This window comes from Anoplopoma fimbria, chromosome 8, assembly GCF_027596085.1.
Source record: "Anoplopoma fimbria isolate UVic2021 breed Golden Eagle Sablefish chromosome 8, Afim_UVic_2022, whole genome shotgun sequence".
Classification (NCBI taxonomy): Eukaryota; Metazoa; Chordata; class Actinopteri; order Perciformes; family Anoplopomatidae; genus Anoplopoma; species Anoplopoma fimbria.
The window spans coordinates 23207155-23279243 of NC_072456.1; the positions used below are offsets into that span (position 1 = coordinate 23207155).

General features: G+C 44.5%; 2 protein-coding genes across 3 annotated transcripts in view; both read left to right on the plus strand.

Annotated features, from left to right (window-relative positions):
• The window catches only part of atp5f1d (ATP synthase F1 subunit delta), a 6250-nt gene extending 6070 nt beyond the window's left edge, over positions 1-180 (plus strand). The window contains exon 4 of one of the 2 annotated variants that reach the window (XM_054602757.1): positions 1-180. This exon is cut by the window's left edge and continues 269 nt beyond it. The gene's annotated coding sequence lies outside the window, so the exon portion shown is untranslated. The other variant, XM_054602758.1, reaches the window with a different exon arrangement.
• Positions 181-21298: 21118 nt separating this feature from the next.
• midn (midnolin) lies at positions 21299-45625 on the plus strand. Its single transcript, XM_054603319.1, is given in 11 exon segments — positions 21299-21424; positions 23267-23495; positions 25165-25252; positions 25396-25458; positions 35413-35701; positions 35704-35802; positions 35805-35983; positions 37196-37223; positions 37264-37359; positions 37570-37893; positions 44737-45625. Coding segments are annotated over 11 exon segments (1734 nt in total). The 5' UTR covers positions 21299-21348; the 3' UTR covers positions 45000-45625.
• The last annotated feature ends 26464 nt before the right edge of the window (positions 45626-72089 follow it).

Consider the following 72089-nt stretch of genomic DNA (forward strand, 5'->3'; position numbering starts at 1 on the left):
CCTCAAACTGAGTCACTGTTTGTTTCTCCCTCCCCTCTCTAGGTAATTTTTTTCTCTTTCTTTGATGGAAATTAATGGTCCATCTGTGTTTCCAGCTCAGTCACGACAGTGTCCAGAAGATTCCATTCTTGCTTTGTACAGTGGATAAATAACAAAATAAATTTATTTGGAAATACCTGCTGCTGGAGTTTGTGACGTTTTCTTAAAATCTGTCCCGCTCCTGCTATTAAATCATAATCATATGTGGTATTTTTAATGCACAAAGACAACCTAGTCTAATCGACTCACGTAGAATTGTATAATTCAGAACAGACCCATGTGGCATAAAAGTAAAGCTAATCAGCATGACTTATAACCGCCACACACACACACACACACACACACACACACACACACACACACACACACACACACACCTCAGGAAGCTCTTGTCATTAAGCAGACTTGCCAGGGAAAGTAAACACATTATAAGGAACTTCTGTGCCAGTTGGTTTGCTATGTAGTGAATGTTCCTGCCACTTGGGGGCAGCAGATATCCACCATATTTTTTTCACCAGAGCATTTAAGATGATCTCATTCATACCGTACTTCTCGTCAAACCACAGTTTCAGGGAAGGAACTCGCACTGTATTTGTCATATAACCACTGCTGGATGTGATCTCCTTTTGCAGGCAACTCCTTTTTAAAAAGAAAAAAAGAATCCTCTTCATGAATGATTTTGGCTTCTGTATCTAGTAAAAGCTTAGTCACTTTTAATGTTGCAGGCCCACTTGTGGGTAGGAGTTATTTGGAACTCCCTGCCTTGATTTTTAAATGAGCTGGCAGCGCTTGTTTGTTATAAGTGATGACCTCAGGCCTCGGTTGACAAAGCCAGGAAAAGTCCTTCGCGGCCCATCCTGTGGAAAGCCGGGCCTTTCTCTTGTTTCGTAACCACAGGTTTCAGCTCAAAACTCAAGGAGGCGCCGACCTCATTCACGTGCCGCTTTGAGGCTTTTTTTTAATTTATTTTTATGTGTTGAAACCACAACCAGTTGATTTCTAAATGCCAAAACTCCATGAAGGGCCTTTAACCAGTGAGGGTACAGTGGATGTATCAGTGTTTACACAGAAATGCTCTCATGACTGCTACTTATGCAGCATTAAGGTCTGACTTCTCACTTCAAAAAACAGGACGATTCTCACAAGTTTTTCCCAGAACAGGAAGCAAATGCGCCTCTGTAATCAGTGGAAACGAATAACGGCATGTTTTATGACCGTTGACATATCCTCTCCGTTGATGGCACGAGCTGAGTGGACTTGCAAGCTGTGACTTAGCTCAGCATCCATTAATAAAAAACTAAACAAAAAAAGAGAACTACTTCTCAACACTCCTTGCACATCCTGCTCTCTGTTCTCCTTTCCAGTCCGTCTGTCTCTTTCATCAAACCCTTCTTAACCCAGCTGCACGCACACACACACACACACACACACACACACAAACACACACTCATCAGTCTGCCCTCGAGGGGCCTGGAGACGTGAGTAACACTTCAGACAGACAAGATGAAACGGCGCTGTCAAAACCACCACTTCTTTAATCCAGATTTATGGTACGGGATGTTGAAACCGAGCTCCCCTCCATTCTCCCTCCCTCTCTCCCTGCTCAATGCCACTCTCTTTGAAAGGCAAAAGAAGAGAACGACCATGTGCTTTCCACGCGTGCTGTGTTCGCTCAGCTTGAGTTCAGTCGAGTTGCTAAAACAAGACATTGCAGGACTTCCAAGAAAGACACTGTGACTGAGGAACGAGTCTGTCAAGCCTATAGCACATCCAGATTTAGTTTTTCCGGTGGATGTATACTATCCTAAGTGACGAGGAAGTGAATCACAAAATTCATCTTTTTCATCTCGGCTGTTTTCCATTTAACTGTCTAGCTGCCTCAGCCACATGTCCTGATGACGGAAACGTCTCATAAAGGAACTGTCTGACCCGAGTGCTTAAGTGCTGCTCGCTGATATAGAAGCGATAGAGTGCTGTGCGTTGATATAGGAGCGTGAGTATCCTGTGAGAGGCCCTTACTCGAGAGCCACTCGTTGGTGTTTCAGGGGGGGCTTATGAGGCCTGCTGTAGTAAGTCACTATCTATCATTGATGGCCACGTACTGTAATTAAAAGACTCCGCCGTCTGCAGCCGGGAGTGAATAACACGATGCAGGTGATGACAATCCACGGTGTCATCTTTAAATGGTACTCTGACACAAAGCGACTCCCAGCTTTGCGGGAGCCTCGTTGGCCTATATTTACTGAGTCGCCCATAGTAGGAATAAATACCGGCCTGTGTGAATCATCATCATTTTGGGATGATGTCAGTTCTCAAATGATAGTTGAGCAGTGTATCTCTTTTAATAGAGACCACGACCGTAAATGTATTTTGAGTCCCTGGCAGCTGAACAATATGAAGCTTAAAGAAATGTAGTGTTGTTGGGTGGAAACAGTTCATCGATCAACACAAAAGCATAAGATGAGATGCTTTATTGTTTAACATGTTGACCTGATCCTTTCAGCAAAGCTCAAATCAGGCAATCTGCAGGTGTCACCTTTGACCTCTGGGATATTTGATAGGCTTTTCTCACTATTTTAAGACATTTTATGGACTAAATGTTTTTTCAATTAAAAAGATTGATGATAAAAATGGTAGCCAAAGAGTGCATTACAAAAATAAGACGAAATAAAGTAAAAATAAAAAATAAAAAATGTAGCTTCCCTTTTCCTAAAGTCAGCATGGAATAGTTTGGCTTGTGCCCAGGCATCTGTCGCCATATCGTTAAGAGCTCACAGTCAAGTAGTGGGCAATAAAATGAATCATAAAGCCAACGGAAAGAATCGAGCCACAGCATTTTTCTTTATGTACTGGCGGAGGCACCAACATGACACACAAACACACACACACACACACACACACACACACACACACTGGCTGTGAGACAGCATATTTTCCTACATGAGCGTCTCGATACAGGCTTAGTCACCGGCCGTATGGATCCGTGGGTATGGAGCGGCTTTAACCTCATCAGACTTGAAACACAGATGAGAGTCTCTCAGAGGACACTCAAACCAAAATCCTCCTCATCTCTTTTATATCAGCGCTCTTGTTAGCCTCATGCGATTGTGGGACACACTCCACACGCACCCCCATTGACATTTCACTCCTTGTGTTAATGATAATTCATGCAGCTGACAGCATTGGGAGACCTGTTAATTTATCAGACACGATTATGTAAAAAAAAAACGGTGTAATAGGTGAATAATAAGAGAGTTATGCATGAAACGGGGGAGTGACAGATGACACATTATGATAGGGATCTGTTTGTTAAAGAGGTGTTGTGACTTGTCAGATAAACATATCAAGGTACCTTGGATTGACAAACAAAAAGGTATGAGATCACACATCCGATAACTCATTTACAGGAAAGCTGTGTCATGTTCGATCAATCAGCAGGAAAAACCAGTTGTGCAACCGGCAAAAGAAATGTCCGTCTGGTTTGTCCTGTTTTTTCTATTATCTGTGCCGTTTACAAGCCTGCTTCTTGTCACTTTGAATAATATTTGAATTGCAATTTTTGATCAAGTAATCCCCAGGTGTTAGGGCGGCGGGATTTGTGAGAGTGCCTCATGTGTGAAGGCAAATTATAGAGCTAAAACGGAACTAAGAGGAAATTAAAGATCTGGAAAAATGTTAATGGTTAGAGCGATGAGCCAGCTATGAGTTTTGGGGGAAGGCGACTTTCAACACACTAAAGTGCACTTAAAACTACACATATCATCCAGCGTGCATAATCATCTGCTTTGGAACTTTAATAGACTGTGGATGTCACATTGTACGGATACACAGACTCATTTTTGAGGATACTTTTCTGTGTGTGGGAAAAAAAAAATACATTTATACCTGCGAGATACGGTCAAAAGCGGCTAAGTGTGCATCAGGGGGGGGGGGGATTCAGGCTCTCTGCAGCGGTACGGGAGGAAGAGAGGCATCCAGAGAGCCGAGCTGATTGAAGTGCTGACCTTTTTTAGTGGGACTGTGTAAAGGGGGGGGGGGGGGGGACTGAGAGCTGCAGACTCTCAGTCAGCTGTCACATACTGCACCCAGCCTGGTGGTAGGAGTAGGGCCCTGACACCAGCCTCCCACCACTCTGCCCTGCTTGTGTCATCCATCCCTCCATTCTTACAGCCTTCCATTACACACAAACACCCACCCACCCGCCAAACACAAACACACACACACACACACACACACACACACACACACAAACACACAGAGAGGCACCGGCCGCAAAACACTCAGCCAGACGCAAACATCCACACAAACACAAACATATTTCAGCTTGTGTCAGCTAGGTAACATTTTTTTCTACAAATAGCCGTGTGGGCATTTGGGAGAAAACATTTTTTTTTCGCAAAAAGCCGCAAAACACAGCCTGCTGGAGGGGTGAGATAATCAGCTTTGTGGTAACAGCAAATGGCCCCTGAGTGGCAAGGCAGGTAATCATTGCACCGAGTGTTTTTGTGGGAGAGGAGAAGAGTGCCTTTTTTTCCCCTCCCATCCTCGTGCGTGTGTCCATGCATATTCACACAGAAATGAGCAGCCAATTTAAAGACATTCTGGTTTAAATAACTACCACCACACTCATCTGTTAGCTTAATTAGCATGCGCACACATATGGTTGGTGTGATTACTGCATATCTTCCACCTACAGCGTCTCTACCACTAATAACAATGAAAAAAATACAAAAGAAATACATTTATTACAGCCATTAAACATGAAGCTGTTCTTGTTTGTGTCATATCATCTTGGGAACCTGAGCCGTACTGGTACAACTCTAAAGAGACACAAAAAGGTCTCTGTTGTGTTCAAAGCTGCTCTTCAACTTCCTCGATTTACATAAGCAGTGAAAAAAAAAAAAAAAAAAAGCTGCAGATCTGCTTGAATCATGCTTGGAGTTATTCCATACCCCCGGTCTGTTTCCAGTTTTGCAAATGCTTTGAAGATCTTCACTCAATTACACATTACCAAAGAAAAAACATCCACTCTTCCATTTTTTTTAAAATTGTAAATTAAAGGCACTAATTAGCAGATTTGCGAGCTTTCATGCACATTTTGTAACATTACGCATATAAATGACAACTGAAGGAAGCAATAGCTGTCAACAAAAGGCACTTAAACGGAATTTAATCTTCCCTTGATTGAATCTCTTAAATAAAGAAGATGAAAAAGATAAGTGTGAGAAAATAAGAGTGTGACGTGAGGGCCTGACTTGTGCCAGGACGGATGTGTGAAAATATGTGTCTTTCAAAGAAGTTGCTGATAATGGATAGAGTGACTGTTTGGCATTCCAACCAGAGGTGTCAAATGCTACAAGGTTCAGACGAGTGCATCAACAGGGTGGGACCTAACCCGTGTGAACAGTTCACCGTGAGTTATGCATATGTCCTGAAGACCAAGATGGTGCCAATAGAAATTCGAGATTTCAAAAGGAGCGTCATGGTATACAAGGTGAGACGAGGTCAGGCCACCAACACGCACTCATACGGCTGCTCCAAGGAAGTGTGACGGGAGTAGCTTGGCCTTTCATGCCCCTGCTGACAGCATGCACAGATCCATGTTTAGCCATGAGGACGGGTTCACAACAAGGGTTTGTGGTAACGTTACCCCTGCAGTTGGTTCAGGGTGAAAAAAAGATGTGGAGAAGCTGAATTAATTAGAAAGAATCAAAACTCTTGAATTATATCCCGATGTTGAGTCTGAAAACACCCGATTGCTACTTTAAAGAGTGCATGAAACTAGTTAGCAAGTCATCTGAGAAGTTGAAAGAGAGATAAATAAATAGTTAGCTTAAAGTAACAGATGTAAAAGTGAAAGAATTAGCTTAAAGTTATGGATAAATGATTTAAATGGTTAGCTTAAAGTCACGGATAAATAGTCTAAATTCTTAGCTTAACCAAACAGATAAACAGTTGAACTTGTTAGCTTGAAGTAACGTTAACAAATGAACAGTTGAAATTGTTATCTTAAAATAATGACAGTTAAAATTTGTACCTTTAAATAACGTTAATAAAGAACTGTTAAAATAGTTAGCTAAAAGAAATGACAGAAAATTGTTTTCTTTAAATAACGGGTTAACATTAAATTGTTAGCTTAAAGTAACTTTTACAAATAAATCACTACAATTTTTAGCTTAAAGTAACAACAATTAAGATTGTTATCTTTATGAAATGTTAAAAGATAACAGGTTATATTGTCATCTTAAAGTATAGGATAAAAAGTTAGCTTAAAGTTACCTTAACAAATAACAGTTAGAATTTTTAGCTTCAAGTAACAGATACATACTTAAAATTGTTATCTTGAAATAAAGGAAAAACAGTAGAAATTGTTAACCAAAAGAAACGGATAAACAGTTAGAACTGTTAGGTTAGAGTATCGTTAACGGACAAACAGTTGAAATGGTCAACTTAAAGTCATGAATAAATGGTGAAATAGGTCAAACCGATGGATAAATGGTTGAAATAAAAAACGTTATTTGAGTTGACGGGGTTGCGAGGTTACATCTGACACAAAAGGTTGTGAAACACTGCCTTACGTAATCTAGCAACCTAATCATCACACAGATAATGATCACCATGGCAGACAGGTGGTCCACTTGTGTAACAGTTCATGTCAAGAGTCGTGATACACCCCACAGCCCTTGCACATGTAGGGTGGTGGTGGTGGTGGTGGTGTTGGTGGTGGTGGTGGTGGAGGTGGAGGGGCGGGGCACCTGGGCTAACAGCTGTGAGTCAACAGCAGTAGCACCAGCTGAATGACGCTAATCCCCGGCGCAGACACTTGACTCTTGCCAAACAAGGGGACCAAAAAAGCAGATCCCTCAGTTCAGATGATGCCTGATTTCTCTCCACTGTCCTCTTGCCGGGTGTGTGGGGGGGTGGTGGTTAGTGAATCTCTTGATGACACACATGTCCCCGTGGACTGTCTTTAGCTGGGTTAAGCTGCTCTGCCCCTGTTTCCAAAACATCTACCGGATCTGCCCGGGCACGTGAGGACGCATGAGAGAGCACATTACATATGAAAGTGCACTCGGTTATTCATTGACCTTTGTAATTGCATGGTTAGCACAGGTCATGGCCCTGTTATATGCCAGTGTGCGTGCGTGTGTATGTGTGTGTGAACCACAACATGTGAAAAGAGGAATTGAGACGGAGTAGCACCTACGGGTTTCCTTTCCTTCCTCTTGAGCTGTGTTGAAACATCCGTGTCATTGTATATCTGTTTCTGCCACCTGTGCTGTTTTGAAACTACCCCAATGACACAGTATTTCATAAAAATATCAGTGCTGATGTCACTTTCCCTGAAAGCAGATGTAACGTCAAGATAGTTGCGTCCTTTAGGGTGTCACTTTAGCATAAAAGCTAACTGACTTCCTTCATGTAGAGTGATGACACAGTCCGGTTTGTAACCAGCTTGTGGCATTATGTAAAGAAGTAGATCTGTTGAGTCATACACACATTCAAATGAAAATATATCTACTATTAAATATATCTAAAAAAAATGGTCTGGTATACGGTGGTGTATTTACATCATGCCTTGAGCGATGAGAACTTCACCATCACTCATTTACTTACAGTATGAAAAACAACTTCCTCAGAAATCCATCACGTAAAAACACAAAGCCCATAACCTTTTGTCAAATCATATGTGACCGAAGTGTATAAATATCACTATATTATACCGCAACCAGATCATGTCGTGGGTTTGACACAGTGAACTTATGCAATGGAAAAACAAGACTTAAACCAAAACACAGAAATGAAATTAGACGTGGCCCACTTTGCAAGACGACCGGTGTTAATGTGCCCCCCCCCCCGACCCCGACCCCTTGTGATCACTCTGGCCCGGTATGACCTCACTCCTGTCCCCAGGGTGACTTATAGCTCATTGTGGCTTCATAGTCACACGCTCCTCTGCTGAGGCGCTGTAGGAAAATATGCTAGCTAGTTTCCACATAGGACACCCAAACGCAGGCGGGAATAACTCCCTTTAACAAGCACGGGCCAGCTCTGACAGACGATATATCTCTTCCACTTCGGCTTTCCCAGTCTTATAATATTTGGTGACAGCACAGCTATGACGCCGACCCTGAATCAAATGTCCACAGTGTAGTGTTACACACAGTTTTATTACACTGCAGATGTCCAAAACTCAACTTTACCCCATTTCCCCAAAATCCCATACAGCCTTTGCTTTTGGCTGCTGTGTTGTAACATGCAGTCCATGTAGCAAATAGCTCCTGTTGCATGAGCGTGTGTTTTTTCGAACGAGTTCAACCCGGGTCAGACATCCCGCAGCTTCTGACTGATTCCACACGTGGAGGCCTCGTGAGGTGAGGTTGTTCCATGAAAATAGAAAGCCAAAGTACTATTTGAACGGCTCGTAAAAGGTCAGATGGAAGGATTCCAGTAAAAGAAGCAGCCCTACGTACTATAACTATTTATGGTTGTAATGTTTAATCAGAATTGCAGCTTTTAAAGATCCAGGAAGTTCTCAAATATGTTACATTTGTATGAGGGAAAGCTACCAGTACATGAGTTGGTACAATCTGAAACCACACATTTGCAAATATGTTAAAGGCATAGACATACATTCTGGGATGCTTTTTTGCTTTCCTGCTGAAAGACAAGAGGATAGATAGTGAATACTGTATGTAGCTAGTGCCAGTAGCTGTTAGCTTAGTTTAGCATAAATAATGCAAACGGGGGCAAATAGCTAGCCTGGCTCTGTGCAAAGATAAGAAGAAAAGTCAAAATACACTATAACTTAATTAATCCGTACGGAAAACTAAAGTGCGACATGGCAAGTTGTGGTTTTATGGGGCCGTATGTGTTGGACTATTTTTTGGCTAGTTACATTAATTAAATAAATCCTGAAAAACCACAGCATGTTGCTTTTACACGTACATTTATGTACGTATTAAACAAATTAGATATAGCATGTAGAGATGCGGAGCAAGGCTAGCTGTTTCCCACTGAGACCAGTCTTTATGCTAAGCTAAGCTAACTGGCTTCTGGCAGGAGCTTCATATTTACTGGACACATGTTATCGTGGGATCAATTTTCTCATTTAAGTCAGAAAAAAACGTAAAACCTTTCCTTTAAGAGTGATGGATGAAATCTAAGTTAGTGGTATCCACTTCACTTTCCATTTTTTGATATTTAAGAAAATTCCCTAACTACTAACTGAGAAAATTTAGGAAGAATTGTAATAAAATATAAGTAAAATACCCATTTTACTGCAAACAAATGCCCAGAAATGTAACAAGCATGAGTGGACAAATGCCATTCAGCACATCGGTGTAACACTATGTGACTAACCATCCAGTTAATTATTAGTATGATAACAACCCAGGGGTCAAGAATCACACTGATTGTTGTTAACATCCTGGTGAACATTAACAATAAAAATGTCAGGGAGTTGGAGGGAAGCGAGCTGTAAATGTGTTTGCATATTGTCAGTGGCAGAGTCAAAGTGTTTGGGAAATGTGAACCATCATAATCATGATCTAATCAAACACAGGATCATAAAGGTCCTTTTCAAAAAGCCCATTAAAATACTGATTAGCTTTTATCATCTGGTATTGAGTCACACTTGATTTAAAATTATTTCCAACCTTGATTGCGAACCGAAAATAGATTGCACGGAAAATACTGGACATCAGCTGTAATACATGAGACACGTTTCCCATGCACTGAGGTCAGAGACTGAATTAACCCGACCTGCTGAGGACACTCCCTGACAGAATACTCTATTTTATGATGACACACTATGTAGCAGCGAATCTCTGCGTCCGCCCCCGTTTGTAGTCCCAAATTACCCTTCAAACTGCCGCTGAACATCACAGCCAACCCACCAAGAAATGTGTCTGATTATGTGAAAAACTCCTTCAACATTCTTGCTTTTTTGTGCGACAACAAACGCTGGTGAGTTGTCGATAAACACATCCTTAACAAGCAGTCAACACGTCAGCTGGTAGAGTATAAATAGACTCAATTCTGACTAATCTGAATTCATAGTTGGCGGACCGGCTGTATCGAGTAAAATCAAACAGAAAGAATAGACAAGACTAAACATAGACAAGGCCGAAACCTGGCGGAGTGGAAGTCAGTTAACATCTGGTTTATACTTCAGAGCTTCAGGCATGTTGATGAAGAGTCAGTCGAATATGAGCCGATGAGTTCTGTCTGTTTTGGTGATTATTCAGCTATTTTTAAATTCATCTGGTTCCTGACGTTCCATAGTTTCAGTCAACCGATACAGAGTAAAGCGTGATGAAGCAAATACAGGAGCGATGATGATTTAGTGCGCCTTTGTTAATGTAATCCTGCCTTGAAACAATTACAAGGGATATGTTCTAACAGGAGTCTACAGCCTTGCTAGTGGCTCTGTGAGGGCATGCTAACATGCTCTCAATGACGGGTAATAGTAGAATATAAACCATGTTACATGTTAGCGTTTATCATGCTAACATTTGCCAAGTAACAATAAAAGGTTCATGTGAGCCTGATGGGAATGGAATACATTTTCCAGGTATTTGTACATAAACCTGTATTGGACATTTTAAAAAGTTGACTTGATGGCACTAGAGATTATTTTAAGGGATAAACAAAGTTATTACAATTTACCCTGAGGGGATATGTCAATGAAAATCCATCCAATTGTTGTTGAGACATTTCACTTCAAACAAAGAATGTGAAGCTACTGGTGGCACTAGAGGAAAAGACAGAGGATCACCAAAGTCATCAGGATTCATCCTCTGGGGAACATGAATGTCACGGCAACCCATTCAATAGTGTGTGCCACGTCAATATATTTATTCAAACTGTTGAGTACTTTCACAGAACGCAAGATAGCACATAACGAATCCACTCCTTCTATTCTTACCTTTCACAATAAAAGCCCTACACGAATGCACTGCATAACTGTTCATGAGAGGGAACTGAAATCTTACTCAGAGCATTTCACTAGAAGGAAATTCATAATTACTCTCGGATAGACGCTGCTCTGGGTCAATAGGTTCCCTGTAGTTGGTCCTCTACTTGCATTCATCTATTAAAACCTTTTATTGAAAAGTGTTCCAACTGTCGCAACTTTTTACTGCTGGTATGAATAGTTTTCATACGAAATATCCGCAGCTGAGTATTGTTCACTCATGCATTTAAGTGACATTCATTCGTCACTCCATGGTGTGTAAAGGCCTTTAGAGTACCAAAGATTTCACTGCTTCTTACAAAGTTAATGGCTCTTGCAATGAAGAATTATAAAAGACCTTGCTGCTTGGTACCGGCTTGTATTAGCATCTTAATTAATCATGAGAGCCATGTGGTCAAAAGTTATTATTTAAAATGAATTTGGATGTCTGAATGAAACTCTCATAGTTGGGTTGTCATAGTTTTTAGTATAACTTCCTGGTTTTATATCTTTATGATTACGACAGCTTCTGATTCGTGTTTAAGAGCAACAGGGTGTTTCAGGTGTGGGCGTTGAAGCAGTCACGGCAGAATAAACGGTACCTTTGCTTGTAGGCAGGGTGAAAACTGAAGCCTCTCCTTTGATCATTAGTTATAAAGATACAGAGGGTCAGCGTGGCCTTCCCATATGTGACTCACTTTTGCTTCACGATATTCCGCCCATACACGGTAAATATTTAACCACAAGCAATTGGTGGCATTCTGTTTTTCGGTATTCAAATGCACTTCTTCTCCGAAATGACTGTGGCATCTGGGTGCTGGGCAATTGGGCGGGAGGTTGTGTAATTCCGCAATTCATTTGCATGTTATTGTTGTCATTTTTCAGAAGAAACCCTGAGTGGATGTTTCCCCCTCATTGTGACTGTTACGGTACATGTTTTACATTTCAGGCTAACAGAGCAATCAGCATAAAGCACAATGAACTCTCTTTTTATGGAATTGCTGCTGTTATCGGGAAACACAAACAGCGAGATGGCAACGAGGAAGGAAAAGGGGGAGAGAGAGAGAGGGTGGGGGTGGGGTTGGGGCAAAGCCTGGAAAGTTAAGAGGAGGAGGGGTGGAGGAAACAAAAAAAGGGTAGAGAGTGGGGAGGAGAGGAGGAGTGAGATAGCATGAGAGGGGGAAAGGGTGGCCGTCAGAGAATGGATGACGTCATCAGAGGGGACGGAGGGCTATTTTAAGATCGTGATAGGGAGAAAGGGCCGCACTCCTCTGGGCCGACGTCACTCCTCTGGGCCGACGTCACGGCTGAGATCAACTACTCCGTGCGACCTGCCAGCCCCGATCACGTGACCCGTACATGACCTTCGCTATCAGTGAGTAGATAACTGCACGTCAGCTGCAGAGCGAAAGAGCGAAAGAGCAGATACACAGCTGCAAAGAAATAGAAAAGAATCAAGAGAGCGTAGAAGGATCTCTTGAGAGAAAAGGGAAGTGGAGGGGGGGTAAAAGCAGATGGAGGGATAGAGGAAGAAAAACTAATTAAGCAAGAGTGCGAGTGCAAGGACCAAAGGGTGGAGAACAGGAAGACAACAGGAGAGATATTTAAAAACAGAGGAGCACCAGCCAAGATTGAAAATTAGCCTGCAGCCTCGGCTACCCCTAAGCCAAGGATGGAGGAGGATTAGCGGGGAAGGGATTCTGGAGTATGTGTGGTGTGTGTGTGTGTGTGTGTGTGTGTGTGTGGGAGGAGAGCAGGGCGATTTTGGCAAGTTCGGGAAAAACTTGCTCGCACCAACAAAGGAAATGCCTGCATCTGGTATTCATCACTGTGTACTGTACATGCACGCTCACTGCTATTATCTCTGCTATCTGTTCTGCTTCAGTGTGGAAGTGCTGGGAGTGCACATCACAACACGTTGCTCTGGAATTGATTTGGTGGTCCCCCTCTACAATCGCTGACCTCCAAGAACATAAAATCTTTTACTACTGATACTACTCAGTGAATGGGTAGCTCCGTTGCAAAAAAAAGCCATATCTTTATTTCGCAATACGCAAGAAGTCCATTCTGCGTTGCCAAAACCACCTACCCAGCCACCCACACTTCCTGCCCTCAGTCTCTCTCTCTCACTCCTATTTTCTCTCCCGCCTCTCTCTCTCTCTCTCACTCGTTCTGCTGTGGTCTATTTTATACACTCTGCGCTGACACCTAACCTCCTTCGGACCACCAGTCCCCCCTGGCGCTGCGCCTCGGGCTGTCGAACAGACAAACAAACAAACAGATAGAGCTAACACCCTCCCAGCTTGGCCGAGTTTCACAGCTATAAAGGTTCTTATCGTGCCCGGCTTGTGTCTTGTGGGCGGATTTCATTAGCTTATTTAGCACATCCAGCCACAGTTCCAGGCTGAGTCCTATTGTGGGCCTTTTTAGTGTGAGCAAACCGCCTCTGTAAAAAGGCAGCAATTATCAGGTCCACTTTGTGGGGGTGTCGAATTTACACCATTTGGACTAGGCTGTGCTGTAAGTGGTTGACAGGCCGGGATCTGGGTTTTTTTGGGAGTACCAGTATGAGTCGTGCAGCATCACGACTGTGAACAAGACAAATGGTTGGCCACACATGGACAGAATATGGAACGGAGTGTGAAGTATCGTGTTACAAACGTGATAGGCTAAGCCACAACAGTACATCGCATTCTCACAGGATCCATGTGGAGGCTCAACTCACAGTGCCGTGCTGATTCACGTTACTATGATACTACAAGCCCATAGTTGTGATTACAAATATTGCATTAAAGGAACAGGCCTAATACAACATTTAAGAGCATTTCTATTGCCTCCTTCGCGGCTTTCAACATGGCGAATGCTGAGCGGGCGGCTTGCAGCTAACGGTGCTAACAACACAAACAGTGCGAACAACGGCAACAGTGCTGACAGAGGTAACAAAAAGACGTCGTGGGTCGGGGACGGCTGTATCAGCGGTAACATGGTATGAGTGCAGTGCAGAGCGGCGGCCATTAGCTCACCACAACAGAGAGACTCACATGCACTAAAAATGCACGTGTGGCTGACTTAGCTATGTAAACAAAGCGCAGAGAAGCTTGGATTGCAACAGACACGGAGAGGAAGCTGCTCAGGACGCCATTACTACATTATATCTTTATATATCGTTCTCATGTCTGTACACTAAATACGAAGGAACAGCTACAGCAGTTAGCTTAGCATAAGCTCTTTCCAAAAGATAAAAAAGAAATAAACTTGTCAGCACTTGAAATTTGGACAAAGCCAAGCTTGCTGTTTCTTTTAGCCTCTACTTTTTATGCTAAGCTAACTAGCTATAGCTTCTCGTTTGATGGACATGAGAGTGGTATCAATCTCTTTGTCTAACTCTCTGAAACAGAGCAAATAAGCACATTTCCATTTCCTTTAACCAAACAAACAAGTCAGCGAATAAATCTCAAGAGAGCAACACTGCAGTAAAATAGCTGACCACTATTACATCCTTTAGTCACTTCTACAAGCGGTGATGAAGTTGTTTATCAACACACTACTAGTATCAACACATTCACATGTCAAGGTTGTGAAAAATTGTATTCTGATTATACCCTTAGTACACAAAGTAGGTCTCATCCACATTACTTCCTACTTGGGAATGTGTTGGCAAAGGACGAAGTGACTAACACGTTCGAAATGTTATATAGAAACACAAAGAACACCAACAGTTCATAATGTTACTCATAACTACGCACACACACACATAAAAATTCAGCCATATAATGAATGTGCCATCTGTAGAGCAGCGAGCTCGATTGTGAAATCTTTGGACAGCATCCAGTGGTGCCTCTGGGCGACGTTCAATCTACAGAGGTTGTTGTGTTTAGTCATCGCTCACTCAGCATTAACTGAACGTTTACAGCACGAACCCAAGCTGATGTTGTGATTCAGTTATCTGTCACTGACTTCCACATATGGAATTTGTAAAATGAAGTACAGGCTTCCTCGAAAAAAGTTTAAATATACAAACTTTTCAGGACAAAAGTCTGGGGGGATGTCGTGACTCACATTACTGGAAATGTCTGAAATGTCCCTGTCATGGATGTTCAGAAGTTACTGTAAACTGTGACTGTGACTATATCAGAGTCTGATGTGACACTTTTCTTTTCTTGTCCTACTTGTCACGTTTTGCACATTTTCTCTTTCTCTCTCTTTTTCGCTCTCAGGCCGGTGGCTCTGACACACTTTCTGGCACGTTTTTTTTTTATGCTTTGGTGTGTAAAAGCTGAAGAGCTGGAGATGTGTCATCAATCATCTGTGCTGTGAGCGAGCGGCACTTCAAACAGGTCTCCTTTCTGCAGGTGTGGGATCAGAGGCCCCATCCAAACCAAAAAACCCTTCCCCACTCCCACTCCACTCCTCGCCCCTCTGCTCTCTGATGACTCCTTTTGAACTCCATCCCAAAATGTAACGTTGATCCCACTCAAGGTTTCTTTCTACAGAGATACGTTTGTAATCCCTACAGACAGAATTTGTATCTGTAGCAAGACAAAGGTACAAAAAAGTACTGACAAATTCTATATTTTTTTCCACATTTTCGAGATAACACCAGATTCATGATTGCAATATTGCTGACTTGTATTTTTGATTTAATTATTTTAATTAAAGTTACTGTGAGGAACTTTTCACTGGCTATGAAACAATCTCAATTTAATACTGATGCCTCTATATGACCTACATACATACACATTGGATTTGGGAAAATTATTTAATTATTGTGAAATTCCTGTGACGTTCAGTCATTACAATTGACTGGATTATGGATCAAAACTGGATCACAGTTTCACTGTATTCCTCTGTATTTCTTCACAGTCATTTGTCATTATGTCTCGTTTGCTTTATTGATTTATTGATTTGCTCATCTGCATATATATGAAGAACAAAGTTTTGAAAAAAAGTTTCAATGAAGTTTGAATTGTGTGTTGATCATGAGAATAACTTACCTTTTAGATATCAATAGTCATACTGAAAAAAAGAAAATATAAAATCAAAGATCGCATAATTTATCAAAGTTTCAAAACATAGTATTACAAAAACTTATTGAAATGTAGAATTTAAATTGAATGATGTTTACAGGTGGCGATGCACATTACATACTATCTTAAATGAAGTGTTACATTTAAAATATTTCTTTTAAATTATAAATATTTACTAATTAATGTCCTCTTCAGATGTCTTTTGAATAACAATCATGTAGATGTTGATTGTAGAAATACAAGTGTTTTTTTCCCAAAGAGATGGTCCTCTGTATTTAGGTGAATATGGATTGAGTGTCTTGTGGAATAGGAGTGAATATCTGACTTAAAAATACTTTGAAAAGTTCTCTAAAGAAGCTCGAGGTAAGTCATGAGTTTACAATGCTATTTACAAACATGTTTTTTTGCATTTGGAGAATATTATGGATCTATTAATTTAATATTGAACTCTTTTCTTCAGATGTAAATACCAGTAAACAGGTGCAGAGGCTTTGCTACAAAAATAATATCAGAGAAAAACCCTCCAGTACTTGGAGGCTTGGAAATTCATACCAGTTATGTGTTAATTCAGTGTGTATTGACAACTGTGTCCTCCGTGACCTTGTGTCCCCTTTATCACTCACTACCCGTAACATGTTCCCTTATATTTCAGAATCTGCTTTAATGTCTTTTAGTTTGAAATGGACTCCACAATCTCTGCCCGAACAGATCATTCAAAAGGGCGTAATTCAGAAACTTTATCCACTTACAGTAACGGGCACTTAGGCTGCAGTCAATACCATCTCAAAGATAACGCCTGAATCGAATTAGAGACACATGAAGATCTGGATCCCTTGTTTAGTCTAAACCGAGAGCGAAGGCCGGGGGGGGGGGGATCGGTCAAATCGAGACTTCAACTGATGATGCTTGTTTGATGCGAGACAAGCCGGTGCACTGACTGAACTTGTGCCGGTTTCTCCACCGTTTGTATATCGGTATGCCAGGTATGCAGTGATCAGTATGTGTCAGCTTCCTGTGATACAATATTGTGAACGTGAACGCGTCGGCGTCCTCGGCGAGGTGTGTCCGTCCCACTCAGAGACACTCAGCGTGAATCAGGGAGGAAATGGTGGCAGGAGAACAACGGCGTCAGGCTGAGTGCGTCGGGCATGGTTCATTTTTCTCCCCAGGCAGAGGGCGGCCCAATGGTGACTTTGATGGATAGGAATGCTGCTCACCACACACACACACACACACACACACACACACACACACACACACACACACACATACACGCCCACGCATGTCCCACACACTCTCTGTCTCGCACACAACAACGTGATCACACATGGACACTTAAACACACACACACACACACACACACACGATCACACGCAGGCTGCTCTGTCCCACCAGAACTGATATCCAATGAGAAATGTTTACGACCCGCCCACACGGCCTTCCTCCCTTGTCAATAAACTCTTCCCAGAAGTATGTGTGATGCATTATCATGTAGCTGCATACGGGGGTTTTGCTCCTGCGTCCTCCATCACAGGCTTACCCATGTGCATCTTGCTGCACCATGCAGCACACAGCGGGAAAAAAAACATTTGGATGGCCGATGATAAATTTGTGCATTAACGCCACTGTTTTTCTCCATCAGGTTGTGATTTGTCACATTAGCGCAGATAGAATGAGGGGACATACTGTACCGGCTAATGTGGATTAAAACAAACGACATGCAGAGATTAGGTCTCCACCCAAAATACATTAAAAAAACATTTACAGGGTGCCCACTCTTTTCTAGAGATCTTTTTCCAGGATATTTTCAGGGAAGATCTAGCCGGTAGGACAGACAGGGATCGCGCCAATTATGTTCCTTTCTGAGGAAGTATGATTAACAAACCTTTATGGAGTTTATGGAGGTTTATTAACTACCAATGACTCTTATCAGTTCATAACGCCACACCTTAACCCAGGGGCATTTAAGGGGAAAAGCTTACCAAATAAATGAGAAAGAAAGGAGAAAAATATAAAACATGCTAAGAAGCTATAAATATGTGTTAAGCCTCTTTGAGCTGTAACGACCTAAATAAATATTCTGCTTACCCTCATGCATCACTGCCTGCCGTTATGAATACAAATGTAATGTGTTTAGAGTAAATCTTTCCTCACCATAAGCCACGGAGCGTTTACTAGCGCAGGTTGTCTCTTGCATAACTCTTTTTGTATCAAAAACCAATACACTGAGTCACTTAATCAAAGAAAACAATCGCTAACTAACAGTGGCTAGACACGTTTGTGTCTACCTGATGATGCAGCGTGGTTGTCGTGGTGATATTCAAACGTTACTATTCATTAAAATCATGCTTGTTTGATTTTTTCATTTATGTGAATTCTTGAGCAAATTTATATAAAAAATATCTAGCTTTGCTGATCATTAGAAAAACATTTCTTTACTTTAATCTAACCAGTTGGCAGTACCTCTATGGCCCAATAGATGGCGCGTAAACGCCGAACTAGAGGGTCCAGGCCAATATGACCTAAGATTTGACCTTAACAATGCAGCACTGGGTTTAAAGAGAGGATGCTAGCAAAGTATAAAATACTGTTAGCCAGTGTTCAGCCAGAGTTTTGGCTCCCATTCAATGTTTCAACCATTACTATACAACTCTCTCAACACATATTTAAAAACCAGAGTTGACTCACAAACATTTAAACCTTTGCAGCCAAAACAAGCTAGCAAGCATGTCAACTTTAGCAACTGAACCAAACACTCTAACCAATTTAACATTATTTAACTGTTTAAAAACAAGTTGGTAAGAAAGCAACGTTGTCTAACCTGCACGTTCTACCATGTCACGTTACACATGTTCAAAATACTTTTCTTTTAATTCAGACATTGAGATGATCATAACTAATCCCTTTCAGATGGCAATGTTATCTGATTTTGAGATAGATAGTCTGGTTAAATAATTAGTTAAAGGGAATTAATGTTGTAATAATTGTTCAGGATGACACAAGGTTATCCAGGACACTTTGTTTTTTCTGTCATTTATCTCCAGGAGAGCGTGGGAGACAGCAAGGAAACGGATAATCTCTCGATCGAAGCTACGTGTAGCGAGATCTGCACCTTTGTGATGCAACGCACCAGACTGTCTGCTCAACTACAAGCTCTGAACTCAGTCAAACAAGGTCAGCGTGTTCTGCTCCACCTGAGCTGTGTTGACAGCCTGATCCTGCTGACAGGCGCAACCGAGCCCGTCTCATGGCTGAAACAAGAACTTGACACTCTCGCGGCCGGAGTGACAAACATCAATGCACATTCAACACACACACACACACACACACACACACAAGGGTCCCGTAATGCGCTCCTGCCAGCACGACAAGCGTCAAAACAAGCTACACAGGAGCGAGATCACTCAAAAGCACAGCGTTTTAGACTCTCTAACAAAGGGTTGTGTTGCAAGCACAGGAGGGAGTTTAACCAACTCCTTTCACTTTGTTCATCTGAGTCAGCATCTCCCCCAGAGAGAGACAGAAAGAGATGGAGACAGATAAAGCTGCTGGTGCCGGGCAAAGACGGGGACCTTTGTCTGCTCACTCGTGGAGTCTCTGGGAGATGTTTCTTTTGAACACACTCTACTTTCTCTATCTCACACACACACACACACACACGAGGATGATTCAGTTCTCAGACAGTGTGATAACATGCCGGTGGTGGCACAGCGTCCCCTGCACATTGTGTGTCTCTGTAATCAAGACGGACAGTCTGTGCCGGTCCTGAGGCTTGAAGGAAGGGCGGTTTCGCTCGACTGGCGCATGTTTCGCATGCGTTGCACAACATCCCTCTTTTCTCTGAGGTGAAGCGTGTGGCGATGATTATCACATAGCTGAGTTACACGGTCGTGATGGTAACACTTTCTATGACGCTCACGTCTGCAATGCACAAAATAATACATAATGTGCTAATAGCACTGTATAATTACAGTTATAGGCAGCCATAATAATTCATAATGAGTTATAACAGCAATCATAACACATTCTATGATGACTTATAGGGTCAAGTATGAGAGTACTTATAATCACTGTCACTCACTGACATCTTGTTTGCAAGGATAATATTGGAATGTAGTATAATAGCATAGCAATTACCATAGTTGCAATACATTATAATGTTTTTGTAGTGCAGTATAAATCATTGTTAGAATGGATTATAGTGCGGTCATAGTTACTCTATGTGTTGATTGTGAACTTAAAGTAATGTGAACAAAAAAAAACACGGAAACTAAAATCAGTCAGTGAAGTCCCTAAAACTATGAAATATCATTATTGTTATTGAATTTGTATAATGTATTATTGCAATAAATCCTTATGAGTGCTTATAAACATGAAGATAATAACGCATTATAAATATGTTAGAGTATCAGTAATAATAACCTATGGTCATAATTTGTTGTTTTACTTTTCATTCTAAAAGTACATTTGGTACTAAGTAAATACTAAGTAAATAATGTAATGCATACTATCGCTTGTCATAGAGTATATGTTGTATTAAGGTCCATCTCTACTTTGACTAAAGTACATAAATAAAACACTTCTTCATGTTGTATAGAAGGAAGTTGAAAGACAAAATAAGTGGTTTTGCTTATGTTTTTGACAAATTCCCGTCAAAGTTCCCAAACACGTTGTTATCAGAGGCGTGCAGTTCCCCAAACACAGAAACGAGTCGTGCCAGAAAAAAAAAAGGTTTTTGTTTATCTGTGGGACGTGTCCTGGTCTCCATGGAGCCTGTTTACCTGCTCTGTTACCCGGTGACGTCTCTGTGTCTCTGCGTGTCGTCAGAGCCTAAACCACGCCTCTGCTCTCACCAAGGCTTCTTTAAATGTTTGTTAAGGTGGCATAAAATAATATGGGGTGGTGGGAGGTGAGGAGGAGGGGTTGTTTCTATTTCAAATACCCTCAGAGAGTGCTCGGGTATCTTTATTTGTCCCACTTTGGCACATTCTCTCTCTCTCTCTTTCCCCCCTCTCTCTCTCTCTCTCCCCCATTTGACATTAGAGGCAAAGCGAGGCCACCTTAAAAAAAAAAATCACATGCTGACATAACAAGAAACAGTACTCTCCTCCCATATCCGAGAAGCGTCGGTTAAAGAGGTGTCTCACCTTCCGCGGCTCTGAGCACACAACCGAGACAGACGCCGGCTGGTGCGCAACACAAACACACCTGAGGACGTAACCGCAGAGTGGATATTCATTTGTTTTGGATATATCTCATTTTTTTATTCTTTTTTTTTTTTTTATTATTATTATTATTATTATCACCACTTTGGGTTTATTTTACATGCCAAAGCTGGGGGAAACTACTGGGACACAGGACACTTTTACGCGCAGCTTTAAAGTTCTCGCCACAATAATTGGTAAGTGCATTTTTTCATATTATTATTATTATTATTATTATTATTATTATTATTATTATTATCATATTATTATTATTATTATTATTATTATTATTATTATTATTATTATTATTATTATTATTATTATTATTATTATTATTATTATTATATAAGTTAAGCATGTTATCCGTCTGACTTGTTAAGACATTGATCCGGAGACGAGCAGTCAATCGCGGATCGATACCGGCGCGTTTGTCCAGTGATCGGATGAGCCACCTCTCCATGTAAATGCCACCGACATGATTAACTTAATAATGCCGGTATCGACGACAGGAGAACCTCACTGTTACTGTAAATTATAATTAGTATCTGACAGTAAAGTCTTTGCGGATGTTGTCCGCTTATAAGCGCAATAACTTTATTAAATCATACTGCAGTAGTGACAACCATTTCCAAGAGTGCAATAAGTACATTTTTATCATCTAGCTCAAAGCAAAAATAAGCCAAATGCATATTTCTGACGGGTAAATGTCCGAAATTAATTGTGCAAAAGTAAACTGTAAAAGCACTTGCAAGTTTTTGATGGCCACAAGTTCCTTTTGTGGCCACTGGGTGGCGACCGAGTATCTTCTTTATCACGTTAAAGCCCCTACTCACTCTATTCAGATACCTTCATGGTAAACACACATTTATCAGGAAACATGTATGAAAATATGCAGCACTTCTACTGTTCTACTGCACATGTTCATAGATATTATTTGTTTTTACACACTGGCTTCTGTGTGTAGCCCATAATGAGTCATATGTGTGATTTGCATACTATGTGCAATCAATTAAATGGGAAGGTCTGAGCTCTATCAATGCAACAACATACCATCTGATAAGTGTAAGGATCACTGGTTTGCAGGTGTTATTTATGATACACAAATGATGAAAACGTGGCTAAAATGAAAGAAAAAAAAGCAAGCTGGGCAGTTTGGATTCTTTGTAAAAACTAATTAATAGCCAGTAAGTTATTAAACAACTAGTCTGTATAATGAAGTTCTCCAGTGACCTCTAAAGGACCGCAGACCTTACTTTAGTCCCCGCTGCTTTGTGCTCATATATATATATTTTTTGTTCTATGCTGTAATTTATTATGAATGGCCTAAACTCGCCTGCCTTCCACGTGGGTGTGGATCCCGTCTCGCCATTGGCTGAAATCCGGAGCGTTCTAAAGGAGCTCTCCTCCTGATTGGCTGAGGCCGGGCCCTGTGGGATGTGGGCGTGTTTTTATCGGGGTGGGGGGGGGGGGGGGGGGTAAATGGGATACTTTGTGACAATGTTCATTGTCGATGTATTTCACCGGAGCTGCCGTGGGTTCGAGTGCGCGGCGGAGAAGCCTCTCTGTCTACTAAACCGTGCGAGGCTTTGCAGCTCTTGTCTGCTCATTTAAAAGCTCACAAAACACCGAGAGGAATTTATATTCTTTTTTTTAATTATTATTATTATCATTAGACCTTGCAGCTTTTTGTTTTTTTTTACGTTTTGCGTAAACCCAGTATTATATGGCATTTTCATTTTTTTTTTTGCGCTGACAACATACTTGCATACTTCTGCATCTGTGTAGCATTGAGGAAGACTTGGGAGAGAAAGAAAAGAAAAAAGAGAAGAAGAAGCTGTATTTAGTTGACTCTGCAGTGGGAATACTCTCATGATCTCCACCGGAGACAACACGGACCGGGTTGCGTTCAAGCTCCCCGAATGCTGCCTCTGAACCAGAGCCGGTAGCCTTCTCCATCCTCCTCCTCCCCATCCCTCCACAACCCCTCAGCTTCATCTCCGGTTCTCTCGTCCCCACCACCTTTCCCCAATAAACCACAGGTTATCGGATGGACCAGCACCCCAGCGCCCGGAGCTGCACCAGTCGCGGGGCTTCGTCCTGTGAGGCCGTCCCGACGGAGCCCTCCATGAATCTGTACATCCACTCCACCACCGGCACACGCTTCGAGCTCTCCCTGCCCCAGGAGGAGACCGTGGACGGACTGAAGAGGAGGCTGTCGCAGAGACTCAAAGTACCGAGAGAGAGACTCGCTCTGCTGCACAAAGAAACGTGAGTGAACCCTACTTTACGTGTTGTAGTCTTTATATATATATATATGTATATATGTATATGTATATATATATATATATATGTATATATGTATATGTATGTATATATATGTATGTATATGTATATATATATGTATGTATATATATATATATATATATATATATGTATATATATATATATATATATATATATATATATATATATATATGTATATATATATTATATATATATATATATATATATATGTATATATATAGAGTAAAGAATCGCATAAGCACTGTTTTTAAAGCCTGTGTCTGTGCAATACGTTTACCGTAATGTTTAGAATACTCCGCAGTAGGGAAGAAAAAAATGCGCATTCATTCGAGTAAAAAGGATGCATTCAGCAATATTCTTTCATCTGTTATCTTGGATTGATGTGAGGCCAAACCTCGGCTCTCCTCGGTCGTCAAATACATCCAAGGAAAGCACCAGACCGCCAGGACGCATCGGGAACGCAGCCCCGCATTGATCATTGATTCCTGCCTCCTCCTCCGTTATGAATACCGAAGCCTGGATGCATTACTGATGCTGTGGGAATCAAACCTGTTAAACATTAATGAGTGAAGTGACGGGGACTTGGCAGCCTGTCATTTATTTACCGTGCTGCTGCTGCTGCTGCACAGGCATATATATTGTTTATCTCTAACTTATTCCTGGATAATGGAGGGTGGAGGTGTCCTGCATGTGTTCGGGTGCAAATGCAACTGTTACATGGTAATAGCCAGGAGCTTTGGAGGCAGAATAACTCCTTCTTACAAAAGTGCAGGTGGTGTTATGCAAAATGAAATAGAATAAAATAAAGAAGGGCGGTTCAAGCGCATGCAAACAGTCAGCATTGTTTTTCTCAGCATCCCCACATCCCCGTCCCCTCCCACCCATTGTAATCACCCAATAAATCACATCATCCTTTAAAACCTGAAACCCCCCCCCTTTTTTTTTTTAATCCCCTCCTGCTCCTCAAACAAGGAGACCTGCAGCAAGTCGGCGCTGAGGGGCCTTTGTTTCGGCTGCATGGGGTGAGATGTGGGTCATGCCGTTACAGCAGGCTGTCCTAAAACATCCGTCACAGAGAGCCGGACTCGGCGCAATAGAGACCAGGGAAAGAAAAGACCACTTCCTCATCGTATGGAGGGCAGACACTCTGCACCAAACATTTAACAGCAAAGCAGAACTCCAGAATCACCCTCGTAACACCGCTCTGTTATGAACAATAGACGTGCGATGGCAGTAAAAGAGTCATGTCAGGCTGTTTATCCTTTCTCGTAACTATTAAAAGGACTGTGGTTTTTGGTTTTTGGAGTTTCTGCTCCTCGTTTGTGCAACTCCAACACAGCAAAAGAAAAATACTTACCTCCACTTAGCCGAGTGGCAGCGGTGCCAGATATCCTCTGCGAGCGGTTGTCAAGCTCCACTCCACTCGAAATTGAAATATGACAGCCCAATCAATACTTCTCTTTCATGGAGCTTTTCACCCACGGCTCTTTTCCAAACTAGTTTAAGATTCTGTCTAACCCCCCCCTACTTCACACCTCCTCCTCCCCCCCTTGGCTGAAGGCTGTTTGTGTGTCTGAAGAGAGAAGATATTGTCAGCACAGTCTAATTATCTTGTTCTCTTCTAACCCTGCAGGCGACTAAGTTCAGGCAAACTCCAGGATCTCGGCATCTCCGATGGGAGCAAGTTAACACTTGTACCAACAGTCGAAGCAGGATTAATGGTAAGGCTCACCTGGCCGGGATTTCAGTTAGATTTCAGTTTGGATAACAAAAAGGAGCATTTCTTGCACATTTATGACTTTAGATATGACCATTTTTAAGTTTTATTACCATTTTTATATATATTCTTTCCCTCTCTTTGCAGTCTCAAGCATCAAGACCCGAGCAGTCCGTGATGCAAGCCTTGGAGAGTCTCACAGAAACTCAGGTAAGAGACTGTTTACGCAACACTGCAACATGGTTGCATTATAAACTGAGCTTTAAGCCTTTTGCGTGTGTGTGCGTGCGTGCGTGTGTGTGTTTATGCATGGGTATACGGGAGGTTGTGTCTTCGGTTAGGTGCACAGCGACACCCATATATGACACAAACGGAGAGAAGGAGCTGAGATGAGCCGGCTGCACAAGCCTCTTTGCTCGTCTAATCTCAGCCTCTTAAACAAGCCGAGCCGAGCTAGACATGCAGCAAGAGCTGTTGGGATATAATAAGCAGCAACACCCCTTGTATCCTAGTAACATCTGTGATAGCGTGTGTGTGTGTGTGTGTGTGTTGTGTGTGTGTGAGCACTGCAGGAAACCAGGGCGAACGCCTAACAACAAAGGCTTATTTGCGAACTGAGAGAGGACCAGCAGCACATAACACTCACCACCACCTTTCTGTACCACCTCTATCGGTAATCTCTCCACTCCTCCGGGTTTTTTTTCATGCTCTAACACACACACACACACACACACACACACACATTCACACACACACACACACACACACACACACACACACACACACACACACACACACACACACACACACACACACACACACACACATGCACAGGCAAGTTTCCAGGAAGTGTGCTGTGACTGCAGTGTAGTCTCACTCACTCATCCACAGAGTGCTGGATCATCAGATGGCAGCCGTCTCGCTCGATATTAGCATAGGGTTCCTGGAAGCCTTCAGCGTGCCTGCAGTAGGCCGGCTCCTCTTACTTACAGTGAAACGGCTCCGTAGGTAGGCCTGCTGAAATACAGTATGCGTTTGAGTCAGTGTGTGAAGTGACTCAACCAAAAGTGATCAATAGTGAGAGTAAAGCAGTTCTCAGCGCTGGCTGCAGAGAGAGAGAGAGAGAGAGAGAGCGAGAGAGCGCGAGCGTAAGGCGATAAGGCTGAATGCACACACAGGCGACGGTGTGACGTATGAAACACTCTGCAGCTGACTGACTGACTCAGACCCACTTCCTTTTGTGGTGTTGGGCAACACTGAGATGTGCGTAAGTACATAGACGACGCGTCGCAGACTGATGTCAAAACAGGACAAGATGGCGAAGGCAGTGATGCATTTGTCCGAAGAAAGATGGCGTGCATTAGGTCAGATATGTTTGAATCAGAGGATGTGGTCTGAGGGGAGATAGAGGAGAGTTTGTTGGTTCGGCGTTGCTTCATTCCCTGCTGATCATTTTCTGGTAGAAATGTTATGTTTGTGTGTGTGTGTGTGTGTGTGTGTGTGTGAACTCAGCATGCGTCTCGTAGCGCCGACAGCAGATGACTTGCATGTGTGTAGGTGTGTGTGTAGTGTGTGTGTGTGTTGCCCTCGCCCATCATGTGGTTCGCCTTTTACTGGATCAGCCAATGAGTGGAAGACGTTTTTCACCAGAATTAAGACTGAAGGGTTGATTTCTCACCTTGCTTTATGCTTCCTCTGTTCCTAATAAGCTTTGATTCACTATGAGTCAGGTGTACTGCTGCAGTGAAAATGTTTTTGAAAGGCTATATCACATTAAATGTATTTCTACGTCTTACTGAGGACATTTACAGCGAGTTAGAGAAGGTGGACGGTGTAGGTTTCTACTGCATGCAGTGTTTCTCTTAGTTATTAATAATATTAATTGTAATGTCAGCGTTATGAATGAAGCTTCAAGCTACTGGGCCCCAGCCAGATGCTTGCTTTTTCCTTCATGATTGCTTATCGTACATTACTGTCGCGTTCATATTTATGTGATATTAATTGTAATCCTGCAGCGGCCGTAGAGAGAGAAGGGCACCGTGAGGCGGATAGCAGGGTAAAAGGTTAAAAACAAAAAAAAAAAAAGGGGGCATAAAGCTGCTTTGGTGTGTTTTTGTCCCGAGGAATTGATTCCTCTTTATAATTCATGAAGCAGGATGGAATGATATAGATTTGCGGAGAGATTAAGGATCCGAGTAAGATTAGAAAAATAGGAACACAAAAGCTTTTCCTCATTTCCTCTCTCTTCCTCCTCCTCCTCCTCCTCCACCACCACCTCCTAACTCTGGGGCTATCAAAAATCAATCAATGCACTTAGCCCTTAAAAGTGTCTGACATGATAACTGATATGCCCATACACCCAAAAATAGCCTCGGGGAGATGTGGGGCGGTTGCTAGAAGAAGCGGGTGTCAACCCCTGGCTCTCTAATAACCCCTCCACCCTCCGCCCTCCACCCACCCGTGTTTTTCGGTCATGTGGGGTCTCATTTTCCGGAATCGGGTGTTTTGCCAGGAAGTGTGCGTGTATTAATGGAAGAGCGGGGCTGAGCGGATCACCTTATGGCTTCTCCTTCTATCAGGAGTCCGGGGAGTTCTCCGTAGCTAGCAGCTAGCAGCTAGCTAGGCAACCGACCGACCGAGCAGGAACATGACAGCTTCCAGGGCTGTTCCAGACTTTTGTGGAGCGAGTTAGATAAAAAATGTTTTATGGAAATGGGGCCCCGGCAATTATCGGAATGGGATTTTTTTTTTTTTCTCTTCCTCTTGCCTTTGCTCCATCTCCCTCTTTTTTCTTCTTCTTCTTCCCCTCTTGTTTCTGCTTAACAGCTCTCCCAGGGCCCCTATAATTTGAAATGTGCTGCGGTTTGCACGTCCGGCTAGCTGCCTCGGTTTGACCGTGATGGCTGGCTTCTTTAGAGAGGACAAACCCTGGGCTGACTTAATTCCTCCTCTGGCATCTCCCTAGACTTTTCTTTTTTTTTTTCTTTGCATGACATCTAAGCTGCATTAAGCCACTGCCTCGCGACGGCCCATCAAAATACAGTTGCCTGTGCTCTACTCTCTTCTCCTTCTGTCTGCTAAATAGAGGTTGTGTGTTCAGCTTACATATGCAGTCATGCGCGGACACTCACACACACACACACACACACACACACACACACACACACACACACTCACACACGCGCGCGCACACACAGCAGAATTGAAAGGATATATTTAAGAGGATTGAGGATTGAGTTCAGAGAATGAGAAAATGTCTGATCCTAGTGGTAGAAATGAACGTACGCTCGCAAGACAAGCAGTGGAAGGTGAAATGAAAAGCAATATTCAGGATTTCTGAGCGTGTGCAGACAGTGACATCAGCTCTCCATCTATTGATCCCCGTGTTTGTCAGAAAGAGAAGGATTATGTGTCCCTCTCAGCACACAGGGACTATTTGCTCATTGATGCACATTGATGTTAGAATAAAAGCCAACCAGGCATCACCCTTACCACCACCACCACTACCCCCCCCCCCAGCCATGGCCCTTCCCCCAAGCAGCCACCTCTTTGTTCCTGTCTTGAAGCATGAGCACCAAACCTGCCGAGCTGACGAGCCCTCAAACACACAACAATGATTGAGGGTCACTCTTTAAGTTCGTCTCTCCCCCCTCTCTCTCTCTCTCTCTCTGTCCCTTTCATCCTCCACACATCCATAAGAGTCAGCCATGCCCAGTTGAGCTCGGCTACAGCGGTGCATACTGTTTTCTTTTTTTCTTTCTTTCTTCAAAATCAATCTCCAGCTGGAGCGAGGCTCAGCGGGCTGCAGATTGACAAATTTCGGCCTTGAGCGCCAACACCGATTGCTTCGGGTGGAGGCTGGGTGTTGCCATTCCGATGTGTCCCCGTGGAATTACGTAGTTGCGTATCTGCTCCACTTTGTCTTGCTCCCACTGACCTCCAGTCCTCATCCTCCTCCTCTTCCTCTAGCTATGATATGGCACCGTTCTGTCATTGTTTCTAGAACTCGTCGGTCGCCCTCACCCTCATGTCCTCCACTCTGCCTCCCTTTAGGAGGGGTGTACACACTGGGCCAGACAGGTGGAGGGAAAACAAAGAAAGAGGAGAGCGTCGCAAGAGACATTTTGTAACAATTCAAGTGGATGTGCAAGTTCTGTAGCTCGGTCGGTAATGGGGGAGGATGAGCTCATACGCTTGGGTAACTCTCAGATGAAGAAATAGAGGCGAGGATCTAACGGAAGGAAGGAAGTGAAGACAAAAGAGGACAGAAGCTGTTTGGCTTTCTAGTACTACAAACTGCAGATTATGGAGAGTGGTGGTGGTGTGTGTATATGGACAATCAGCTCTGCACATGACTGTGTGTAAAAACAGCTCGATGCAGTTGGTCAATATGTTTCTTTTTTCTTCCCCCCCCCCCCCCGTCCTGTAGACCACCTCATCTAGCTGCTAGTTAATCAGCAGGATTGACACTACTGGAAATCATTGGAGAGTAATTGTATTGAGGATTTGGGAGTGCAAGGAATTGAAAAATGACTTGGGTCGGTTTGTTAGTCAATATGAGAGGATCCTCCCCCCCCCTTACTCTTTCTTTTTTTTATAGCTCCCTCTGTCCTTCCCACTGCCATTGAAATGAAGGCTTTTTATATGCATGCGGTATAAGAGAGGGAGCCTCTGCTCTTTAGAATGCTAATTTGTTTTGTTGCCTCCTAAATGAACGCTACACAAATTCATTTTGTCGCAGGACGTGTAAACCGAAAGTCGTGTATGGAACAGAAGACAATGCTGATCTAAAGGCCTGTTTAGTCCACGCTCATGTAAATCCTGGCCTCGAAAATTGCATTAATAAGCTAATCACGCAGTATTTTTTTTTTTTGCACCTGTGTAATCCCCCATTGTGATGCTTAAAAGCACAGTAGAAAGGGAGGGGGGGGATCAAGGTGTGTTGTGGGGCATACAAGGGATAGAAGGGTTTTTGCAAGGGGGATTTCATTGTCCTATTGTGTGTATGCATCTGTCCGTGTACACGTGTGTGTGTGTGTGTGTGTGGCAAAATCCATTTTTAATGCCTGTGTCTTTGTGTGTGTTCCCCTCGCTCGGCGGCCAGGAGAGTCTCATTTCTCCATATTTGAGTCGTGACCGTCGTTTTTTTCCTTTTCCATTTCCCCCCGGCGACACTGAGCTTTTGTGATTTAAGTAGCAGGCGTCGTGACTAGCGGGGGGCCGACCGCGTGGGAGGACGGAGGGCCCGGGAATGTCACGTCTGATAGCCACCGCCGAGTCTAATGAAGTCAATTTAGGCGTTATGCTACCGGTGAAACGGGGAAGGTAGGGGGGGGTCAAAGTAGCCAGGTCGGGAAAAAAAACACGCTGAAGGAACGGGAAGTTTCCTCCCTCCTCTTCTGCCTCCCCTCCATTTTGCTGCACCCGCTCTATCCCAAACATGAGATGCTTCCCCCCCTCGTCCTTTGTCCGTGTTGATGATGCTGTTTTTTACAAGTATCCACAAATTTATCTAGCTGGGTACAGAGACGGCTCTTCTCCACCAACACAAGATTCCCATTAAATTGCTGCGGGTATTAAAGGTGGAGCTAGAGGAGCGTGAGCTGCAGGCGATCGGGGTAGAGTGAGGATTTCTTTGCTGTTGCTCGCCCTGAATTTGGAGCTAATGCTTGAGGCCCGAGAGACCCACGTGAGCATGTGACTCTGCCTCGGAGTAGCTGGTCAGTTTGTTGGCACTGTTGGTGTTTATCTTGGCAACTTGATCATCCTGAACTTTGCCTTTCTGATCTTTCTCTTTTCACTCAGCCGATCAAATCCAGCGTCGGCCCAGCTGGTTCTCTCTTGCCCCCTCTGTTTCTTTCTATATCAGGCGGTATTACAGACGCCGTATCTTTCTAATGGAGCCTTTGAAGAAGCACCCCCGACTGCTTTCAGGATTTTTTGGGGCATGATGCAAGTCATTGATTTTTTTTCTTTCTCTTTTGAGAGGCTGTTATTGCATCTTTAGCCGGTGTTTGTCTGCACAGGGATTATCAATAGTGTCCTGCTGCGATCAAACCATGGAGTTCGATAGGCGGTTTAATGAGCAGGTTTTTTTTTTTTTTTTTTTTTTTAAGAACCGTGCTCTTCACCTGACGGTTCGACAGGTGAGCTTTTGGTTGGAAAAAAAAAAAACAGACTGGCTTCTTCCTTCATCCCTTCGTCTCTCCGCCCCTCCAATCCTCTATCCTCTTTGCTCCGGCACAAAGCTGCTCAGTTGTTCATGAATGTCAGCTCAGTGCTGCCAGCGCTCTCTATCTTCCCCTCCCCTCTCTCCCCCTCCCCCCGGCTCACCCTTCCTTCAGCCTCCTCTCTTCCTGCCTCACTCCTTATCTCCCTCCCTTAGTTCGCTTAGTGTGCAAAGGAAGAGCGGCTGCAAATGAGTTCCTTGAACCACGGGGACCCCAATAAATAAAACTGTCAGCCAGAGATGTCGAAAAGGGAAGAAAAAAAAAAAAAAGAGGGGAAGGAGCCAGAGGCACGCTCTCACTGAATATTTCATCACCCACCACCACTCTGACACCCTACCCCCATCGCCCGCATCCCCCATCTCCCCCCTTCATTCGCCATCCTTTCTCCCTTCCTCCCTCATGCCACCCACCCCTCCTCCCCTCTTTTTTTCCTCCATCTTTTCTCCTGCACCCTTATCATATTCTCCCCCATCACTGCATAGCAACCAAAGCCTCCTGCTAACACACAAACAAAACACCACCTCCTAAGACCGCCGGAACCGAAAAACAAAATGGTTGGTGGCGCCGGCCGGTGGGGTCAGTCGTTAAAGAGGAGCAATTAAGTGGAACGGTATCTTTATCAAGCCCGCCACATTTCTGATGAGTAGAATCACCCCATGCGAGTTGTTTTTCAGCACACCTTGTTCTTCAGGCATGAGCTGCTCTTCTCTTTGCATACCACTGCTGCTGCATCAGAAAGGGAACAATGAGTTTGGTTTCTCTCCGTCAGCCTTAACACAACAAAAGCGGGGCCCTCCGCTCTCCCCGACTCCCATAACAAACCGCCACAGACGGCCCCTAAGACAGCTTGCTTCTCTGGCCGTGCTAATTTGTAGCCCGCCATGTGGTGTTGGGGGCTCAGTGGGAGTACACCAATTTCATCTCGGTGGTTTTGAATAATTCCACAAAGGGGTAATCAAGCCTCCTCTCTGTTGCTCCTGCTGTCACTCACTTTTTTTTTTTATCTCTCACTTTCTCACAAACAGTGAGAAAGTGGTTAAGCAAAGGCCCTGTTCAGACTCGACATTAGATTGGCATCTTGGATGGAAAAGAAGAAGAATCCTAACCTCCTTTGGGATTCAACATGTGTACTACAGTGACCGTTATTTAGCACGAAAACGATCCTCAACACAACTCTGACAAAATGCAGAAGCCCTGACCTTGTGGTATACCCTGTCATGCATTTTGGTTACCACGGTTACACTTGTTATTTACAGTTCACGTGCATAACAAACCAAAGCACTGGACAAGAAGTAGTTAGGGCCATATATCTGCACTCGATACCTTTTTAACGAATCGGCCAAATAACCAGAGTTTCGATACCCAACCCGAGTGTGACGATACCTTCATTCAATCTTTTTTTGTACAAAGATCGAGAAATAAATGACTATTAATAATACTATTATTATTGTTGTTGTTTTGCTCGCAGCAATCATAGCAAGCTATTTTGATTAGCTAACCAGTTTGACACAAACACATCTTCCATTCACATGATAGGCACCAAATGACGTACTCTATAGGTACCGTCATTGTCATTTTTAGAAGAATGTAGCCCAAAACAGACAGTAGGTCTATCACTTTTCTTTCATATGCCACTGTCTTTACTCCGAGAAGAACCTGAAGCACGATGTCAAGTAGTCCAAACCCGACCGGAATATCATCTGTAAATATTTGTCCGAACCCGTCTCCGAACAGGCCCTCACTTCCCAGGGGTGTTTTTCCCCCGACATCTTCCTTCCTCCCTTTAACTAAACACTGGGTTGATAGTCTCCCTCAGGGCCTCCGGCTTTGTATGCGTGTTCGTTCATGTGTGTGTGTCTGTGTGTGTGTGTGTGTGTGTGTGTGTTGTGGGTTGGCAAACTGTCGACTCATTCTCTTGACAGCTGTCTGTCACAGTCAGCGTCTCCACCTCCCCCCCCCTTATTCTCTTTCTTTCACTCCCCCACCCACTTTTAGGATTCCACCTCCCCCTCACCCCACACCCCGAGGTCTCAAACACACACACACACACACACACACAAACACATCTTAACTAGCAGGTGACCTTTTGTACACGGGGAGTTTCCTTCAGTGATCTCAGGTAGCACCCTGCCCTGTTCTCCTCCTCACTTCACACCGCACCCTGCTGGGTTTATTGTCTGAGTGCGACAGTGTAATCATGGGTGTGGACCCGACTATCAACAGGCCATTAGTTGCTGAGTTTACACTCTGAGTTTCTGTTTATCCTGCAGCATCCTTTCTGCTGATTTCTGCTGCTTTAGCTGTTGATTATTTACACGTTGAAATGCAGCCATCAGATCCTCCCCCCCCCCCAGCCCCTCCTCGTCCTTTCACCTGCCCCTCCTCTCCGTCCGTCCGTCCTCTTTTTTTTTTTTTTTTTTTTTTTTTTCCACACCATGTCAATACCGATGTGCAAAGGTCACCCTGGCAACAGAGAGGCGGCGGTCGATAGAGAAATAAATAAGCAGAAGGAAAAAAAGGGAGAGAGAGAGAAGTGATGGAGGGCAGAGCCGGGTGATTCGCAGGGTTAACTACAGGCCCCCGTCTCATGAGCACACTCCAAAAGGCTGCAGGGTCTTTGGATTGGGGGGGGTGGTGGTGGTGGGGGGGGGAGTGAGACCTCTGCTCTCTTTTGGCGTCTTTGTTTGTATGCCTCTATTACTTGTTTTCTCTGCTCTGTCATTATTCTTTCACTCCGTCTCCCGTCCTCTTTGTGCTCTCTCCTCCCCTTCTCTAGCTTTTCGGTGCCGCTTCTGTCTTCCTGTTTACCCCCCCCCTCCCCCTCCCCCTCTCTCTGGGGATTAAAAGCACACAGGCATTAGAGGGTTTGTTGAGGTGTCATTTTCTGTTCGCCAGTGTTTGTTTCTGTTTGTTTCTATTTGGGGAGAGAGAGAGAACCGTAGATGAGTCTTCAAGACCCGAAGCTTTTTTTCTGACCGGCGAATGAGTCTTTCTATAAAAAAAAAAAAAAAACGCACATGCACACCTTCTAAACATGCTCTGACTTCAGCATCGAGTGGCAAATCACGCAGCAACGGAGCCGCAGGCATGCAGGACGGGGGGGGGGACACGACAAGAGGACTTTTGTTGTTTAGTGTGAATCCTCCAGCCAAGTCGTGACAACTCCGCTATCCTGTGTGTGTGTGTGTGTGTTGTGTGTGTGTGTGTCCATCCGGGCCGCGGGTGGGACTTCCAAAGGGGGCCTCCACACTCGGCTCCCTATTAGCCGTTGCCAGAGCTCCCAAAAAAGGGCAGCCCTTCCAGATCCGCCGCGGACAATCGTCCATTCTGTGTTTGAGAGGGCAGGCGGGGTGTATTTCCTGGACGTGGGACTGATTTTTCAGGCCCGAGGCCAGACAGAAGGGTGGCCTCTGTCTCTGAGCTGAATGACACTGCTGACTAAGAGCGGACCAAAGGGGGCAGTGGGAGGCGAGGCGAGAATGGGCGCTTGTTGTGTGTGTGTGTGTGTGTGTGTGTGTGTGTGTGTGTGTGTTTTCTCCAATAGGTCTCCTCATCCGCTGCTCCCCAGCAGATGTAAATAGGCCAGTGTTACAGAATGGTGATTGATTGCATGATGGGCTAATGTGGTGCGTCTGTGTCTCCGTGAGACGGGGAGCTCAAAGCACTGTTGTGTGCGTTTCAACTGCCGTCCATGGTGCAGACTGTTCATTTACAAAAGAAGGAAGTCAATACGCGTGGGGGAGTTTTTCTCTCTGTGAAAGGCTCTGGCCTTCTGTACACAACGCGGATGCAGAGTTTCTAACACCTCTGCACCAATAAATCATCTGTGTGCTGCTGTTCTTCATGCTTTTCCACATTCATCATTTGGCAAAGCTGTGTTGGGGATTATTTTTGGAACTTATTTACTAAAATTCTCCTTTTTGTCTTCCTTCAGGTCAGTGACTTCCTGTCCGGCCGCTCCCCCCTCACCCTGGCGCTGCGCGTCGGCGATCACATGATGTTCGTCCAGCTCCAGCTGGCGGCGCAGCAGTCCGGCGGCCCCCAGCTCCAGCACAGACACGTCATCACCCGGGGCAACGCGGAGACCGCAGTGGGACAACCCACGGGGCAGCCCCGCGTCCCACACCCCCACCCCCACCCCCACCCTCAGCCTCACCCGCACTCCCACCACCATCAACCGCACGGCCAGCCCGGCCCCCACTTGCCCCAGCCTCACCTGGCCCCCCCTCCCCTCCCTCCCCCTCCTCCCCTTCCTTCCCGCTGCCCGCCACGCACCACCAGCCGCTCCCTCCCGCGTACCACCAGTCGCCCTCCTCCGCTCACTGTAGCCCCCGACTCCCCCTCCCCAGCCCCACTCCCCTCACCCGGCCAACGTCCCCGGAGGTCATTTCCGCGCTCCGGCCAGTCAGCACCATCAACACCATCACTACCACCAGCCTTCCTCAAGCCAACCCAGCCAAGACATCGGCCAGGCCAGCCCCGTAGCCCCGGTCCTCTGCCCTGAAGTAAGTCCACATTGTTTATGTATTTGTACCACTTCATCATGTGAGGTACTAGGAATAATGTGGTACTATAACTTTTAAACAGCTGATGGTGTCATAGGCACTTAGCCCTGAACACTGGAGGGGATGAGGTTTCGGCCGTTTGACCCGAGTTGCCATGCACACAACTAAATCATCCTCCATTAAATTGATTAGTGGGATATCCCAGCAGCGTGAGGGCGAACCCGTGGTTTACTCAGGTCTGAACAAGTTTTGTGTGTGTGTGTGTGTGTGTGTGTGTGTGTGTGTGTGTGTGTGTGTGTGTGTGTGTGTGTGTTTGCTTCCAAACCACAGCGCACTTAGTCATCGCTGGAGTGCAGTGTGCTTCCCAAATACGTACAAAACAAGCCAACACACACACATGAGCCAGGGCGGTAAAGGCATCCCTATGACATCATCCTGCTCCATGAGACACATAGGGGGGAAAGAAAGGGGAGGGCGTTCAAAAAGAGGCCGGTTTTATGAATCAGTTTTTTGGGGGGTTTTTTAAATGTGAAGACTGATCATTAACCTCAGGGTTGTCCGCCATTTACCATTAACCTTTTTACAACCGTTTACTTAACTTCAGATCACTATAAAGAACAGCTGCACGCACTAACACACTCACTCGTCTCCAGCAACCTACGTTTTAGCTGTTTATACTTTCTCCACCTCCCCGAGCTGCAGCCTATGGAAAGCGAATGAGAACCAGATGTCAGTAGGGGTTAACAACAAGAATAACAAAAAGACGGGTCAGTTTAGCGCTGTGAGAAAACGGAAATGTCTATTCCTCTTAGGCTTTCACATGCGTAACGCACACAAACACGGAGGCCTCTAGTTGGGGTTTCAATATCACTTTTAGGTGTCAGTTGAGGGATCCAAGTTAAGCTGAGCTAAAGGAACGGGGTTGCTAAGCTTGTTCTCTCGAGGTAACAGGATGTCCTGACTGATTGGGGGTGCTATAGGATGGCAGAAAGCTCAGTTTTCCTGCTCTGGCTCTCAAAGTATTTACGTCACCCTGACGTAAAGGTCACTTACAGAACTCATGAAGGAATGCTCAAGACCGAGCTTACAACATACAGTGTGTATTTATATATCTATAGGGGTAGGGCTGCAATGTTGTGTTGTGATATGTTCACACCGCATTTACCATGACCTCGAATACTCATGTTACGCTATTTTACGTTTTTCCTCCAGGCTAACTGCAGCCCCAGCAGCCCCAGCAGCCCCAGCAGCCCCAGCAGCCCCAGCAGCCCCAGCAACCGGTGGCAGCAGTCCCTCAACACGCTCCCGCAAACCTGGCGCCATCATTGAGAGCTTCGTCAACCACGCTCCCGGAGTCTTCTCAGGGACCTTTTCAGGTGAGAGGACACTGAGCTGCCTTCGAGATGCTTCGACATCTATCTATGAAAGCCTCTTTAATGAGAACCGGCATGCCTCACCAAAAACCCCGAGAACATTCAACACATTCTCCTCTGTCTGGTCTGTTGTTGGCTTGTAGGAATGACCTTAAAAGCTTTGACTTTTTTTGGTTCATCTCGTGTAACCCTTTTTCCCGCTCCCTCTCTCAGGCACTTTGCACCCAAACTGCCAGGACAGCAGCGGACGTCCCCGACGCGACATCGGTACCATCCTGCAGATCCTCAACGACCTCCTGAGCGCCACGCGCCACTACCAGGGCATGCCCCCGTCCCTCACCCAGCTCCGCTACCAGACCCAGTGCGGCTCGCCCGCCTCCCCGTCCCCCTCGCCGCCTCCCTCGCCCCAAGTTGCTGGCATGACGGGCCTCTCTGCCAAAGCTACCTCCGTGCCCGCCAGCAGCCCCATCAGCCCTCCGCCGACCCTCCATCCGCTGGTGCAGTGCCAGAGTCAGATCCGCATGTGCAAACCCCCCGGTGAGTGACTCCGCACCGCACTCCCTCCCTCCCGCTCATGGGAGCATGTGAGGGAACACAAACAGAAACGACACACACACACACAGACACACACACACACACACACACACACACAAACACACCCAGCAAGTCATTGTGCATCCCTCGAGGCAGATGTTTCCGCAGTTGCTACAGCTTTGGAGGAGCGTGTGTGTGTGTGTGTGTGTGTGTGTGTGTGTGTGTGTGTGTGTGTGTGTAAAATGACTGCAATCTACAGCCTGTCATTCTACTGAGAGAATTAATTGTCATCTCTGTGTCTACTGTCACGGTTAGATATCGGTTCTGTTGGGATTATTTTGCACCATCTTTCTGACAAAGCAAAACTCAGATCAAAGAACAAAAACAGTCATACGTAGATGTCTCCTGGGTTTTGAGGCAGAGGAGAAGAAGTAGAGATGGAAGAGGAGGGGGGGGGGGGGGGGGGGTTGTCTCCTTATTACTGCAATACAAGCTTCTCCAAACCTGTTCAGTCAGGCTTCACTCGTCAGGCAGCAGAGATGACTTTGTTTTTCGTGTACCAAGGAGATAGGTTTACCCCTCCAAGCCTGGGCCGGGCTATGTTTAGATTAGATTAGGCTTTGGGTGATTTAAACTGACTCTTAAAGACGGGCTGCAGCTTGGGCATGTACGGGCTGGACCAAAGAAAAAAAAACTAAAAACCTCGACATACCCCCTGATGCCCAAAGGGCAGGTGCTCGAGTTCAGATGATACCATTTAGAGTCTGTGGTTTTTGGGTGTTTTAAAAAAACAAAACCAAAAGAAAACCTCCCTTTCCTCGCAGAGACACAGGATGTGGAGTGTCAGACAGATGTCCAGAAGCGATAACATTCAGTCAGTGTTGTAAGGTTAGACCGGCCGTGCTGAGAGAAACAGCATTGTCCTCCGCTGCCTCCTTATCTCCCGTCGGGGATATCGAGCTCGCCCTTCGCGGCGAGCGGCTGGTGAATGTTTGTAGAATAGTTCGGTTGGGAGGATTTATGTTTTAATGTCGCCCTTTGTTTGAGGGACATGCTCTGGCTTTCGTCTCTTTTGTTTAATGACCTTCGGTGGCAAACAGAATGGAGTGTTTTCTTTATAGTTTCAGCAACTGTGTACAGACTGGGGTGTCCAGTATTCCTTTGCGTCACCCTGGGTGCCCTTACAAGTGTCCGGTGAACAGTTGCAACAACACCGGCTTATTTTCTTAATTCAGGGAAGACCTGAGTAACCCCCCCCCCCATCCCTCCCCCTTTTCCCCGGCTCTTGTCCTCTCTCTCTCTCTTCGCCCACACTCGCTGCTGTTTCTCCCCCCCACCACCCCCCTGCCATTTGCCTGTCCAAAAAAAGCCCCGTCTGTAAAATCCATCTCCCTCTCTTTCCATGTCTGTGTTGTGCATCAATACATCGTCTGTGTTCGTTTGGCCTTTTAATAGATTTATTCCGAAAAATGCTGCTCTGAAAAGAATTTGCTTTGTGAGGCAGAGGGCAGTGAGGAGGAGGAGGAGGAGGAGGAGGAGGAGGAAGTGGGAGGTTAGTTCATCATATGGGTGTTTATATCCTGTCCATCAGTCTACCAGCTGCCCACTGATTAACTGACGGCCAAGGAAAACTGAAAAGAATGGCTGAAGGAAAAGACTTTCTAATGTCCTTTTTCCGACTTCCCTGCCTCCGTCCGACTTCTACGTCCGCAGTTTGACTCCGCGTGCCGACTATGTATCCCGTTCAACGCGGCGTCCCAAGGAAGCTGATGACTAAGCACTCTCAGGCCGCCTTATCAGCCCCCGACACCTGATGGGAGACTTACTGGACTTAACACCGCGGCTTAACTCTGCTTCACAGAAACCTGCCTTCATTCACTTACAGGAATAACCCCCGCACATCTCATCTGCCTGAACGTGTGTGTGTGTGTGTGTGTGTGTGTGTGTGTGTGTGTGTGTGTGTGTGTGTGTGTGTTTGTGTGTTTACAGTCAAACTCAGGGGTTGAAACAGCCTCTTGGAAATGTCACATAGCTTGGCCGTCTCCTGAGAGCCTTTACCCTTTTCCGCCGCAAGTTCATGTGCGAGGAAAGGGGGTAGAAGACGAGCATAAATAAGGAGTTTGAACATACTCACACACACACACACACACACACACACACACACACACACACACACACACACACACACACACACACACACACACTCGGCCATCTTTGACGAGCTTGGTTTCATGGCTTTTCGATGCAAAGTATTGCTGAGTGTGGGGATTTTGTCCGCCCGGGACGTTGGGTTTCAACAGGAGGAGGCTTTGGCGTGGCCTGGCAGGCTGATTGTTAGCTAAATTCCTTCACTGAGTAGGGTGGACCTCCCCGGCCAACCCCCCAAGCCTCCTCCAACCCCCTGCCCAGCCAAACCCATTGTGCTGGGGCCAGAGACAGGGGCTGCATACAGGGCACCAGGCTGAGCCATTGTGGGGCAGAGCAGGGGAGGGCGATGGGATTATCGGGCTGCCTTTTAGTCTCCCACTCCCACCGCAGCTGCCTTAGTTCAACACCGGAGCCCACGGAGAGGGGCGAAGTTAGCCCCCCCAAGCACCCCCTGCCCTCCCTTTCCTCTATTGCGTCCCTTCCACGTCCCTTCACCCGCTTCCACGACCCCTTTCGATTTGTCAGGTCGCGTTAGCTTCGTGCTGGCTTGGGACTGGGAGGAGGGAGGGAGGGAGGGAGGGAGGGAGGGAGGGAGATGGTAGAACGAGAGAGAGAGAGAGCGAGAGAGACAGGGGGGGAAAGCTCCGACAGCCTTAACGTCATTGAGTCCAGTATTTAAGCCGTTTGTCCGAGGCACCGCGCATTATCCCCTGGTAGGCTTTACTCTGCTGTCGTCACACGGGCGGGGGGGGTTTCGGCGCGACACACGTGCACCGGGAAAAAACTGAGCGAACGCCACGCAGAGCTATCTAGCGAAGCCAGCCAAGCACATCAGGTGCCCTTTTCATTGTCGACAAGGAGAACGAGAGAGAGAGAGAGAGAGAGAGAGAGAATGTAAATGAAGTCTAAAAGTCATTGAAGAGCTTGCGTCCCTGCAGGGCCGTCAGTGCCCTTTCACTGACTGTCGGCGTGCTCATATTAGCTCCGATTTGATTGGCTGTTTCAGTTTGTGTCTGATTAGTTGGTTTAATTCTTTAATGGGGTTGAACTTGATTACCGTTTTTGTTTTTTTTCCACCCAGAATAGTCAGGTTTCCCAGTTTTACCTGTTGACATTGAACTACTGGTTATTGCCACAACATTGAGATTTGATCCAAGATTTTTGAATGCCAATATCAAGATAATACTGCGATAATTATGGTGTTTTTGACCCCTGTATCATTAACCAAGAGGGGAAAACCGGAGGAGATTAAAAGGGCGACTTTGCTGCAATGTGATTTTCTATCACTCCCCCCCGGTTCCCTCGATGCTGAGCAAACACAATGTTCTCTCTGCAAGATCACAAGACTTATCAAGGCAAACAAACAAACAACAGCGCTAAGACAACTGCAAATGAAGGCCAATCTTTGTACAATCAATAAGAGGAGAAGCTCCTTTAATCTCCTCGTGCGTCCTGAACACTGCAGCCCTCCTCCCCTCCTTTTTTTTTCCCCCCTCTACCTCCATCCTCCTCCTCCTCCTCCTCCTCCCGTGTGCTCCCTATCTCAGTCCTTGCTGTGTTGCTGGGCTGGGCTCAAAGGCAAGGAAAACTGACTGACGCATCGATTATTCATAGATCACCCCCTTCTCTCTCTCTCTCTCTCTCTCTCTCTCTCTCTGTCTGTTTCTTTTTTTGCTGGCTTCCTCTGCAGCGCTGTGTGTATTTACAGGTTCAGTGTCAAAGTCTTCACAGAGGAGAGTTTGGGGATTGGGAGATTGTGCTGCCAGGGATTGACTTTTTTTGTGTGATTAGTGGGGAAAGAAGATAAGAGGAGGTGAAGGCATTTCCTTCCTTCCTTCCTCACTGTGTCCTTGACCAGTCTCCTGTTTGATATCCTTTCCAGTGGTCGTTTCCAGGAAAAAGATCTGATGTCAGGGTTGCATATGAACATGGCTACCCTCTCTCTCTCTCTCATTCATTCCCTACGTCTCTTACCCACCTCCCTCTGGGTCCTCCAAGGTTATTGTGCTCACATCAAACCTTAGTCTCTGCATCCAGGCTTTGGGCCAGCCTGTGTGTTTATCCATATGTGTGTGTGTGTGTGTGTGTGTGTGTGTGTGTGTGTGTGTGTGTGTGTGTGTGTGTGTGTGTGTGTGTGTGTGTGTGTGTGTGTGTGTGTGTGTGTGTAGTCTGTCCTTCTTAGCCAGCCCTAATAATAGCCCTTCTGTCATAAACATAGTCTGGAGATCCTTGCGGCCAGCTGTGTCCGGCCCAGTTGCCCAGGGCTCCGGTAGTGACGCTGATGAATAGCCACACACACACACACACACACACACACACACACACACACACACACACACACACACACACACACACACACACACACACACACACACACACACAGCAAGTTTGGTGTAGCTCCACATTCTCTGAGATCTTGCCAAGCCAAAGGCCAAGACCTACATCCCCACCAAATTGCCTGTGTGTCTGTGTGTGTGTGTGTGTGTGTGTGTGTGTGTGTGTGTGTGTGTGTGTGTGTGTGTGTGTGTGTGTGTGTGTGTGTGTGCGTGCTCTTAAATGCTTTTGAGTTGTCCAAGTAGATTTAACTGTTAGGAGAGTATTGAGTGGACTACCCTGGTGAAATAAAGAGGGAAATTAAACAGATTGTGCATGTAGGCATGTGTTGGCTCGGTGCCGCTTCATTGTGAGCAGCCATACTTAGATGCAGCCGAGGGGCGTTTTTTAAGCTTGTAGCTAGCGAGAGCTGAGGAATAAGGGGAAGAGGGAGGACCGGAGAGGGAACAAAGCCTTGCGGCAGCGTATGTGGATGTCACATGGAGCCGAGGCGGGGGAACAATGGCTCTAATATGTAGGAGAACCCCCCCCACCCCTCCTTTTTTGGTATACCCCCTGTTCTCCAGAGATGACACGCTGCCCTCACGCACACCACATCTGTATGCACACACACACATGTTTGAACCGAGGGAAGAACACATTGGCAGGAAGTGGATAACAAAAAAAACCTGATTCTGTCTGTGTGGCTGAATGTGAAGAAGTGTTCCTTTTCTGTTAGCTCGGTGTCACTACTCGCTTCCTTTCTGCTCTCCAAAGCGCAGCATCAAGGCTGCTGGATGGCAGTTTGGTTCTTTAGTATGCACCGCCAGGCAGCGGTGAATATTTATAGCCGAGGAGGGAAAAGAAAGGGTCTGCACTGCTCGATCCGATAAGCAAATGAGGGAAAGAGGTAAATTAAGCCCACACAGAGTCCGGAATTCATTCCGATGGAGCAGAGGAGGGCACAATCGATTCGGGGAAACTGCCACCTACGGCTGATCCTTTACCCTCCACCCCCTCTTCCTCTGTCCTTCCTCTGTCCCCCCCCCCCCCTCCACCCCGCCTCGCCCCTGGGGGAGGAATTCCTTAACCCATAACGCCCAAACAACCACCCCACCCCCTTCCTCTCTCCCCTCTCTCGCCTCCTGCTTCTTCACGCTGCCCCACCTAGCTGTCTCTGGGGAGACATGGGGCAAGAGCATGGGGGGGGGATTAGAGAGAGAGAGAGAAGGGGAGTTAGGGTGGAGGGGGGTTGTTGGGTCAATGAGCTGAGAGTGGGAAGCTACAGCCGTAATAAAGAAGGAAAAAAAATACCCAATCTCCCTCTCTCTCACCCTCTCTCTCCCCCTCTCTCCGCTTACAATTTCCATTCGCTTGCATTTTCTATTGAAAGCCAATAGCGTTGTCCCGAGCCGAGATGGATGGCTGCACTAGAGCTAAGGTTTAATCAATAGGTCTTTTTAATTTGCCATCGATCCACGTTAAAAGCTACTGCGGCTGTTGCTGCCTTTGCTGTGTACGTGTTTTTGTGTGTGTGTGTGTGTGTGTGTGTGTGTGTGTGTGTGTGTGTGAATACATGATGTACTCGAATGCGGATTTGAGTGTGTGTTTTTGTGTGTTGGTGTGTGTGTGTCCTGGTTGTGCAGCAGAGGCAGAGATGGCCGCTGTGCTTCAGGTTTATTGACATTCTAGCCCATTATTTAATTATTTAATTCCCAGACAGATACTAATGGAGCCGGCTAATAGATTGCGGTTGCCTTTCTCCTTCCTTCCGAGTCCCCGAATATACGCATAAATGGAATTAGGGGCTCGACTCGGCCACTGTAGGAGAGCATTCACCGAGGCCTCTCCCTCGAGACCGGATGCTCCTATAGGCACATCAACAGCTAGGAACGCACTTAGCAGCACATCCAGCCACTGAGGCATGTCGTCTGCAATTACGTGCGCAGAAATCATAGGCAGCTCTCCGAATCACTGTCGTCTTTTGGCTTGTTTGTCCGTTTCTGGCCTCGCTATTGGTTCTCAAGGAGATTCAGGGCTCTACGAAGGTCTCCCCACTCAGCGATAAGGGGATGAAATGGCACCGATGGGGGCTAATGAGGCTCAGTGGGGGAGGTTAAGCAGCAAATTCCACATTGTGCACGTGATGTGTGTGTGTGTGTGTGTGTGTGTGTGTGTGTGTGTGTGTGTGTGTGTGTGTGTGTGTGTGTGTGTCAGAGCAAAGGGAATGTCAAGGCCGTGTTGCTTTATCTGCTGCATGCTAAACACACACACTAAAACAAAGACATGTATTGACATCCTTCTCAATGCTAGGTTTTTTTTGTCTGAGATAGAAAAACCCAACTGACCGTCCCTCCCCTCTGCTTTTTCTTTCCTTATCTCCAGGCGACCGCGTTCGCCAGACGGAGAACCGCGCGACCCGCTGCAAGGTGGAGCGCCTGCAGCTGCTGATGCAGCAGAAGCGTCTGCGCAGGAAGGCCCGGCGGGACCAGCGCGGCCCGTACCATTGGCTGCCCAACCGCAAGGCCGGACGCAGCAACAGCAACAGCAGCATGTCCAGCGAGGGCTCCATGGACCTGGACTTTGACGACTCGGTGTGGAAGCCCGACGTCAAGGCCGACTTGAAGTCCGAGTTCGTCATGGCCTGAAGCGAAGGGTCCGATGATCCAGCACGCCGAGGGGGGACGGATTGGAAGCATGGGCAAAGCATCGCTCGGGATTTACTTAGAGATATATTTGGAGGGAGTGGATCGGCAGGAGGTGATACAGAACTGGGCAAAGAGGAAGTTGTCCTTGTGGCTCACCCTCCTGGAAGACTTTACTCCCATCCGGTCCTTTTCACAGTTGACCTTGTGAAAAACAGCAACAGAGAAACTTTCTTTTGACGCTTGGATTTGGACGGGAAGCAACCGGACTTAACAGTGTACAAGACTTTTTACGGTGTGATTACAGAGACGATACCTGAACTTGAGCATTGCAGAATTCAGTGGGTGGTGGTGATGGTGATGGTGGTGGTGGTGGTATTTTCTTTTTTCTAAGATATGTTTTTTTTAAAGCGCACTCTGGACAGCCAATGAAGAGATCCACACTGGACTTATTAAGCGGACAGGAGCACCAGAGGCCTCAGTGTTTTCCTACTCACATGAATGGCAGAACTGCCGAACAATGGATTATTCCAACGGGCATTCTTATCGATATCAAAACTCACCGACCGGAGTCTAGTTTTTAACCTGTTACGGGGTGGTTAAACTTTTTTTTTTTTTTTTTTTTTTTTTTTTTTTTTTTCATTTTTAAACATATTATTATATTTTATAAACAAACAAAAAAATATGTAGCATTGTTCACAAAGCATTCAGGTTTTCATATAACAGTTCAAAGTAGTTGTTGATTTGCACATTTTCTTGATTTATAACAGCTGGTCAGAGTGTGCAAGGACGAGGAGGCGGGGCCTGTAAATCGAATAAAAAAAAGAAAAATGAATATGGGAGTATTGATATCAACCTCAGTGACATAGGGTATCGATAGGAATGATTAATGAGTAAACAAAATGAATTAATATTAACAGAAAGTGCTTTAGAGGATTTTAAAATCTTTAAAATGTATATGAAAAAAAAATCTATTTTTTATTTCTCTTCCTATCTGCTGTTTTCAAAAAACAGCAGCCCTCGGTGGCTTTAGTCAAGTCATTGACTACCAACAAATACATCCATTCAATCATTCATTCATTAGCTCCTTCATTGAATTACACTGTAGTCGTCCAGCCACAACAAACGAAGCAGAAAGATAAAATTCATCCAGCCCACCTCATGTCTTTCAGACCTGAATGGACTTGAGGGTTTGTATTAGTTTGTGTACATAAATGTGAAAATTGGCAAAGGTTTATGAGGGTGTGTGTATGTTTGAATTAAGTGTAAATTGATTTAGAAAACCCCCATGTTTTTGTCTGAGCTGTCTTCTCCCAAATAACCCCATAGTCGCCCAGAAATCACAAAGATCAGCTGCAGTGAAAGCATGAGTCACTAGTTAATATCCCAACAGGATAAAACATCAAATTTTAGGTTCCTTCACCACGAGTCCTCAAAGTAATGACTATTTTTTTATTGGCAAAAGGGGGAGAAGAAGTGGGGTCTGTATCCAGCATCATTATCTAGTGCCTCCACCCGTGCATCCGTCGACATATCAGGTTAGGCCTTCTCACAGTTTAATGCTGCTACACATGGGGACTTGGAGAAAAGAAAGAGAAGAAAAAAAAAATACGCGAAAGGGGAAAAAGTGACTTTTCTTTGCATGCAGAAGTGATAATTACACTGATCTTTTTTCTATTATTGGAAGACAAAAACAAAAAAAAGAAACAGGTGCTGTGGGAATGAAGGTTAACAACATGCATGAATTTGTGAAGAAAAAAATAAACAATGCTGCTTTTTCGTTGGATAGGTTTTCGTAATTTTTTTATTTTTTTAAAATTTTTCCTCAATGTTAGAACAACAGTGTCCCGCTAAAGTATTACGACGCAAAAAACAAACAAACAACCAAAACAGATGAAGTTAAGTGTGGACTCGCGTCTTGCTCAGCACTGAACATTCCTGTTGTGTGACAATGAAGATGATGATGATGATGATGATGAGCAAAGACTCTCCCCTCCACTCCTCCCCCCCTCCCCGTGACTCTCAAGGACCCAGACAGCCCTTCGAACTGTTAAGCCACCCTCCCTCCTCCTCCTCCTCCTCCTCCTCCTCCTCCTCCTCCTGGCCTAAACGCCAACCGGGGCTTGCGTGGACGTAGTACTCTGGCGGGGAACTAACCGACCGGTGGATTTACACATCTGTCCGTCGAACTTGGGAGAAGCATCCGGTCCGTCTCTTCATCCCGTCTGTCCGTCTGTCTGATCGATCGACCACCCTACCACTATTGCACTCCCAGAGATTGCAGTGAGAGATTACCTTTTTTTGGTGAACCTCATCTTTTTTTTAAGTGGCCTTACCTTTCACTAAAAAAATGAGACACTTGGGGACAATGGGGGCGGGAATTGTTTTTTTTTGTTGTTGTTGTTTTATTTTGGTTGTTAAAAAACTTTCTGTGTGCATCGTCGTCCGACTTGTTGTCATCAAGGCGCCATTTTTCGTCACTGAGGACACTGGGAATCTGTCGTTTAGTGCTTTTTAGCTGGTGGAGTCTCTATTATGTCAAGGCTTCTGTGCCTTAAAAAAATGTTGCCCTTGCTGTGTCAGTGTCAGATTTAAGCTTGTTTTTTTTTTTCATTGGTCGATACACAGGGCTGCAGTATTGGCAGCCGCGGGAGTCGTAGATTTTTAGGGGTGAAGCTTGTTTGAGCGAATCGAATACCATTCAAAAAAAAAAAGTTGGTGTTGTTCCTCAAATGCTGCCTTCGTCCCAGTTCTTCATTGTGTCGCCATGCTTGTTGGTCTCCGTTTGTCCGAAACCCTCACGTCCCTCTCAACTCAGTCCTCCCACCAACAAGCTGCAAAGGGTTACAAATCTGTGTACCGTATGCTAACTGGGAAAGTTTACACCACAGTACTTAGACGGCAAGAAATCAGCCCTGAATAAGAAAAAGTCCTCTGAGGACTCCAGACTACATGCACTTCCTGTTTCCTTGGATACAACATTATTAACGGACGATTTATACCCCTGCCCCTCCCAAATTTTATTTAATTTTGTTTTGTATATGTATGAACTATACTCTGTGTGTGCCTCACTTCTGTGTGAAACTCGAAAAAGATGAAACAAAACAAAAAAGATGACAAAAGCATTACAGAGAGGATTATAAAAAAAAAAACAGTATGTTGGTGGAATTCTGATCACGTCATTTAAGTTGCCTGTTCTTTCTTGTAGCCAACTATTGAAAATAACAGGATTCAAGAATACAATTTACAATGTTCTAGCTCTAGACCGGTGTAGCACATGTGTGACTGTATTAATTTATGAAACCAAAATGGTAACTGTGAATTATGTATTTCTTTGTGCATTTTCTTTTTTTTTTTTAAAGCGGGGGAGAAGTTTGTCGGGACATAGCAGCAGCTGCTGATGCTCGTGTCTGTTAAAAACTTTTTTTTTTTTGGTGGAATATAACGGGAACAAAACATGTTTCCGATAAAAATGATTAAAAAAAAATGACAAAAAATGAAAAAAATGTTAAAAAATGAAAAAAATATATGAATATATTTTTTTTCTTAAGCAATACATTTCAGTGTGACTTGTGATAGAACATTTTCTTTTTTTAGGTAATAAATAAATAAAAAACAAAATGAGTACGTCAGGTCGTCTCCATGAGTGTTCATTACTCGCCCGTTCAATAACATTGAGTGAAAGCTGCTATTCAGGATAATATTTCATGTGAGAATCTATTGCATGAGGTAACATGATATGAGTGGCATATGAAAAACTAGAGAAGCACGGAATTGCATTGGTGAAATATTGCCTTTCTCTATATCAAAAGCTAATGTAATTGATGATTGGACTGAACCATCTCGGGCTGGCTCAGGGCCTACAAATGGATTATTATGAGCCTACTGGGTAGAGGCCCAAGGGGGACCAAGGGGTCTGGGGGCCGCTAAGCCAGAAACAAAAGACAAAGGAAAAAGCCAAAGAGCTCCAATCAAATATATATTTTCCTCCATAATACATCTGCACTGAAGGTTCAGGTGCAATTTCCAACCAACTACATCCGTTTAGACATTTGTTTAACCTGCAAAATGTGACTGAAAAGACCCAGAGACCGTGGGTTTCTGTGTGAGAGAAGAGGGTGAACGGAGGGGGTGGGGGCAGTTCATTGAGGGCAGCTCAAGATGAGACGGAATATGGAAGTGGAGTGACAGATTGTAGAAGGAGAAAGAGCCGTGCCTCATGCGTAGCCCTCTGCTTCCTGACACATGTACTTACAGCAAAAGGTGCTTTTTTTTCTTCTTCTTCTTCTTTTTTTTTTCTGAAGCGGCACTCGTAGCTCCCGGCTTCTGTAACCGGCGAAGCTGAGAACGGGGCTCGACTCGGAGCATCGAGAAAAAATAGTATCTGAACATGAAAGAGCGCGGCTACTGTACGTCAAAGCACGGCTCAGGCTGCACTTCATAGTCTACATGGACATATTTCATATCTAATCGTTGCAACAAAAAAAAGAAAGGATATGTTCATATTTCTGGTGATACCACATTGAAAAGCAACGTGTTCCACTCTGATAACGGCCAAGGACTGGAAGCGTGTCCCTTGGCCCTTTTGAATTCTCATGCCTGGCCTTCCTCTTTCTGCAGACATGGTTCTGGTAATGAAAGCCTCCTACACAGTGGCCTTCTGCACATAAGCAAACACGCCTCCTCTCTGGCGGGAGCCTGTGGTGAACTCAGGGCCAGCGAGGTTTGATAAGGGAGGCAAGATGAAAGGTGGTATTATCGATGAGATGTCATTGATTGGCTCACCAATAGCCGATGGTCATGCTTTTACCAGAAACCACACGGGTCGATAGAGGAACCTGCTAAATATGGGTTAAAGTACGCTGTTTTATCAGATTTACATCCCAGTGAGTCAAAACCAAACTCTTTGAAGTTAAAATATGTCACTTTTTGTCATTGAACCCGGTGTAAAGTTGGGACTCAGCTTCTGTTAAAAGCCACCACCATTACTTTGAACACTGAGAGCTTTTTTGGCATTGAGCTCTGGAGTGGAATCTCAACACAGATATGGATGAAATGTGAAGGTTAAACGTTAATATTCTGAAGAGTCAAACACAGATTGGGATCTAGAAGGAACCAGACTTAAAATATTTGTAGAATACGAAGAGAACTGTGCTCCATTAATTCCTCCACAGAGATGTGTTTTGATCGCTTGGTGGAAACTTGAACACATCTTGAGATGCAGCTCTGAACTAGCTACCGATGGGGAAGGTGCTCGCTGTGCTAGTTTAGCGTTAGCCAGAGCAAGCAACATTTCAGTAACTCGTCAATATTTTACTTTGGAAAATCTGTCAAACTAGATGATAAAAGAAAGTTCCATGGCATTCAAAGTCTGTATATATTTGTTCATGTTTTTAACAAAGGGATGAACCTTTTGTTTTTTTGCACACTGGTATAGGATCGGTACTCGGCATCGGCCGATACACAAGTTTAGGAATTGAAATTGATATCGGGAAGGAATAAATTGTATTGGAACATCTCTAGTAAGGACAACTTGTGAGACTTAGCCACATAGCTTGGCTTTAAGGTTATTTTTGTAACCAACGAGGAAAAGGATAAATAGAGCTTTGAGTTTAGTGTTTTTATTCCTTGCATAAACTAAGTTGCCCATGTTCAATGTAACGGAGGAACCTGTGCAACAGTGTGACCTATTAAACTCATTAATCGGATAAAGTCAGTGTTGGTATTAATATTTTCATTGAATTCGTGGATGATACGAAAATTATTTAATTTTATTTAATTTAGGGGTATGAATGTTCAATTTCTCTCTTAACGTTTGAAAATTGAAAACCAAAAACAAAGAAGTCGGGAAATGAGAACGAACTAATTTACGTATCCTTGTTTGGGGAGGTTTCTCCTTGAATTGTCAGTTAGGCGAGACTCAAACAAAACAAACCGCAAGTGAGATTGTTGACATATATCTACAGTGAATAATGCAGGTGCACCCAGACAGACCGCTCTTTTACTGATTCTGTTTGCTGGAACAGCTTCACATGTTACTGGATACAACATGAGCAAGAAGTGCAGCTGATAAATGTTGTCACGGCCTTCCAGTCATTCTGCAACCATCGAGAGCCTCTTCTGAGAAGTCGCTGCCTATTTCTGACTGCAGCAGTCTCAGCCTCCACACTTATACGCTGCTTCTCTGCAAGCTTGCCGTCTGTGGATGTAACTGCCTTTAGAGCCAGAAAAGAACAGAAACAGAGAGAGAGAGAGAGAGAGAGAGAGAGAGAGAGAGAGGCTCAGCTGCCACCGCAAACTGAAACCCTGTGGCTCTAGGATCGAGAGGAGTTCCGCAGAGTTGGGGTTTCACACGTCGTTGTGTGATCTAAGATAAGACACACTCAGCTGTATCCTTCCTTCACTTAAAAATACTCACACGCACACACACACACACACACACAAAACGCAAGCAAGCAAGCTTAACGGAAAAATAATCCAGGATGTCTCGCTGCACGAAAGCGAGTATCGTATGCCTTGTTGTAATTATGAAAGTTCACAGCATATATGTGTTCTTATCTGCGTCTGTGTGTGTGTGTGTGTGTGTGTGTAGGAGCCGTGCTTGTACTTTCATGCCTTGTTTCAACACCACTGATAAATAAAAAAGGTATTTTCTGAAAGAAGTGGAAGAGAATGTAAAGATATGAATCTCACTATGGATCACAGGGACAGATCTGTGATATTAACACTTGAGGGTGATAAAGAAATAGTTTCTAGGAAATGCTTTTTAACGCTTTCTTGCGGAGCGTTAGATGAGAAGATGGATTACACTCGCATACATGTGTGCTAAATGTAGAGCTACAGCCAGGAGGTGGTTAGCGTAGCTTAGCATAAAACACTGGTAACAGTGGGAAACAGCTAGCCTGGCTCTGTCCAAAGTAAGAAAATCAGCCTCCAGGGATGAGAAGATATAGGATTGTATTGCAGTTCGAAATAAAAAAAAAAACCACTCATCATTAATTGATTGAGGTGAATTTTCGTTATCGGGATTATTGTGAGAATCGTCACGAGTGTCTTGAAAATAGCTGTACAGCTCGCAATCATGGTAGAGAAGTGAAAGAAAAAAATAAAGAAATGATCATGAACAGTCTCACACAATGCTGCAATTTTTTTTATCTTTGATTTATGCAGGAGGATCTTATCATTTATGATAACCTTATTTAAGATTGTTTCATTGTTTTTTTCCACAAAATGAAAAGATGCGTGTCTTATCTAGGAAGCAAAAAAAAAAATGTGTTTGTCATAAAAAAATGTGATTCCAGTATATTTTAGTGCCATTTGAGGAATCTTGAGTATATTTTGATGATTATCTGGATAATATTGTGAATCACAATTATTTTGGGGAATGATAATAATGACTAATGCCTACTTCTGGTAGCCGTAAAGCTCACCAATTAACTCATTATATCTAATTTGTCCTTTTCCAAGAAGGCTCAAGTATAATAAGGCTAATCATTTTTCTTGTCAATCTTTTTTCCAAATTGTTACTGTTCTTTTTAAGAAATGTCTATCTGTTAACTTCTCTGCATCGTACAATCATCTATGGAGACACACTGTTTGGGGCTTTAGCTGCTCTTTGCCTCTAAACATGTGTGTAAGACGGATTTAGACTGAAAAAATCACCAAGAGACTAACAGGAGACGCAGCCATTAAATGAAACCATTTGTAGGCAAAAAAATCAAAACCCTCTTTCTACATCTGTTTTCATGCATTTTGCCCTTTTGTTTAAGCACATGCTTTTTATCACTTTTACATGAGGACAACAACCTGATGAAAGCCCCATCTGTACTAGGGAGTAATCAAGCACACACACATTGAAGATGCATTTTCTTCAGGTCAGGGCATGAACATCAGAGCTCGGCCTCGCGGCCTCTTCCTCTGCTGGACCCGGGGCTGTTTGCACGGTCAGCAGGGACCTTGTTGTCTTTTGTCTATTTTTGTTTATTCCCTGCACAGTTGAAAGAGAAGAATGGCTCTCTGTTTGAAACATTACCTGATGGATATTTATGCAGCTGTGAGGCTGTGAAGAGGACCTTTGATATCTTATTCAGGCTCCACACACACACACACACACACACACACAAGTCCTCTGTGAAACCCTGAACAAGTCGTCAGTGGGCCACTGCAGGACAAGTGAACACACACATGCGCACACTACACTCTCGAAGATGCTCAGCTGTCCGTCCCCATCACAGCGGGGCCGACCTCGGAGCTTGACCCCGTGACCCCGGGGAAAATGGCTCGGAGGTCATGGTTAAAATAAACCCTAGAAGCCGGGTAAACAGGATGTGTAAACCCACCCGGACATATGGCGTTCACTAATCAAACACCACTGATCTGGGAGAAGAAAGGAAATGGAAATCACAGTATTAGTACTGTAACATATAAATGAATCAAGCTGCTTAGCAACAAAAAAAGAGCTTTTGGAGTTGAGAGAGTGTTTTTCTCATCAAATGTATTTATTTTGAGAAGGATTTGTAAATGACAAAGTACAAACAGGGAGTAGCGTTCTCTGTCACCAATCACAGAAAACATACAGTATATTGTGCCTCCTATTACTGCCTTTGTTCATGTCGGGATCGCTAGTATGTTTGTATATTTGATATATTACTATTAATTTAGCAATTATGTTTATCTTGTAAAGTGAGTAAGGTTTGATAATCAGACTGAATTGTCATTTTTGTTCACTTCATTCATGCCTGCCAACATTGTGCTCATGTTAGATGATTTATTGTTGGGAACAAATGTATTTTGTTTTCTAATCAATCAGAAGAGGGGAGGTATCCTTCCTGCCGGCGTCCTTGACAGTTGACATGAAAACTGTGGCAGTGGTTGCTAGGAGCAGTTAACCTTTCATACAATGATTTAAAAAAAGAGAAAACCATCAAGCTGCTTCTATCTCATCCACACTTCTCCATTTCTGTCACCGTTATTCTAACTTCATTATTTCAAACAGTATTAAGTTTGAGCTTCAAAGTTCATTCTTGACTTTGGAAACAACAGGTGACCAAACAATGCCACTGCCAGGTGCAGCTCTGCTCCACTCAACTGGACAATTTTTTTTGGTAACAGGTCATTTTCTCTATTCCTTTTCTACGACAGATAATACTCCCTTAGTTTGGACGGAATGCTCAGCTGATCGTCGTAGCAACGCCACGTGAGACTGCCTTGACATCATCTTCAACATGACGCTCCCTGAATCCTTCTATCCCAACCAAAAAAAGGAAAGTTTGCAGTTGTATGCCGTAGTGTACGGTGTAGATTTGTGGGCTGAGACTTTTTAAATATCTGGGTCAAATTATTTTGAAAATTGATGAGCCTGACTATTTAAAAATTGTGCGTGTTTGTGCAGGATGTCCCGTGTCATACTAGTGACGATCTCTCTGACCAATCAGTGGTCTGAAGTGTTTTAACTCCAACTTTTAGTATCTGCTCGGCTCGTTTGGAACCTCGACCAAGGTGAAACTTAAAAAAGTACCAGGTATCAGGTACTATCCCTTACTTTTGATTAAATATACACGGCTTTGGTAGCTTTTTGATCACATGACATGAACTAGACCAGCAGGAGGAAATGGTCCAGCTTTTATGGTATCGTTGATTAAAGTATTTAAGGAAATGTCACTGGGAAACTCCATTTGTTGAGGAAGAGCATGCAATATGATCAAAAGCTCCAGAACAGCTACTTAACAGACCTTGAGATATATTTTCTTTGAATTTTAAGCTATTCTGAGTGTTTTTTTTTATAAAATAGAAATTGAATTCGGTCTGTAAATAATTTGTGATAATAGAAAATAATATATAACATTAGTTATTATAATTCTGGACCACTATTGTAACACTGTACTGTCCCTTTGTGCTGACCTCTGCACTTTATGTGTTGCTGTTACTCACAGTTTTAGCACTTGGGAGGTTTTTGTCAACTGTCATATGTCAAACGCTCTTTTTGTTGGTGTTCTCCACCTCCAAATCTCTCTCTCTCTCTCTCTCTCTCTCTCTCTCTCTCTCTCCTTCCTCTGAGAAGAAGATCAGGTACCTTTCAACAGTTGCTCCTGTGACCTTTAGCAGCTGTGGGGGTGAAATTTGCTGAGCTTACTTCACCTCATCCTAGTTCTCTCACACTTCGCTGCATCTCTCTCCCCGTCTCACAAACGAACACCCACCTCCCACTCCGCCCGCCTGATTTACAGAGCTGCCATCTCGCAAAAAATTCACAATCTTTGTGTGTTTTACAACCTTGTAGCTTTGCATGAAAGTAACTGTTGCCTGAATGACACTTAAGGAAAGAAGTATACTAACATCCATGCTATGCTATTATCTGTTAATCTGCCCTGGACAGCCCTCTGTAGCACATGACACCTGGCACAAACGAGCCCTGACAGTACAGGGATCAACCCTGTCTGATATATAATTATAAAGTACAGCCTGCTGTGGCAGCACACAGTAACCATGCTGGGCTGTTAACGCCCCAACTGGCCTGGACAGTCCAACATTAGCTAAACCTGGTCTCATCTATACATTAACAAGGCACAGTTGGAAGTCTCCACAGACGCACCTACAGTAGATGCTCAGGCTTATTGGCCTAATTAGGGCCGCCGTCTGTGTTAATTGCGAGAGGCGTAGCGTTTCCGCACCGTGCTGACCGTGCTACTTGTACAAACGATGGGATTTCCTCTCGCTAAGCGCTCAATGAAAAGGGCAGACCAGCGGTTTTGGACGCCCTCCAACAGGTATGGAGCCGGAGTAAGAAGGGCGTGAGGGCAGGAGGGAGGGAGATAAAGGACGGCTGCAAGGCAGATTAATGCACTTCTTCTTTTTTTTTTTGCATCCTCCCTCCAGGCCCCACTTATTCAGCGACCCTACCATCCTTCCCTCCACCCTCCCCATAAGTGAATGTGGCTCTGTGAGTTATGGAATGGCTTAACAGTGCGCCGAAACAGCTGAGGTCATGGATACAGGCGGAGCGCACCAGCGGCACTGAATGTAAATGAGTTGGCCTTTCTCCAGCCAGGAGCTGAGCCCAAGTCTTGCCTTCACGCTTCCCTCCGAGACACCAGGCAGGACGGGGAATCCTGCTAATTCGCCCAAAGTATGTGGGACATTAGTCAGTGTTTTTTTAGAAAAGGAGAGGGATCCTTTTGAAGGAGCCAAACTGTTAGCTCCTAAACATGAAAGACTAAACATTTTGACAGCCATGTCTCTCTCTTGTCAGTCTCGGGGCTCTCTCAGTCTTTCCCCCTCTATTCTTGTTGAGCACGTAACCAGGAAACACCCGTTGAATGCGTGGGCTCGACATAGTTTCCACTGAGAAAAAGGTTAATTTGAAAACCTCCCCCAAGAGAGAGACAAACTCGACTGCAAGAAGGACAAAAAAAATAAAAAAGAACAGCTCTGCTAATGGTTGTTTGTTGAACGCTGGCTTGTTAGCGACAGAAAAGTAGCTTGCTCTCATGCTGCAGAGCGTCGTGCAAAAGCACCCGGCATAATTAACATTAAGATCAAATAACAGACTCCAACATAACCTGCTTTGTGCTTTATCCTTTTGTTCCACACTCCCTTGAAATCCCATGTCAAGTAGCATCCACATTTACATTCCATTTAACTGTAAGTGGAGATAATTGTGTGCAAATGGGTGAAGTTACAAATGCCTGATAGGAGCAAAGTACAAGGCTGTGTGTGTGTGTGTGTGTGTGTGTGTGCATGTGCGTGTGTGTGCAGAAGCTTGTGCATGTACATGTGTACCGACTGTGTGTGAATACTGTTAATGGTGTTTGTTTGACTTTGGGGGAAGCCCTGTGCCCCGTTGTTCATAAAACCCCATATATGGTAATGTAAACACACAGCGCTTCGTAACTCCTCCGGAGCGTGCACACACAAAAAAAATGAATGAACACAGGAAGACCCACTCTGGCAGGAAGTGGCAGCTGCTGCCATGGTAACAAACTGAAACCTGAAGCAGTGAGAAAGAGAGAGAGAGAGAGAGAAGAGAGACTCGCCTTTTTCACTGCCTTGACGTCATTTCTAGTACGCCGGGGCTAAAAAGGCAGCAGCTGCAGAGCAAACAAAGATACAGGGAAGTTTCGAGTGCTTGCAACAACAAAAAAAAAGAATGATGAGCGATAAGTATTTTGCCAATGTTTTTTTAAAGGAAATGATTGCACTGGAAAATCCCCATATGTTCACCACTATCAAGGACAGTGATATAAAAAGCAGCACTGACAGCATTAACAATAACAATAGCATATTAACAAAAGTGTGACTGATGAATATGCAAATGTCCTCTGTGCTAATGCCAAGTTAGCAATATGGTCGCAACACATTTTTCAAAAACTCCAGCAGTGTCTCTTTTACAGCTCGGCGGTGTGTGAAACGCGTGGAGTTTCATTGTTGACACAAACCACTGGTTTAGAAAAAGCTGTGCTTCTCAGTTCTGGCTGAGAATGCAAACCAGTATGATGCCAGCGCAGGATTTTTGGGAGGGAATTATGGGAGCAATCAGATCATTTTTTTGTTAAATGATGTTGTTGTGTGTGTTTGGCTTCGAAGGACGAAATGCGACGGAACAAAGCAATTATCACCACCAGCTGGAAGGGTGCTGAAGATGGTGCAAACTGGGAAATGGAGGAGGACTGCGGGCGTGCATGCATTAGGGATGGAGCAATATAAAAATGCCAGAAGCGTGCATCTCATGCTGTCAATTATTTTAGGTCATGGCTCATGTCGTAGCCCCTGATGCCTTCAGGGCTGAAGCAGCTAACTTACACCTTTAACTAACTCTGCAGGAAAGCTTTCCCAAAATAATTTACAGCAAGTTTTAGAAAGTAGCTTTTTCTTCCCTCCACTAAACATGTTTAGCTTCTATAAGTCAACGCTGACCCATTTAGTTTGTTAACAATTATAAAACGTCACAGAATTGAGTGAAGAGTATGAATTGGGGACATTTCGCCGACTGCCTGAGCCGGTGATTTGTTCCTCAGTCAAAGAGCAAAGTGTCCTGGGCCGAGAGAACGACTCCCCCGTGGCCTCTCCCTCGCCTTCCCACCCCCTCGCCGCCTAATTAAAAATAAAAAACAACTCTGCATCCATCCACACAGATTTATCCAGCTCCGTCTCCTCCACAGTCCCTCACTCATTAGCCTCATCCTTTGCAATTAGCCGTCGTTGCTGCAAACTAGAATTGAGGTTTTTTTTTTTGTAAGAAAGCGGGTCAGATTTCGTTTTTGGCCCCTCAGGGCTAAAATCCATAGACAACAAACCTCTTTGAAACGGGGGAGGGGAGGAGGGGGGTACAAGTGTACACGGAGGGTGCTGGTAAGGGGGGGTGCTTGTAGTGAATGAGGCACGTGCAAGAGGACAGGGGGCTTAAGAGGAGGTGTGTATGCATGCAGATGGGGGAGGCGGAGGAAGCCCCCACCACCACCACCACCCACTCTGACCCCTGTTTGTGCAATGGGATTCCTGGCTCCAGTAACACACACACACACACACACACACACACACACACACACACACACACACACACACACCACACACACGGACAAACATCTGATTTTTTTGGCCCTATAATGATCCAGGCAGATTTGTCCTCCCCCAACCTCTTCTCAACCCTCCCCCCCACTCCATCATCCCTCTCTTCCGACAATACTCTGAAAGCCGAGGGACAGGTGCTGGTGCCTCGTGGGTTTTTAAGCTCCTCAGAAATGGTCTTCCACTCATTAGCCCCCTCACAAACACACACACACACAAACACACACACAAACACACACACTGATGGGAACTCAAGACTGTTATTCCGTGTCTGTCCGTGGTTATGATTTACGATCGTGAATCTCTCAGAAGGGCCATACGATGAAACATCTGTGTCTGTGTCAGAGAGAAGGATTCTGGGGCGTCAGCAGTTGCGTTGCCAGATCGTGCTTTTGTTGGAAGCATTTTATCTCAATGTCTTACATTAGTGGGAGACAAAAGACAGTGTACAGTTGTATATGTATGTGTATGTATATATGCTTTAATGTTTAAGGTCAGGAAACCAAACAGAAGCGAGAGCCACAATGAGGTCATCAGCCTCAGTATGGTTTCTATGAATTTGAGGGATTTTAACAACCTAGAAGTTCTTGTTTAACAATCACATACAAATAACGTGGTGTTTATTGAAGTCTAACTGGGGTCTCAAAACATAACTGAGAGCATTTCTTGAGCCTCTACAAGGCTCACGACTGAGAACTGAGACTGAGAACAGTGCTGAGGGAGCTAACAGTGTTTTCTGAAGGGGAATATCTTTACATAGTGCTAGTTGTTGGCTGCTATATTAATGCTCTAAATATCATATAGAGAACATATAAATGTGACTGTTTGATGGCAGAACATTTTAACTAAAAGTATAATGAATGGATTAATTTCTCCACCAGAGTTTAAACTCCTGGAACTGTGATTAATTCCTTGAAAATGTCTATAACTGAACAGTTACATAAATAAATCTAACAAGAAAAGATCAAATTCGCAAATATTTCTTAAGAGACTGGAGTTTGGATATTTACACTGAGGGCTTAGAAGCACACTGAAGAGCTAAACACAACGACAAATTCAAATACAAGTCATGTTGCCGATAATTTAACAGCCTAATTCAGTGTATCAGAAACCATATCTCCTACAAAATATGATTATGCACTGCTCATTTGCTTTGACTAATTATGCTTAGGGGGAACTCCGGTCTAGATTACATTTAATGTTTTCTTTTCCCCATCCAGGAAACTTGTCTTACACTGTGTGGTGTGGATAATTCGGCTTACAAATCTTTTTTTTTCTTTATATTTAGCAAGTATTACCATCTTTTCCTACCATTAAACAAACGTTTTTGCAGCTGTAGCCTAGCAACATGTTTACACAGGACCCAAAACCAAGTCTCCGCTTTCCAAACCATGTACTTCTTTATTATCTAACCATGACCATGATCTTTCCCTTACCTCAACCAAAGCTTGAAGTTGCCTAAATATAGCCATAAAAACACACACAAACCCTAAACACACACAAAAAAAAAAAAAAAAAAAAAGTAAGATATCATCATTGACATTTCTATTCCTCCATTAACGGGTCGCCCAGTAACAAAGGAGCTGTGAGTGACACATCACCAGCCCTCCAGTAGATACCACTGAGTGTGATCCAATTGTCCATGGTGGGATCAGTGGATCATCCGGGACCCCCCTGCTAGGCGGCCCTCCCTCCCGCCCTCCCCCCAAACAGTGTGGGGCCTCTGGTACAACAGAGGGGGTGCCATGATCAATAGGGATTTTGTGTGTTTGATTGTTTGTGTGTATATGTGTGTCTACCGCGGACCGCTTGGTGTCTGTTTCTCAGTCTATGTCTGTGTGTGTGTGTGTGTGTGTGTTTTAAGAGGGGGGGGATCTTTTAGTTCAGTGCTATGGTTGTGACTGATAGGGTGGCGGGCCCCAGCGTGTGGTGGGGGGGGGGCCCCGGGGGACCGGCTCTGTATTGGCGGACCGGACTCTGCAGAGAGGCTCTCTGTTCCCCCCATCGATCCCAACATGTCAATTAGACGGATTCAAATAAATGTGCCCTCAGCCTCAGCGGGGCCGGCGGTACGCGGAGCCTCCCGTGTAAACGACACCCACACATCGGCCCCCGTGTCACCGGAGCCAAGCCGATACCAAAAGGGCCTTCTGGGTTAGAATTGACCGAGAGCTTTTTTTCCCGCCGCACAGATTGTTTTTCACTTTGACCCTGGCCTATGCTTGCAAGCAGACAGACAATGTGTGTGTGTGTGTGTGTGTGTGTGTGTGTGTGTGTGGGGGGGGGGGACACTGCAGACATCATGTAGTTGAATTACCTTTTATGGCGCTGACTTTCTTTTTGGTTTCTCTAGAAATACAGACACCGTTCACAAAAAATGAAAGCGAAACAGTGGGCCCCGAGCTTGTTTTTTGTTTTGCAAAAAAAAGGATAATTTGCTGAACAATATGTACAAACCTAGATTTGTCGTGATAATGTCTCTGTTTATAGTACACTGAGGTGTTGCTGCTGCAGAAGAGAATATTTTTAACCATTAGTTGATGTTCATTAACATAAACACGTAGAAGAGTTTAAATATGTAGAAAAATATAAACATATATAAAGGGGCTCGACAGTAAGGGTTGCCAGGTTGCCATATGCAACCATTTTGAGAAACTGGCAAACCATTACTTGACCTTTTGTTGCCATCAGTGGCAACTACCAGAATCAGAAGCTGTTTATTGCCAAGTACAAGGAATTTGGTAAACAAATAAGAGTATGTTAAAACAGGTATATTATATGATTAAAGTGTCAAGATGTGAAAGGTTTAAATTGTAAGAGATATAAAAAAAATAGGGACAGCAAACAGCAAAATAGTCCCCAAAAAAGATACAATTTTAATATTTGTTTTCATGAGTGATATTGAAATTGAACCAGTCAAAGCTGCACATGCATTGGTGAGTCTACTCGGATATGCGAGGTATCTGCTTACGAGGCAATAGTGAAGCTTATGAAGTTGTTTGACTGTTGACTAATGTTCGGCTAACCCGTCATCATCACAAACAAATTTGCAAATTGATTCAACTGACAAAGAAACAGATGAAACTGAACGAAAAGCGGAAAAAGAGGAAATATTGCGATACAATCCTACAATCCAACATTTGAGCTGGACGGAATATTATACTCATACTTATTTTCTTCAAAGCTTGATTATTGCTCCGTTGTATCAGAACACATGCCTGGGAAACAGATGAGACTATAAAATTGACTGGTTCCAAACAAGCCGGCCATTATAGAGACAGATTGGGGGTGAAGCCTCTTGATGATAATGACAGCGAGAAGTGAGCGACCCCCTGACCGCTGGTGATAAACCCCCCCCCTTACTCCATCACCCCCTCCCGCTCCAATATTCACTCCCCTCCATCAGCCATACTAAACCCACCTCTTCACGCCTCCTCCTCCCCCTTCCTGAGCGGGCACCCACTAGGAGAGAGGACGCCCCACCCCACCCCGCCTCCCTCCGTCCAACCCCCTCCTCCTCCGCCCCCCCCCCAACACACTGATCAGTAGGATTTACTGTGCACCCGTCCACAGTTCTCAGCCGGTCGCGCACGCCCTCTGGGTCGATCCAGGTCGAATTCAATTTGTAAGATATTATGTATTGATCCCCCCCCCCTGGACCCTCCAACCTCTCCCTCCCCTCCCCTCCCTCTGTGCAGCCCTGGCAGGCACTCATTGACCCAAATGCACGATTCCTTGGATCATCATCATCACAGAAGTGTGGCGGTCCGAGCCAGTATCAGGGTCGGTGGCCTGAGGCCTTTTTCAGCGGCGACCCTCTGTTACTTCTACACAACACCTCACGCTTCGGAAAGAAGAAGGTGCCGCTCGGGTTGAAAGAACGCATCATAAAATGTGTTATGACAGCTCTCTGAATGCTCAAGAGGCCTCCTTTACGAACGTTTGTCAGCGTGAAATGTTTGCTTGAATTAGTCCAGTCATCTCGGCCTTTGGTTGAAGTATATTTTGAGAACTGACTCAAACGGAGAAACAGATGGTTTTATCCTACGTTCTTCCTATTTATATAACTCTGCTCTGCATATATTTATAAAGAAGAGATAACCAGACTCCCCCACACCCCACCCCGCCCCCAACGCTTCCGTTAACCATCTTGCGCTGCCATTTAGCTTCGCCAACAGGCTCTAAATCTTTTCAGATCAATAGTTGCTCCCCAGTCTCTCCATCAAACCCACGAGTAAATAATTCAAATGAGATAGTTAAGCCCCTTGGAATATAAATTGTGAAATAAAAAAAAAAATTCATTGTGATTTGGACGTGCGATTTACGGGCATACCGGTCGCTGTGGTGAGCCGGGGGGCGAACAGGAAGGGGGCCGTCTATAAATTTGCGGGTTAAATCAATGACTTTGACTGGATAAATTGAGATCTGAAAGGCCTTTTATGACTTTCCTATTACATTAACATCAAATATTCAGGAGGCCCCGGATCACTTTCCCATTAGGCGGATCGCGGAATTACACTGTTGTCAAAACAAAGCAGCAACCACACGTTCAGGCCGGAGCCTAAACACACACACACACACACACAGACCCACAGACCCACACACACATCAGCATTGCAAAGCCTCAGACCCAGATTCTAACATATTTCGGTGCGGCACAAATGACTGACACACAAACAGATGAGCGGAGGTCCTGCATGGCTGCCACAGATAAGAGAAATAAGGTCACTCGCTAACAGGGGAGAAAGCGCCACGCTAAGGTGAGCAATGGCTGTGACATTTCACAAACTAGGCTAATTCCTCTGAAATTTTTCAGAAAAGGGCACGTTGCACATTATTGCATCACGGTGGCGATCATGTTCAAAGCTTCTCCCTCCTTGCAGCTCTTCTTTTTTTTTTTGTCCTCGCTACGCCCGGTAACGCTCCCTGTCCGAGAGACATAAGCCATCACAATGAGAGAGCACACATAAATGACCACGCTTCATGCTGCGCATTCTAAAACAAAGCTCGAAAAAAGTGGATATCCGTGGAAGTTACTGAACGGGAAAAAAAGCTAATAAAAGCTTTAAAGAACAAAATTCTTATCTCTGCCAGACGCTGCTTGGAAATCCATTGTCTCGAACTGAGGACATGAGGGACCCTGTGCATGCACATGTGGACTTAAGTGGGTAGCAATGCATCCATGCGTACGTCTCGGTGTGCTTGTGTGTGTCAGAGTGAGAGAGTCCCTGTGGGGTTGAGTGTAGGACGGCACTGTGGAGTTTCCTCGTCAGCGTGTGGGATTCCCTCTGTTTACCCCTCCACTTCCTGTCCCAGCAAGGAAGCATGAACCAGTCTCCGACTCCCCTGGCAGGAAACACGAGCCCGCTCTGCTTTGTGACTCACATCGTGACCTTCAGCCAAAACCCTCTTTTCATGACAGCTTTAGAGGCACCCGAGGGGAAATAAAAAAAATGCTCCAAGAATACAAACGTGCATGCTGACGGTGTATTTATACGTTAGCGAGGAGTGTGTCTTTGGCCGAGGCCCTTTCACAATGACACAATACTTTAGGGTTAGATTTAGATGTTTGTTGATACAGAGCTTTGAACATGTTGACAACATAACAATCCAAATTCCTCAGTGTCGGATCAACAGCTCAGTACACATAATTACTTCACTCATAACACATAATTCTGTTACTGAGTGGTGAAAGAAGTATTAAGATATTTTACTTTGAGTTTAAAGATGCACCAATACTGTTGTCGGATATCAGCCCAATACAGACTTAAATACCTGGATCAGGTATCAGTGATAATATGGCAATCTGGTATTGGATACCATTATTTTAAGAAAAAACAACTTTTACAAATGTATAGTTACTAGTGGCAATACATGCAGTGGAAAACAATCATGTAGTAGCATATAATGTAAATACTTAAATTGTGCTAAATTCCAAATTCAGAGCATATCTATTGCCTCCACACAGCTCTAAATACGATAACGGTTAAGCTAACAGTGCTAACATTTCTAACAGTGCAAACAATGGCAACAGTGGTGGCAGAGCTAACACTGTTAACTTAAGGGGGGAAGCAGAGGGTGGGTGCTACGCTTCTACTATGTCATCATCAGTTGTTTTGTTACACTTCTTATAATATTACTTTTCCATATTGCCCCAGATCAATTGGCCAACCTGTTTTTTGCAATCCCTGAAGGTACCATTCCAGCACTATCTGGTTTATGCTTTAAGATGCTTGTTTAAGAAAGGAGATGCACCAGCTATGTTGAATACACTTCCTGTAAGTCGCTTTGGATAAAAGCGTCTGCTAAATGACTGTAATGTAATGTAATGTAATCCAGCACTGATAAACTAGCAACAAAATGGCACTAAGTTCACTCAAAATGCTAACATGCTCACAATGGCAATGCTAATATGCTGATGCTAAGCAAATGTTTACCATGTTCACCGTCAAACTAATTTGCAATTAACAAAAAGTATTGAAATTGATGGGAATTAGTTTTGCAATAAATGGTACCTGATGATATACAACACAAAATCAGGGCATCACCACCTTTGTTACTAGGTATCCTCAGGGGACCATGAATGCCTGTACCTTTTTTTCTTTGCACCCAGACAATAGATGTTCAGGCATTTCGCTAAAAAACACAAACATCAACCTCATGGTGGCGCTGAAGGAAAAGTCAGGGGATCCTCAAAGTTGTTGGGATTCATCTTCTGGGCACCATGAATGGATGTATCAACATTTTTAGATTTCTAACAGTATAGGTAAAAAAAAATTGACCCGATAGTGGCAGGAAAGAAATAGTATAGAGATCACTCAAGTCAGAAGGCTTCATTGAATATCTCCACCATATGGAATGTCAATCCATCTGACACTTATTAAGATGTTCTGTTCTGGATCAGATCGCCATTCCCACACTAGTCTTTAGAAAACACTTGAACAGGAGGATTCATTTTTATTTTTGGAAACAGCTATGGCAACAAATCTATTTCTATTTCATCTTTATTCTGCTTTTCCTCTTTCAACTCAAAACAACTCTGCAAAAAAACCCTTGAACTGTGCCACGAGGTGTAAGCTCCGACTGAGTGATGACTGACTGTTGTTTTTCTTTTCAGAGTCCACTGTCTTGGAAGTGTGCTTCCTTCCTTCCTGCCCTCCAGATTTCTGTCTGAGTTTTGGTGTCATGGGCCAACAGTCAGAGACGTGGGGGGGGCCTGGACTACATCAAACACACACCAGACGCTTCAGCAGCCGGAAGACAGGCAGGAACCGTGAAGCTCTGCTCGGCCCTGTCACTGTCTGCCATCAGAAGGCTGACCTAGAACGGAGTAGCTCTGCATAGGTAGGGGGGGGGGGGGGAGACAGGTGGGGAGGGAAGTGAGTCAACATCAAGTCTGCTTTTTCTCAGCGTGTTCTTCTGCTCAGCCTCGTCTGAACTTTAAGTTTAGGGTGGGAGGGGAGAAAATGAGAATATCAGAGTTGATGTCAAGTGGCAACTGTATCCTCGTTTTTTCTTGGTGCGGGGCAATTACAAAACACGAAAAAAAAAGGTTATTTTCAGAGGATGGAGACTTTCCACTTGACCTGCGTATAATCAAAGAGCATTACAATGAAACCAGGTTTTCTCTGTGGTTTCCCCCCCCCTGCAGCTTTTTGACATTTAGCAGAGCTGCCTTTTGACTTAATGACTTGTGAACGAAGAGAAGAGAAAAGGTAACGTGCATTCATCTGATCTTTGCAGCCGTCTTTCATGTGGTGCTGATGTCTATGTTTGGAACAGAGACATGTAGAATAAATGAATGGGTTTTGTCCAAAAAGAATAGAAAATCTATTACCTATTATTATGTTAATTTATAAGAAATGATGTGTCTGTGTGCCTTTAAAAGTCAGTACTTCTCAAATATGGATTTATGAATTGGAAACTGGAATTTGTTCACAAACTGTGTAACATCTCACACTGTAATCCTAACATGTCAGACCTGAACAAGACCAGACAGGACTTAAAAACCAAACCAAGCTAAACTAAGCTGATCTGCAACCAGAGTAAAAAAACTAGACCCAGACCGGACCGGATCAGAGCCGTCAGATATATCCGTCCGTCTCCACAGGTCGTCTCAAGCCAGCCGGTCTGGAAGTATTGATCTCTCCGATTGATCTGAGGCTCTGTCCATCTGTCTGATCCGGACCTTAAAATGACTCAGAGTACGCAGGACGAGGAGGATCGGAACGATAAACAGATAAGAACAAAGATAGGATTGGTACACCGGGAGCTGTGGGTCGCGTGGGAGTGTGTGTGGGGGGGGATGGATGGATCGAGAGAGTCTAGCCGGTCTAGTCTGGGCAGCTGGTGTTGATAACCCATCTGCCCGTTGCTGGCTCCTTTTTTTTTGTAAAAACACGGAAACCCATGCAACCTGATAGCATGAATTAATAAATGAACAATTTCTCCTGCAATGGGGGCCCCCTGTTCCATAGGGGGTTTCTTTACACGGACACAATAGGTGCTTAGAGGGGCCCGCAGGGGTGTTCATTCCCTCAAGTGCTAACTACACAGACCACTGCATGACTGAGAACCACTTGATCAAATAATGACACAGGGAGCTGATATCCTCGCCCGTGTAGCCTTCGGAGTATTAAGCAGTGTGGGATCCGTGAATAGCCCACCGCCGCTTCTCTGGTTCTTCTTTTTTTGTGTGGTTATTTAGAGCGGGCCTAATAAGCAGTGTGGGTGGTGAATGAGGAACCATTAGCTCAATAGCTTGAATGAAGCGAAGCTCTGCCTCCTCAGTGCTTCTTTGCTTTTCACCCCCCACGGCAATGGGAACACCTGCACAGAGATGCGGGCGCGCTGTGGGAGGGGCGGAGGGGTAAAACGGTGTCAGGGTTAAGAGGTGGGAAGACTAAGGTGAGCAGAAGGACTCCTAAATTATAAAGGCTGCAGCTGGTTAGCTTAGCTTAGCTTAGCATAAAGACTGGAAACAGCTGGGAAACAGCTAGCATGGCCGTGCCTAGTGGTCACAAAATCTGACTAACACTTTTGGGCTCAGTGTTAGAGCAGGTTAACCTTCAATCGGGAGTTCGATCCCCATGTCCATGAGTTTTCAGGCAAGACACTCGACCCCAAATGACCCCAAAGGCTGTACCATGGGTGTGTGTGTGGGTATGAATGTTAGTTAGTCCTGATGGCGTTAAAGTGCTTTTAGTGGTCGGAAGACTAGAAAAGCGCTATAAAAGTTAAATTGCCATTTACTTATTAATCAGTTATATTTTGTTTATTCTAATATTTATTGTATTTGAGCTTCAGTCCGGCTTGCTGTTGGATTCCCCCAAAAATGTCAAACTATTCCTTTAAACTATCACTTCCTGGAAAGAACACTCATACTAGACGTCTGTTTTTTACCATTGACAGCTGCAATTGATGAAACCGATGACGAAAGGTGAAAAGAATGAGACCGAGGCATTGTGGGAGCTGAGTGAGCCTGTCAGACATGGCTGATGTATAGCAGGGCAGATGCAGCGAGGGGGTGGTGTTGAGTGGGGGTGGGTGGGTGGGGGGTTATAGGCTTGGCTGAGGTAAGCTGGCAGGCTGGGCGTGGAGGAGAAAGAACACACAGAGAGAGAGAGAAGAGAGAGAAGAGAGAGAAGAGGAGCAGGCATGCAAGCTATGTGATGATTATCAGAGAACACAGGGGCCGTCTGTTCTCCACCGGGCCGGGCTGGGAGGCGTAGGGCCGGGTCCCTGAGCAGGTGTGCAGGGGCAGGGAGGGAGGGAAGGAAGGGGGAGGAGGGGGGGGGAGACAGCCAGGGAGACGGAAACTAAAGTAGGAGTTAGAAGGGTGAGAAAAGACAAATTGGAAAAAAAAGACAGAGGTGAGTATTGATAGATTTAAAAAAAAAAAAAAAAAAAAAAAAAAGATGTGAGGTCTTGATGACATCGCGGGCCGCGGGCGATCGTACGCCCAAGATGAGAACAAAGGGTCAAAAAGGGTGGAGGAGAAACGGCACGCAGGGCTTCGCCGAGAGCCATCCCGGTCATTAGCGTCTCTCGTACAGCTCAATAATAAAAAGAGAACTCAGACGCTGAAGACTGAACGCCTTCCAGCATTCGTCTGTACGGTTAGACGTCAATATAGAAACAGCAGCGCATCGGAGGAATCGGGGGGGGGGGGGGGGATCAATGGAGAGAAAAGGTGAGTGTAACCGGATCGCTGTGACCCTCAGCTGACCCTTCATCATCAGGACACACACAACACACACACACACACACACTCTGTCACACCGACACACACTCATTCCTCTCTCAACCTCCCAAATGCACATGCACACTCACTCAATTGACCTCTCACCCCTTCGCTTTATCATCACACCAACTCTTTTCTTTTTCATATTTCTTTCTGTCAGTAAGGCATATTGCACTGATGTGTGTGCAGCCGAAGAGAAAAAAAAGAGAATCGCATGCCTTTACACTTATTTTCCATATCCAAAATAGTACGATTAGTCAGGGTGAGTTGGTGTTTAAGATGCAATCTGTGGCAAAAAATGACTTTTTGCACCTGTCATACTTCTAAAAATGTAAACTATTATTGAAAAAGTACACTTGTGGTACATCTGTGTACACTGTCACAGCTCATCTATGTACTTTATAGCGCTGCTAAAAATATGCCCCCATCTTGTACTTCTCTTTCTGAGTGTGCAAGCTTTGAAAAGGGCAAATAATTGGCTTGTGACTCCGCAGCGCAACATAATTAAGCACAGATAAATCAGCAGAGACCAGCGTAGGCCCTAGCACACACACACACACACACACACACACACACACACACACACACACACACACACACACACACACACACACACACACACACACACACATACACACACATACATGCACAGCCACTGTTGCCTTGTCAGCTGCTGCTGCTGCTTCTGGTAAAGAGCGCAGGCTGTGGGAGTGCAGGGACATTTCTCGCTAAGGGAAGTGGTGGGTTTTCTTTTTTTTGTGGTCTCGTTTTTTAGCCCGTGTTGAGAAATGGCCGAACGCTGCTTTCATTTCGGAGCCGAGAGGCTAGCAATTACACTCTGCGGGTCACGTGACCGAGACGGCGTGGCGTTTTTTTTTTACTGCACCACCGAGGCCCTCCAAGGCTGATATGTCAAGAATGAAAAATAAATAGTCCACCCCCTTCCCCATCAAACCCCCTCACCCGCTCTGATCCACCCCTTGCACACACAAAGATAAACACACACACACACACACACACACACACACACACACACACACACACACATATGCGCTGCACAGTCGGTCTCTTGCCCTCTGAATGGCTTCCAGGCCCATATGTGCACGCAGCTCATCTTTGCATTTATCAGTCTCACGGCGTAATGAATGCCTCTCCGATAACGCTCCAAATGTTCTCCAGCTAACACGGCGCCCGGCCCCGTAACACTCTTATTGTTCTCCGTTGTATTTGCTCCATTGAAATAAAGATCAATATCCAGAGACTATAGATGACCAGCAGCATCAGTTGAAAACAACCAGCAACTCGTTTAATTGGTGGAGAGTCGTCATTAATCTAGACCCGTGTGTGTGTGTGTGTGTGTGCGCCTCTCTTTGTCTGCGCACCCTCTTACTTTGTCTCAAAGTGCTAGATAGATTTTCCTTCTTCCCCCCTCTCCACGACAGGCAACGCATCTTTTTCTGGTCAAGGAGGACGTTGATGAATTGCTGCGAGGCGAGCCGGAGAAGCACAATTAAGATTCCATCAGGATAAAGGTAAAGGTAAATTATTTACATTAAGAAGAAGGCTCAGCTCAACCAAACATTCCTCCGCCAAATGGAGGAAAGGAAAAGGAAAAGAAAGAAAAGAAAAAAGGGCCCCCCCCTGCTTCTGGAAGCTGGAGGAGCCGGGGCCCCGTAAATTGTTTGTGCTTTTAATTAATGAGCCGGGCAAATGTTTGTGTACGTGTGAGTTAGGATGGGGGTGGTGGGGAGGTGAGAGTACAGGGGGGAGGTAGAGAGGAATGATGTGGTGGGTGGTAGAAGAAGGAGTTTGCTCATTAAAATGGCCGCTGAGGCACAGACAGTTTCTTTCTACGTGTTCGACTTCACTCTTCAGCTTGTGATTCAGAATCAATCAAAAAGTTCACAATCTGGGGAAACATTTTGTGCTATTTTTGTCAGCGAGGGTCTCAAGGTTGGTTAAAAACATTCCATAACAAATTCTGCTTTTCTGTCTGCAGTTATTTTATAGGAATAATACAATTATTTCAGGGTGGATTGGATCGGAACTTCAATTAGACGCAAACGTTGACACAAAGTACATGAATTTAACAATTATTTACATGATTATTACTTACAAAAATGTCCCTGATGTCACTGAGCTTTGATACTCAGTCAAAGCAGTAAAGCTGTGGTCTGTAAAAAACTAAATAATGAGCTCTAAGTTGCTCTGTAAAGCTGAGGGGAGCTGCAGAGAGGATTCATAATGGAAACACTTATACGTGTTGTCATGTGATCTATTTCTGTTGTAAAATAATTGGTCATAGCAAGCCTCTGATAATGTTAAGGAAATAGTTATATAATAGTTCCAACTGCAGTCACAGAAACAATAAAACTCTCTCTGGAGAGATTGGGACACAAGAGAGAATCTAATATGGAATGAGTCAGAAACAAAAACACGTCTGCGTGAAAAAATGTCAAAGTGGAAAAAACTATCTGAAAGTGAAATGTTGATCTTGGACTGCATTTGTTTGGAAAGTTTCCAAACCAAACTCTTCCCCCCCACATGACACTTGCATAACATTTCTAAATTGACAAACCGCATCACAATTAGGTTTGTTGGAAATGTACACATGCAAACATTTATGTGCTTCCTCAAATTTCTGTCTCCTTTTTTTAAGCTTACAGAAAGGGACCCCGTCAAAGGGGAAACTGCATGTCAAGAAATTCAGATTGAGTAGAGCTCCATCATCTCAGGAAATATGCATTAGCCCCGTTTGCTTTTAGCTCTGTTAGCCAAACTCACAACAGGACTCTGCTGCCCACCAGCTAACAGCAAACTAGCTCACCTCCTAGCGACAACATACAACGCACATACATACATACATACAATACATACATACATACAAACATACATACATACATACATACATACATACATACATACATACATACATACATACATACATACATACATACATACATACATACATACATACATACATACATACATACATACATACAAACATACATACATACATACATACATACATACATACATACATAACATACATACATACATACATACATACATACATACATACATACATACATACATACATACATACATACAACGCATACATACATACAAACATACATACATACATACATACATACATACATACATACATACATACATACATACATACATACATACATACATACATACATACATACATACATACATACATACATACATACATACATACATACATACATACATACATACATACATACATACATACATAC